Raw genomic sequence first — 72,089 nt, forward strand, 5'->3', positions numbered from 1 at the left:
ATCATTATAAATACTAATGGGTATTCTTCTTTGGCAACCGTGTATTTCTAATTATCAAGCTACTTTCCAAACCCATTTTTACAAAACTCCTTTCATTCTCATTTAATCAAGGAACTCTGTAGCAATGCCATCTTTTTCTCCTTTGCATCTCGGTCACCTAACACAACCACGTTCCCAAATTCTCCAATTTCAACCAGACACAGATTCTGATTCTCCAAATTGTATCAAATTATTCTTTTTGCACTTTTCATGTTTTCTTGGCTATATACATTCACTATCATTACCTTGTGATCTGCAAAATTTAATTTTATGTAAAAACTTCTAACGAACATTTTTACTGCTTCACCCGTCCTTAGATTCATTCAGACACGACAAGTGCAATCCTTTCTCTAGATCTACATCTTTCAGCTATCTTAGCACAATCTCTCTCTCTCTCTCTCTCTCTCTCTCTCTCTCTCTCTCTCTCTCTCTCTCTCTCTCTCTCTCTCTTCCCGCTTCTGGACACGTTACCCTTTCATTTTTGTATTACGAAAGCGGCAAAACTTCCATCTTTCTGTCGTGAATTAAATCATCTACCACACATTTCTATATTCACTACACGTACAACCCAAGAGTTAGAATCTTGTTTTATTTTGTTAATTTATTTTGTCTCATAAATTTCCATCTACAGTTCAGGATCATATTTTCCCACTAAGGGATCCAGAATCCTGCACTGGTTTGAGATACCTTGTTACTTGCACATCTTAGGGGAGCGGTATCCAGGCAGTGTCACTACCACTGCAGTAGCAGTCCTTCTTATTAAATGAGCTTGCCTGATGTATATGGTTGCTTTACTCTTAGAGAAAATCGGTTCATCTACCATATAAGGGCATCCTTTATTCTCAAAGTGTTTCATAATCATAAACTACGCTTACTCTGTACTAGGATTTTGTGCATTAGAATTGCAAACATTCCAGCTTAATAGCTTCAACTTACATTCAGCACCTATATTCCGACGTTGGCCTCCATTAAAAATTCGAATATTTTAGTACTTTGCACATACCCTGCTACCTATTCTGTGACTTTTCTCTTATCCCAACATTAATGACACTGATGCAGGATTAACTATCAGGATAGCCAAATTTGCAGATGACACCAAACTATGAGTAAATGCAGCAGGCCCAGATACAGTGGAAAGTTTCAGAAATGATCTAAGGAAAATAGGAGAGTGGTCAAAAATATGGTAAATACCTTTTAACCTGGATAAATGTAGTGTTACGAATAGGAGAAAACAGCCCTCATGCCAACTACATGCTGTTTGGGAATGACATAAATAGTGTAGAACAAGAAGAGGACCTTAGAGTTATTACCAAGGACTTAAAATCCACAAATCGGTGCAAAAAAAGCTGAAAAGAAGGAGCAGAAACTAGTGGGATACATAAAGAGGCAGTTCAGATACAGAAATAAGGAAACGGTGCTGCAGCTCTACACATCAGTACTTTGACCACATCTTTAATATACAGTACAGTTTTGGTCACTAACACTAAGAAAGGGCATAAATAGACTAGAAGGGGTACAAGCAAGAGCCACAAATTTAATTCCATCCATCAGGCAAATAGGTTACCAAAGACGACTAGAGAGCCTGAACATGTATGACTTAGAAACACGATAGTTGCGAGGGCAACTAATAGAGACATTCAAAATACTGAAAGGCTATGCAAAAGTAGACAGTAACCTATTTACGTCAAACGAAAACGAGACAAGAAATAATAGGTGGAAACTAGAACTGAAGAGATACACCACATCGCATGATGGGAACTTCACATACAAGATATGTGACACATGGAATAAACTGCCACCAGAAGTTGTAAACAGCAGCAGTGTAGAATAGTCTAAAAGAAAGCTAGACAAAATCATTAGAACACTGTGAATGAAGAGGTAAAACCTGCTCCTAGAGAAAAGTGAGCACATGATGTCTCCTTGGATGGACTAAGTCTTTGAGACATCCTAATCCTTATGACTTGTAATTCAGTACATACATACATATATATGTGTTTATACATATATGAATATTAATATATATATATAATGTATGTATATATGTAAAAATCCTAAGTACCCCCTATCCCACCCCCCCGGAATTATTTCTAGATCCGCCACTGCTTTAGTCTGTTGTCTTCTCTTGCAGACACACTCAAGCGCTTTTACTGATTCAGCAATTTCTCCTGAATGTCGCTAATCAGTGAATCAGTGCTGTATCCACGAAGGAAAGAGAAATGACGGAGTTCTACTGTACAAGGCCTTTCGACATCTTGCCTTTTACTGAGCAAGTAAAGGACAAGTCGAAAGGCTTTGCAGAACTCTGCCCTTCCTCATTCTTTCGTGGAATTTGTCTTTATTCATATATTCATCACGTTCGATTTTTGTTCGTGATTCAGTTATATATATATATATATATATATTATATATATATCTATATATATATAATATATATATATATATATAGTAATATATATATAATATATTATATATATATATATCTATAATAATATATATATTATACTGAATATATATATATATATATATATATATTATATATATATGTGTGTGTGTGTGTGTGTGTGTGTGCGTGTGTGTGTGATGTGTGTGCACCTGTCGTGTGTGTTTTGTGTGTATGTGTGCATGTGTGTGTGTGTGTTTGTGTGTATGTGTGTGTGTGTGCTGTTAAAAGATTGAAAGATTGGCACAAATGAGAAAGAGTTGCACATATAAATGAAACAAAGGAAGAACAGAAAGTGTTCCGTTTCGGTAGTATCTCCACCTCTTTACAAAATCAGGGCTGAGCCTGAACTGAACATACTACCGGGTGTCTCGAAATTAGAGCTCCCCTCCACAGAACAAATGGGAAGTTATGAAGTTTTCTGCTATATCCTACCTCCAAGTACATTATCTTAAGTTTCTACTAAGCTATTTTTCATTTTACATTCTTTGTATCCTCAGACTGAGTGATGGAGTTAGATACAGCCATGGTTAACGACTCAGAGGAACTCAGATGGATTAACTGAATCCGGGTTACAATCTTCAGAGAGGCCAGGGATGCTGATGCATCCTTCATTTCACGTTCATGGATAGCTAAATACATTAAAAGAGATGAATCCTTTGTTAGAAGAAACTGGAACAAAAATTCATGACTGTCATCGTGAAAAGAGTGAGAATCGTGGAAGGCCTGAAGTCCTTTCTCAGGAGTCAAAAGTCATCATAGCTGAAGCAGTGGGTAGACCAAGAAAGTCTTTACGTAAATTGGTGCTTGAACTAGAAACAAAAAGGGGAAAGAAGAGAAGTGATAGTGCTGTATATTGTAAGTGAAAAAATCTGGTATCAAGCCATTTCATGTTATCAGTAAGCCCAACATCACTCAGCAACAGAGAGAAGACTGTGCATGGTTTTGTGGTTCATTTCTTAAAGATTGGGATGAAGCTGACCTTTTCCATGTTGCCACATCATTTACACAGTCAGGAAGCCAAGCGGGTAATGCAGATCATCAAAGAAAAAGGACAGTCATGGAATGGCGAATACTTCAGAGAAACTGTGCTTACTGGTGGAGTATTTCCTTACCTCAAAGATCCTGAAAATGTGTCATCTGTTGAAGAAGTCACATTTTTGCATGATAAGGCACCATGTTTCAAGACTCTTCAGACACAGGAGCTGCTTCAAAACAGTGGTATTGATTTCGTCTCATCAAGTGAACTTTCAGGTACCTCCCCTGACCTTAATGCATGTGAAAACATTGGTAGCATCTTAAAGGATCGTGTTGAAGCGTGCGCAGTAAACTATGATGGTATACCAAGCCTCAACGACCTGCGAAGAGAGGTGACTGAAGCACTCGGGGAAATGGAGTTTGAGTCTCAACTTCTTTGCAATTTGTTGAAATCGTACCCCTCAAGAGTGCAGGCTGTGGTACAGGCAGATGGAGGCCACACAAAATATTAAATACTCAGAGAGAAACTTAAATAAATACCTGTTCTGAATTACTTTTGTTTTTGTCCATATCAATTTTAGTTTATGCTGTAGAGAGGGGGGGGGGGGGGGGCGCCCTCTAATTTCGAAACACCCTGTATATCCTTTAACTTTCTGTCATTTAGAAACTTTGTATACACAGTTCGTCTGTGTATTAACAACCTTGATCAGCATTTTCCGTCAGGGAGCAATGATGTCCTGTGCAGGTTCTCCTGAGTTGGAATTTACAGCAAAACTTATAATAAGTAAATCAAACGTTAGGCAAGCCAAATAAGATTTGGAAATCGAATAGACTGAAATTGCATTTGCTAGTAATATTGTACATAAAATCTACAATGTTTTATATCCATGAATCATGCCAGGACAATGAAAGCATGTTTTTTTTTAAATATACACTGAAGAAAGCTTTCGATAACGTGCACGGTTCTCCTTGTCAATCTGACTAGAATTACAAAAAGTTGACTACATAAAAACTTTGTTTTTGATTTATCTTTACAAATAGGATATGGCTGTTGTTTGAAGATGGGTAGTTGGTTCTTCACGTTATACCCAACCTCAAACAACAACCATATCCTACCTGCAAACATAAGTAAAACACATTTCATGTAGTCAACACATTTCATGTAGCCAGATCGACAAGAACAACCGTGCAGGTCATCGAAAGCGTTCTGCTGTGCATATTAAAAAAAATCAAAGAGGCATACTGCTGTGGATTTACTTTCCCAATGAAATTGAAATTATACCTAGATTTTGTCCATTTGAAAATAAAGCTTAGGAGTTAGTGGCCTGATAGAGTTAGAAATGATACTATAAGCGAAGTAACGAAAGTCTCACACATGGATGAGATAATGTGAAATGAACTAGATGGAGATGAGTTGGATAAGTCTAACGGTGGGAAAATAGTATGTGGTTATGTTAATGAGGTTCCTGTGGGCACTAGGAAAGTTAGAAAAAAAAGTATATCTTAGTTTAACCAGACCACTGAGCTGATTAACAGCTCTCCTAGGGCTGGCCCGAAGGATTAGATATTCTTACGTGGCTAGGAACCAATTGGTTACCTAGCAACGTGACCTACAGTTTATTGTGGGATCCGAACCATATTTTATCTAGAAATTAATTTCTATCTCCAGAAACAAATTCCTCTGATTCCACGTTGGTAGAGCCGACGAGAATCGAATTTCGGACCACCGGAATGGTAGGCGAGCGCGAAAACCACTCGCCTAACGAGGAACTAGGAAAGTTAGAAAACCTAGACAGGCTTAAATGGGAACTATGAGAATGAAGGCTGAAGGTTTGTGGAGAATAAAACACCGGAAAGATATGAGTGACGCAATTTCGCAGAAGCATTCAGCATCGCGTGGCGTTGGAGGCGGTGATGATTAGGTATAAGGGTGGAGATGCTACCCAAGATATAACGCCCTTCTGTTCTCCTCATTTTAATTTATAAGGGCATTTTATTTTATAAATGTCACATCCATCATTCTCTCTATCGCTTGAAATCGAGCGCTTGTATCTACGCATCTATTACATGCCTGTCGAAAATACTTTTTAAAAAGTAATGTGTTGCGCAACATTTATCCCAAAGAGAGAGAGAGAGAGAGAGAGAGAGAGAGAGAGAGAGAGAGAGAGAGAGAGATTCTAAGAATGGCCGCACATGACTACACACACACACTAGGAAAGAATGTACATAGTAGGAAACCTGACTTGAGAGTCCGAGGGGCAACTGAGTACAATACTGATGAACAGTGCACGGAGCAATTTATCTATGGAAATAGGACTTTATCTGTGGAAATATGACTTTATCTGTGGAAATAGGACTTTATCTGTGGAAATAGGATTTTATCTGTGGAAATAAGACTTTATCTATAGAAACAGTAGGCCGTCTCAGTTTAAATCTGCGAGGTTTAACTGTCGTTTACCAAAAGTGACGAAATCTATTGACGCAACATTCTCGTTTCTGGATCGCAGTCAGATATGTGATCTTTTCTGTCTCTGTCGGTCTCCAAAAGAAGAATTTTTTTTTTACTATAATGATTAGAATATATAGTCCTAATTGTTTTGATTTTCTTTTAGTTTTCATACTCATGCGTGCAAGGCCAATCTCTCTCTCTCTCTCTCTCTCTCTCTCTCTCTCTCTCTCTCTCTCTCTCTCGTATTGCAATTGGCAGCATCACCGTTCGGGAACGAGTTGGATCATATTCGATCCCGGGACAAGGGACCTAAGATGTAGGCACGTTTCGTGGGCCATGGCCTAGAGTTTCATACAGTATTATACGCCGTACAGAAAACTCAATTGTGCCGAAGAAACTTTGGCGCTATTTTTAATTGTTCTCTATTTTTCTCAGTTGCCAAACTGTGTTCTCTCTCTCTCTCTCTCTATCTGTCCTCTATCATTTTCGCTACATTTGCTCATTTAATTTCTTTCTATTTTTCCCTTCTTTGTTGAGGACACTCTTATTTTATTTTGAAATTCTATCTTGAATTCACCTTCACTTGCTTTGCTTCCCGCTTGTTAAAACAGTTCGTTAATTGGTTCCTTGCCTTAGTAGTGAGACAGTTCCGCCAGTACACCTCACGTGATGCAATGTAGTCATTAGCAAAGGTTTGCCGAGTCCCTTCGGCCCTTAGTTACACCCACTTTTTAGCCTTTTACTCCACCTCCTCCTCCCTCACTTCCTTTCTTTCGTCTTGGTGTCCAGCCACTCTCTGTAGGGGGTTAGGGCCGTCAGTGGACCTCATGCAGTGCACCGTAGGCATTACTAATGGCTCTCTGCAGCGTCTCGTCGGTCTCTTCATTCCTTTCACTGTAATTCCGTTCGTATTCTCTTTCTTCCCTCTTGCTATCCACCCTCCCGTAACAATTATTTCATAGTGCAACCACGAGGTTTTCCTCCTGTTACACCTTTCAACCTCATCTACTCTCAACTACACTCTGTTTCCTTTCCTTCGCTGAATGAACTCATAGGTCCCAGTGCTTAGCCGCTGGCCTAAACTCTACATTCCATTCCATTCAAAAGCTGTGAATGGCTGAAAGTGCCCCAGTGCTTTGCTTTACAGCCAAGTTTTCATAAAAGGGATTTTGACGTAAGGAAAAATCTATTTCTGGGCGATTGGTTCGTGTCGCCCAGCGAAATATCCCTTTAATCCATTATTTCTAAGGTCAAGTTTTCATAAATGAAGTCAGTAGGTTCCTGACGATTACACCATCGTTTACATAACCGGAAATGTCTAAGGATGGGTGGCAAGGTCGTTCACTTGTGTACTCAGTGGGGCCTCTCTGGCTAAGCGAGGGAGGAGCATCTATCTACCTGGTCCTCTTGTTGTCCCAAGACAGGATCGTCATGCTACTTTTAAGGTGCCCCGTGCGATTTTATTCTTTATTGTTCTTAGAGTTTACATTTCTTTACTTGTTATTCAGTTTTTTTATAATCTATTTATTCATTTACTTATTCATTTACTTATCTATTTATCATTTTCATTCTTCGGTTTTATCAGAAATTGATATTTGATCTTCAGGAAGCTTCTTGAAGATCAAATATCAATTTGTGAAAAAACCGAAGAATGAAATCGATAAATAGGTAAATAAACGAGTAAATAGGTAATAAAAAACTGAATAACAAACAAACAAATGTCAACTCAAAGAACAATAAGGAATAAAAAAAAAAATCGCACCGGGCACTTTAAAAGTAGCATGACGATCCTGTCTTGGGACAAGAGGACCAGGTAGATGGAGATGGATGCTCCCTTGCTTAGCCAGAGAGGCTTTGTTCGTTAAAAGCATTCTAAACTTACTCCACGTGAATATTTGTTTTTTATAATAATAATAATAATAATAATAATAATAATAATAATAATAATAATAATAATAATAATAATAATAATAATAATAATAATAATGATCGACTGATAAAAGTAAGCAACTGAGCCATAGTGTTGAAGGTCTTTATGTAACCTTTTCTTTTTTATTTTAAAGTATGCATATACTCTTCTTGAATATTTGAGCGATTCTCTCTCTCTCTCTCTCTCTCTCTCTCTCTCTCTCTCTCTCTCTCTCTCTCTCTCTCTCTATCTCTCTCTTCTCTCTCTCTCTCTCTCTCTCTCTCTCTCGCTCTCTCTCTCCTACTGCTGTCTCGTTATTGATGCATGTCGTTAATCGCAGTATATATATATTTTTTCTCTCTCTGAATGACATAAGTAATGTAGAACAAGAAGAGGACCTTGGAGTTATTATTACCAAGGACTTAAAATCCACAAAACAGTATATAAAAGCTGAAAAGAAGGCACAGAAGCTAGTGGGGTACATAAAGAGGCAGTTTAAAAACAGAAACAAGGATACGGTGCCGCAGCTCAACACATCAATAGTTAGACCTCATCTTGAATCTGCAGTACAGTTTTGGTCACCAACACTGAGAAATGACATAAATAGATTAGGAAGGGTACAAGCAAGAGCCACAAAGTTAATTCTGTCCATCAGGCAAATAGGATACCAAAGACGACTGGAGAGCTTGAAAATGTATGGTTTAGAAACACAACGATTGCGAGGACAACTAATAGAAAAATTCAAAATACTGAAAAGCATAACAAAAGTAGGCAGTAACCTAATTACGTTGAACGAAAACCAGACTGGAAATAATAGATGGGAACTAGAGCTGAAGGAGACACAACACATCTCATTGCGGGAACTTCTTTACATACAAGATTATGTGACACATGGAATGAACTGCCACCAGAGATTGTAAACAGCAACAGAGTGGAAGAGTTTAAAAGAAAGCTGGACAAAATCATTAGGACACTGTGAATAAACAGTAAAACCTGTTCCTAGAGATAAGTGAACACACGATGTCTCCTCGGATGGACTAACAAGTCTTTGAGACATCCTAATCTTTGCAACCCCTTGTAACACTCTAAGTTCCCTTTTGCTAGAACTAACTCATTATGCAATTGGTTACATCCTCCTTGTGCATACTTTTCTTTGCAAGGAATACCTTTGCGAAGTGACATTTAGTATATTAATTTATGTTTGTTTAGTTAATATTCACTTGATCCACACAAGGTGTGAGGTTACAAGCCTCTTGCCTCGGCCACTGTCTTAACTGAGTGATTGAGACGTAACCGTTTCAACTTTTGTATTGTTATCTTTTTTTTTTTATCAAATCTGATGAAACTCATGTAGTGGATTTTGCTCTTTAATTGAAATTGTTAATATAACTGTATTTGTAAGCTCTTCTTTATTTTCAGCTTTACCTATATCTAAATGTATCCTGATTCCTTATAGCCTTCTCCCGCTTGTCATTTGCTATTTTATCCTTTCGTCTGAAGTTTGGCTTCATCAAGCCTGCTGAAATTCATGCACTGGGTTTTGGTCTATCTTTTTAGACTTACAATTTCTTGATCTGCAAATTCATAAAGCTAAAGGAATCAGTCGTCCTTCAAAGAAACCATTTGTATTTTTCACATAGTTCTAGTCGGGCTGTTATGTTCTCAAGCATTAAACATATACCTTTGCGATGTCGTCAATCTTTCGGGATGTTGGGGAAGTTGAGCAGGGGTGGGGTAGGGTTTGGTTTGGAGGGGGTTAGTGGGTGGACTGGGTGGATGTTTATGCATCGGTGCGTACTCCCATTAACGTCATCCCATAGCGAGATGCTATAATGCCTGTACGTATAGGAATCTCTTGGATGGAACTCGTTCCAGTGGCGCCCGTGTCTAGGGATTTGTTTATTTCCTTTTCATTATTGACATTCTAGAATTCATGTTGGATCTGTTCGTTGTCTAAACAGTGTGGTTGGTAAGTAAATTCTAAATGATTTACATTCCTCTCTCGCTTAGCACGGGAAACCTATGATCTGGTTAAAAACCTCCGTTACCAAGTAGAGGCTAATGGCAACTCCAGCTGCTTGTACGAGAGCATATATTTTGGTTCACGATTCGCAATTCGGCAGTTGTGGCCCTGACCAGCTGAGGTTTTGTGACAATACCGTCTTCGGTCGTTTTTCTTTGTTTGTCGGTAAGTGCTAATATCGATTTTCCAGATAAAATCCCTGCTAATTCCTGGGGTTCGATAAACATTTCTCTCACTTGTCATTGGAAATTTGTTGATAAATCATGGTTATTTACAGGTTGCTATGTATTTGTTATTTATTCATTTTTGTCGTATCTTTTCTTACGAATCAGTTAAAAGACTCAGACACCATTACTTCGTAATATATTTTCGGTTTCCTTTCATAGATGTCACGGAACAGTGATTTTCGAGGTTGGAGCAAATTGCGAAAGAGTCTGAACCACAACGATGGGAATTCAGTGTCATTTCCACCGGTCCCCCACGTTGCCTAATCTTGACATTGGGTGTCGAGTCGCCTCTCCATTTCATCTGGAATGCATGAAATTTTGCTTGCTATACGTGTCGCCATGGTCTGTGTCTGATTTCACTTATAATCATTAAATATAAAGCCGATTCCACTAGCAGAAATTGCTTGTAAAGAAAGTAAAGCGACGTTCATTATTATTGTCATTGATTTTTATTTTATTTTTATAATACACCTATTGATAAGGTGGTACCTTTAATTGCAGTTGCTTCGAACGATTAGTTAGGGCAGGGGTTTTCAACCTAGGGTACACCAAGGGTCTGTCGGGGGTACGCGCTCCCCATGGCACTCGAATGAATGTTAGATGCCGACCTTCAATGTGCTTTAGCAAAATCTGCTCCTCGGCCAACTAGAATAGTTAATGAAAATCAATTTCAATCATTTCATTGGCTCCCTTTGCAGCTGATGTAATAATAACGTATTTGGTTTTTGTAGATCAGTAGCATAACCCTGAAAATTTACTGCATAGCCATAAGTAAATAATTAAAAAATTGTCTTAATTTTTTAACGAAATTCTTTGTTAACAATATTATTTGTTACGTCAGGAGAGTCATATACTTACTTCCCTTCCGTACAGTACTTGTAAGTATACAGAATGGAATGTTTTTCTGAGTTGGTTTTGTTATCAACGCTATACAAAGTGAAGGGGATACATTACTGACAATACAAATCCCCGAAAGGGTATGGTGGTGGCGGGGTGGGGGGGGGTGGGGGGGGGGGGGGGGGGGGGGGGGGGTGGGGGGGGGGGGGGGGAGAATGTTCAAAACCCCTAATGCAGAAGGACCTGAGCCCACTAAAGGAGGAATTTGCCACGATAATGATGTTTCTGTATTTTCTCTCGGATTTTTAGTTTTCTTTATAACTACTGTTTTTTTAAAGATAAACAACGACGTTCCGCAGTTTTGATAATTTCTTTAGATTTATTTACAGGTCTTCAAATTGGTAACGTTTAACATTTTCTTGACTCCACATAGTTGGTCCAGGATTCTTAGTATGGTGCAACGCTATCTCTCTCTCTCCATTATTGTTCATTAACAATTTATCAGAGTTGCCGAAGATGAGAATCGGTAATTATTAATCCGATGTTAAATGATTGCACGAACAATTGTTGTAGGACGAGATAAGATGGTCAAGTCTTAATTAACATTTACACCGCCCGATGTCTGTACAGCTAAGACAGTAGCAGTGAAATGCCACCTCCTATACAGACATAACCTGTGAATCACATTAAGTAACAATGGCTTATGGAAGTCTCCATAAAATGGAAGGAAACAAACAAAACTACAAGTAATTAAACATCAAAGTCATCGTGAATAATTCAACGACAATAAATGCGGACAAAAGAAAACAATAAGAGGACAATACTCACGTTTCATTGGTAATAATTTATTCACGGTGACCTTGAATTTAGTGACCACGAACGAAGATGAAAGACAACAATACTTAATATTCTGCAAAAAAAAAAAAAAAAAAAAAAACCCTTGTAGGATTCGTTGCTAAGGAAATTATTCTTCGTCGACGGAGAATTACTTTGTGCCTCCCTTATTTACAGACTACCATCGTTAACCATCAGAAAGTTTTATGTTATCCTCGGAAGACGGTCTCGAAACTATTTTTTTTACTGAGGAAAGGTCGTATATTATTCGGAAAGTTTTCTGTCCGTTTGTTTTCTGCGACTGCTTTTTTCTACTTGGTATTCACACACATATACATTACGTACACACACACTTATACGTATCTATCTATCTATCTATCTATCTATACATATATATATGTATAAATATATATATATATATATATATATATATATATATATATATATATATATATATATGTGTGTGTGTGTGTGTGTGTGTGTGTGTGTGTGTGTGTGTGTGATTTTAAAGGTAAATAAGAAATGTTGAGAGAGAGGGAGGGAGAGAGAGAATATGTATAAAGTGTCCCCGGCACCTTTACTCTATAACAATATTTTGGATAAAGTAAGCCAAAGTGAGTGACGACGATGAATATATATTTTTCTTGCAGAAGTTTGTCCCTTATTTTTCTCCTTATTATTGTCAGGATACAGACCAGAACTGTCAGTCTGTTGTTGTTGTAAGTTGTTGAAATCAACAGAAACATATTTTCATTTTTCACCCAAAATGCATAAAACCTATTATGTAAATCTCTCAGTATAGATGATTCATCAGATGATACATATGAGATCATTTATTATTATTATTATTATTATTATTATTATTATTATTATTATTATTATTATTATTATTATTATTATAAAAAAATCAAAGACCCTTAACGTTTCACACGCATTAACAGTAATTGTATATTTCACAGGTACATCTTGCGACCTTGCTCCGAAGCAATGAGGTATCTTCTACTACTGGGATTTCTTTCCTTGACGAAGGTAAGCGAACTCGTCTCCACTGAGATGTGCTCGTTTTTAATATTCAAGAATATAAATATCTGAAAATGATGAAATTGTTTATGCATAAAATACTGTTGTCTTTAATTAAAGAATGTATGATACGTTTGACCTAGCTAATACGATGGTCTAATTAACACAGGAATCCATTCTTTTATTTTATGTTATTATTATTATTACTATTATTATTATTATTATTATTATTATTATTAGCAGTACTACTACTAGTAGTAGTAGTAGTAGTAGTGGTAGTAGTAGTAATTCCTTGTTTGTGTCATTACGATATCATACTTCTTAATATCAAATCAGATAAAATTTTCGGTATTATTATTATTATTATTATTATTATTATTATTATTATTATTATTATTATTATTATTATTATTATTGTTATTATTATTATTATTTATGAAAATATTTTATTCGAATCATTATGACTGTTAGAGATATTCCACAAACGAGGTTATCGGAATCTCAGAAACGGTCTAGTGATCTATCTAAATCCTTAATTCAAAACTTCTAAAATCACTTGAAAAAACTTTTGGCGAAGATAAAACTTTTGGCGAATAAACATAAGTAATCATCTAAGAAACAGCAGGCCAGTACATTACCTCTCCACCACCAGTTACAGTAAAGGAAATTAAATGGACGCTGGTCATTTTAAAGTGCATGGATCAGACTGAAGGTGTATTAGATTGAACCGACGGAGCTTATAATTAATCTGTTGCATTTGCGTTAATGATATTGCCCTTCAGTATGTTGCGGGTTCGCGTCTTCCCAAGGGGATGTAAAATAACTGGCTCTGTATCATGATCAATTACTGATGAAGCGTGGCGTCAGCGGTGGGAGGTGGAAAGCTCACTTCTCTCGCTACACACCCCTCTTTTCAGGAGGGGGGCCTAGAATAAACCTTTGCCACCCACCCATCCCCCGGGAAAAATGAAATGACGTATAATATATTATGTATTATATATATATATATATATTATATCTATATATATAGATCTATATATATAGATATTATATTAATATATATATATATCTATATATATATACTATATAAGTATATATATATATATACTATTATCAATATGATATATATATATATAGCTACATCCATATACATATAGCATATATATATATATATATATATATATTAATATATAATATATATATACATATAGCTCTATCTTCTATCATATATATATATAATATTATTATTATTATATATATATATATCTCTCTTATATATAGATCTATATATAGATTATATATATTCTATATTAATGATATATAATATATATATATATCTATATATATATATATATATATATATATATATATCTATATATATTTATATATCCATACATATACATATACCTATACATATACCATATACATATATATCTATATATATATATATATAGATATATCTATCTATATATATTAATATATATATATATATATCTATAATATATAGATCTATTATACTAGAGATAGACTATATATATATAACTATATAATAGTATATTATAATATATATAATATACATATATCTCTAATATATATAGATCTATATATATAGATATATATATATATATATATATATATATATATATAATATACGCATTAAGCTACTAATTTCCTTTAATATCTAATTCACTCTACCTCGGAATTAATGTATTTTCACATATGAGATAGCCGTTTGGTTTAGCCCATGAGCCTGACGAACTTCTTATCGACTAAAGAATTCCCCTTCGGTTAACATACTTATATGAAAATATATTAATTCCGAGGTAGAGTGATGAGCCAACATTTTGACGAATCTTGAATTTCAAGTCAATGGCCCCTGTGCGCTTGTTCTTTGTGAATAGGTTCATCATCTACCGAAATAATAATAATAGTAATAATAATAACAATAATAATAAAAATAATGATATAAATAATAATAATAATAATAATAAAAAAGATTTGGTTCCTCGGTCGTCACCCGTCCAAATATTTATCAGACCCGGTGTTTTAGATCATGAGCTGTAGGAAACTCGTTACTAATTTGGCATTAATGAGTGGCCACCCGTCCAAGCAATAGCTTTGCACAACGTCGCTTAATTTGAAGAAACAACTAGGTAGTTTATTGCGTTTTATATTACCGCAGACTAGGAAGTATTGAAGAGGTGGGGGAGTATTTTTCTAAAAGTTTTCATGTTGAAATGATCTTTACGAGTGATGCTCTTGAACATAATAAACTTTAGAAATTTATGAAAACAACGTGGCGGAGACTGATGCATAATTTACACGGGGATGAACGAAATTACAACGCAGCACATTAGAGTTAGGTTTTACGGTAAAATCTTAAAGATTGTAGAATTGTGATTCTTCAAAAAAGTGGTTACGTGGCCATAGACCTATAAATGCACAGGCAGAGAGACGAAAATTCATTAGATTCTGGGTATTCTTGAGAATACAATAAGAATATCTGTTACAACAGGAACAGCCTTTATGGACTACTTCTATTAAACGGAGAGTGAGAACACTCAAACAGTGTACGTAATGGTAAGAAACAACGAACTAATCATCAATTATAATCAACAGTCTTTATGAACTGATTGAACGGAACGGATTTGACTTGTCACCTTTTCTGTCTCTGACTCCGATCTTGGAAATATTCGTCACGTTGCGCACTCTGTGGAGCACCAACGCTGAAAAAAAAGAAAAGAAAAAATCCTTTGGTCGAGCGGGAGATATCAGGCACGCTTCCTTAATAAAAGAACTTCTACGATGTGAGACCTTGACAAAATACTGAGTTTACCAGTCACAGTCATTAGGTATTCTGATTTGATTGACAAGGCTGGAGTTACAGCTGATGATGGCAAGTTTCCATTTTCAGGTTTATGTGACTTTTAATTCCATAAATATAGATTAAAAATATACTTCTGTTTGTTCATGCATCTCCTGTAATTCATTTGTCAGTTTTCTTTTCTTCATTTTCCCTTTAGTTTAACCAAAAGCTACTCTTATTGAATGCAAGCGTACCTAACAACCTACTGGATTCTTAGTCTTGCTCTATATGAATGTAGTACACTCATTTGTAATGATAATGATTAAACAGAGGAATTAATTACAGTATGATTCTCACGTTTCCTCAACATCACACTGACATCCTCAGTCCTGCATTTTCAGATAGGATGCTTGTCATAACGAGGTTCTCTTACTTACAGGCACAAACCGACATAAAGGAAATACGCCTGGTGGATGGCGGAAATAACCACATGGGAACTGTGCAGGTAAGGGCAGTTTGCTGTACACCTCCAATCAGTCATTCTACCTGTCTAGCTATCTGTCAATCTGTACAGCAGAATGATATTTCTATTGTTACGCGATGCATTCTCACAGGTTGAAAATTTGATTTCATGCTCGAAATCAAATTGTGCGCCCTTTACGACTATTCATCTCTCTGTCTATCAGAATTAATGTTCATATTGTAACTTCGTGCATTCTTTCAATATGTCTGCGAAATAAAATATATATTCTACAGCACGCTCTCTCTCTCTCTCTCTCTCTCTCTCTCTCTCTCTCTCCGTCGTTATGTGATGCAAAGTTCGCTTCCTGAGAACAAACTGTATACAAATTTACCCCTTATGATTTTTGAGGGAATTAGTCAAAGTTACATGAATGAGGACTGGGAACCTATGGAATATGCCCCAAGAAGCAGATGATGATAACCGCGACAAAATCTGTCCCGAGAAGCATTCCTCCGATTAAAATGAAGCGAAGTGAAAGCACGCTGACCAAGGTCGTTACGGCAGTAGTTCTCTCCGCTTGCTAATTTTCCCATACTAAGGCAAAGGTTGCCACAGTCTCTATTCTTGCTTTTGCTACTCTTGAACGTCTCGTAATAGAAAGAATCCAAGAAAGCAATAGAATTTGTGTTGTGAAACAAATTAAAAGATTCATGTGAAGACGTCTGTGGTTTGTGCTGTGGTGACTTTGGGAAGCGTTTGGTAATTTGAATGCACTCGGTGAAAGCATAAACAGATTAGGCCACCTTGGAGCGAAACCTCTGTGACGGTAATAAATGTCATAATGACATGTACGTGTATATCAGTATGTAAAAGAACTGATGCTAAATCCTATGCACATTTTCCATGATGGATGGATATATAGGGTGTCCATAAAGTCATTCCCTGATTAATAAAATTAAAAAGTGTAAAATTGTTGTGGATATGACCCTGCAACTTTCACATTATGTTGAGCAATTACTAAAGCTTCTTTTATTTTCCTACAAATGCCTCTGTGATCACTATCCACCAGCTGAGTCAAGAATAGCAGAAAATGTTGTCATTGCAGGAGAAAGCCCAGTGTGTGTTATGATACCACGAAACAAAAGCACCTGTTGCAGTTCAATGCTGGAGCATTATGCTGCACCTTAATTAGAAGAGTTTCGGCCAAGGGTGCTGTTTCAGCACTGGGGTTTGGTTGTTCGTAACTCTCTGGATGCAACCTTCCCCAACCGCTGGGTTGGGAGAGATGGCCCAACAGAATGGCCACCACGTTCACCAGACATTTTTTCTTATGGGGTTATATCAAGGATAAAGTGTACAGTACACCAGTACCTAATTTTGAGACCGTTAAAAGCGAGGTTAACAGCGGCTCTAGCAACGGTAACTATGAAGATGTTGGAGAACACCTGGCGTGAGATAGAATTTAACTTAGACGTACTCCAGGCAACAAAGGGGGCACATGTTGAAATTGATTAGTAATGTAAAAAAAAATTTTAGTCGTTGTTGAAATTGAAGAAAACCTTATACCTGTACCTAACATGGTTTGTGTGTAATAAAGGTCTGAAATCCGAGAAAGACTTTATGGACACCCTGTATAAATACATATATACACACACACACACATACATAGATATATATATAGATATATATATATATATATATATATATATATATATATATATATATATATATGTGTGTGTGTGTATGTGTGTGTGTGTGTGTATTACTTTCGGCTTAACTTTCTTGACTGCATACCTTCTTCTACTCTCTTGCCTCGTAGCTCTGTATGAAAGTCACAACCTCGAGATTAATTCAATTTTGATCAATAACGCATCAACAAATGAGAATGATTGAATATTATTTTTTGACTATGGTATTTATTTCAGACATATGTATTTTGCATTTCAACATTAGAAACTGATTATGCCTTTTCAATGATAATACATCATAGAGCGCTGTTAAATTCTGTGGTTTCTAGGAACTATTCCAAATGAATCCTTGATTCTTACATTCTTGAGAATTCTGCCATGCTATTCTGGAATGAGAAACTGACAACAACCATTTCACCTGAATGGCTCATAAATTCTGCTATTTCTTATCGCAAGGCGCTGAGACCCTTTTCCAAAAGAGCTGTAATCCTTATCATTACGGAAAATAAAGGAAATACGGCTACATTAATAAACAAATTAAAATGATTACGGATCAATAATTCACCAGTCTGTCTGTATACATTGCAAGTAATGTATACAGATTTTAGAAAAATAACATGGCCTTTTCTTTCAAGAAATCTGACTTGATTTGTTCGTGAATGTTATAACAACGTAGGTATCGTAGGGGTTAGGGCCGTCACTGCAATTCACGCGGTGCACTGTAGGCATTACCTAAGGTTCTTTACAGCGTCCCTTCGGCCCTAGCCGCAACTCCTTTTATTCCTCTTACTGTTCATCCACTCATATCCGCTTTCTTCCATCTTGCTATCCAACTTCTTTGAGGTTTTCCTCCTGTTACCACTTTCAAATCTTTCTATCCTCAGTTTCCGCTTCAGCGCTGAATGACCTCATAGGTCCCAGTGCTGAGCCTTTGGCCTAAATTCCATATTCCATTCCATAACAACGTAGGCCACTAAACCCTGTGACTTCTTACTTCAAGGTGATGACGTCATTGTCAGAATGGACATATATTTGCGACGATGGATTCGGCTTTGCCGAAGCCGACGCCGTCTGCCGAGAGGTTGGTTTCGAAGGAGCTGAACGATACACAAGGAATGATCATTTCAAATCGATTAACCCAAGTAAGTTTTAACCAGTCACTTTTAGAGTAAATAAAAATTTAATGAACGAAGGGATCGTGTGAGTAATTATTTCAGTCATTGGATATATTGGTAGAGCCATCAGCAAATCCCTGTAAATTAGATTTTTTCAATATGGGATGATACATTAGCCCATAGTAAATTCTGAGTGAGGGCAAGGGAGTTCCAACTTCATCCCAAGCTACTTGTTAAAAACTGGAGAGGTAAAACATATACTCATAGTTATTACACACACACACACACACACACACACACACAAAGAAACGCACAAACACTGAACAGCTGCAGCATTGCTTAAATTCTATTAATCTGGGACTTGTAGAAGTGGCTTTAGGATAGACGGTAAGCGGTAAAACGCTGAATTAATTAACTTGCTACGTAAAAGGGGGTGTTCTGAAAAAAGAAAAAAAGGAATATATATGATATTCAAGCCAAGAAAGAAAGAAAATATTTACTATTATTATTATTATTATTATTATTATTATTATTATTATTATTATTATTATTATTATTTAGAACACGAACATTCATATGAAACAAGCCTATCGGACCATTAACTTGTGACGCAAAAATCCTCGGAAAGAAACGGCGCCCGTACGAGAAACATCAACGAACAAAAAGAAAGATAAACAATTGTACAAATTAATCAATGAAAATGAATCAACAAACAGCAAAATGAATGAATAAATAAACAGCTACATACTCTAAGTCACAAACACTGTTGTGATGGTGCAAGGCGCTTTCAAATAGAAATAGTATCACAGCTTTTCCTGAAAGTATTGCTGAATCTCTGGACAAACGACGTCTGTCCTACATCTTTCATTTGATTCCCTCGACTGAAGATTTCTCGATTCCCTACGAATCGCAGTTAAACCTCATCCTTCTTCCACGTCCCTGACCACATTGGCGGTAAACTCTTGGTAATGATGGCTCTCCCGAGGAGTTTGACCGCTAATCATCGGAAAAATATTAATAAGGATGTGAGCAATTTACGCTGCCGCCGGCCTTATGAATAATTACGGCGCAAATGATTTCCCGGAGTGTCCCTGATCGCTGAGACTGTAGGGGAAGTCTCTGTTGTTAAGTAATACAATGTCCGTATGATCGATTTGTCCTCGGGTGATGTAATTATAAGCTTTAGGTGGTCTTAGTACTAGTTCCTTTCCTGGTTCACACTTCGTCTTGTGGGACAGGATGTAGTTTGGAGCAGAATATGAGCATTTGATGGATAATCACCGTAGGGGACTAGTACCATCAGCGTCCCTCAAGTGGTGGATTGTACACGTTACTTATGGTTCTTTGCAGTGTTCCTTCGGTCGCTAGCTGCAACCCCTTTCATTACTTTTACTGTACCTCTTTATTTCGTGACCTAACTTTCCACCTCAGCATGGCAATTGTTTCATAGTGCAACCCGGAAGGTTTTCCTCTCGTTCCATCTCATATATATATATATATATATATATATATATATATATATATATATATACATATATATATATATGTATATAATATATTATATATTGTTTACATTATATATACCTATATATATATACATATATATACTATATAAATATATATATATTATATATATAATATATATATATATATGCATCAAGTTACAAATTTAATATTCTTTAATATCCAATTCGCTCTACCACAACAACAATGTATATATTAATAATAATATATATATATATATATAATAAATATATATAATATAGATATATATATATATGTATATACATATATATATAATTATAATTATATATATATATATATATATATATATATATATATATATATATATAATCTAATTAAAGGAGCCCATAAAAACACCAAAAAGTTACTATATTTTCAGAGACTGCTGTCTCTCTCTTCAGGTAATATGAATGAGAAAAAGTTTACAAGAAAAGGCGGTATTTATACCAAGAGATCCATCGTTTCATGCGCCGGAGCTTTCAATTACAAAATTTCTAAATGGTTAGCTGGCCTCCGTTCTCCTTTTTTAGGCACTTTTTTCTCTCCCAGTCACATCAAACATTCGGAAGACTTTTGTCACAAATTCAGAGAAGCACATATACCACTTCACAACATAAAACTTTTAAGCCTTGACGTAGACTCCCTATTCACAAAAGTACCAGTACAGGACGTTCTTCAGTTTTTAAGGGAAAAATTATCCCCCTATTTCAGATCAGTTAGTTGAATTATGTGCATCTAATGACGTATTTTCAGTCGGGGAATCATTCTACAAGCAAAAATTCGGGTGTAGTATGGGTAGTCCTTTAAGTGCTATTTTAGCCAATCTGTACATGGAATACTTTGAAACTACAGTAATAAATGCAATAAAACCCAAAAACATGCTGTGGATGAGATACGTGGATGACATCCTAACATTTTGGATAATAAGTGGGGTAATTTTAATGAATTCCTCTCAAAATTAAACGCATTAGTGCCCAGCATCAAATTTAAAGTTGAATGGGAAACAGATAACAAAATTCCTTTTCTTGATGTTTTAATAATCAGAGACACGACAGAATACAAAATTTACCATATACAGAAAACCAACGTTCTCACTTTCATATATTCACTACTTTAGCTATCACGACATTACTATCAAGATAGGTGTAGCTAGCAACCTATTCCTAAGAGCCTTACGAATTTGTTCCCCAAGATTTCCTGGAAAAAGAATTTGAACTAATTCGCAAGCAACTTTCATCTTTAAAGTATCCTGACCATATAATTGAGAAAGCAAATTTCAAAAAGCAAACGTAATTTTCTACCGACCCCCTAAAGACAAGACCAGAGACACACCAACAATAAAATAAAAATTCCCACCTGAGACGATTAAGAGAGTAACTCACACCCTTGGGAAATCCAACCCTTTTGCATTTACCTACCCAAATACCTTAGCCAAATCCCTGATTAACGTCCAACAAAAGACATCTCCCAAAGACTCTGGGGTATATGAGATCCCATGCCAGGACTGTGACCAATCTTACATCGGATTTACAGGTAAATCACTTCCCCAGAGATTAATACAACACAAACGGTCAGTTAGGTATGGACAACAGAACTCGGTAATTTTCAACCATATAAATGAACATAACCATAGAATAAACTGGAATATGTCACGTGTAATTTATAGCAGCAACTGCCGGTACAAGAGTCAAATGATGGAATCGGCCTTCAAAAAAGAAAAGGAAGCCAGGTAGATTGAACATCTCAAAAGGGCCTGGATCTCAGATGTCGTCGACGCAGTGTTCATTCACCAACGCTTAAGAAGATTAAAGGAAGATTATCAGCGGGGTGACCTAAATTGGCTTACTTGTGGACGGATCTCTGGTATAAATACCACCTTTCTGTAAACTTTCTCATTCATATACCTGAAGAGAGAGACAGCAGTCTCTGAAATATAGTACTTTTCTCTCTACATTTTGGTGTTTTTATGGGCTCCTTTTATTAGATGGAATTCTGTTGTTACAGAACATTTTTACCAGATATATATATATATATATATATATATAATATATATATATATATATATCATATATATATATATATATAACATTGTTGTTGTGGTAGAGCGAATTGGATATTAAAGAACATTAAATTTGTAACTTGATGCATATATATTATATATAATATATATATATATATATATATAATATATATATATATATATATATATATAATATATATATATATATATATATATATGAGATGTTGAGATGTAACGAGAGGAAAACCTTGCGGGTTACACTATATAATAAAATATATAATATATATAGTATATATATATATATATATATATATATATATATATATATATATATATATATATATATATATATATATATATATTATAATATATATATATATATGTTTTCCCTTATTTGCGTAGTGTTAGTAACCAAAAGGTCCCAACTGGACTTCCTTCTAACTGGCAATAAGGCAATTAATATGGATGGAACGCTGCAATTGTAATTCGCTTCAAGAATTGTTATGGGTCTTGATCGATAGAATTATAAAATTTAGGCTGTCGAGCCAAGCACAGGGGCACGTTCCATTTTTCGACATTCGGCTCAGTCGGCTTTCCTTACCCGGGATTTGAATCAGTCTTTTTGATGGTGAGAGTGGATACTATCGTTCACGCCCCATATACTACTATATTATGCAAGGTGTCAGTTACAGATGTTAAGAAGCACATGTTTCTGTTACCGACATAATTCATGAGATTTCTCATGGTTTTTGTTTGTTGGTTTGGTTGGCGCAAGGTAGTAAGTTACAGGTATTGTAATTTGATGGACGTTTAAACAGTGTAAAAGGAAGATATGTGTTAGTTACAGATTTGGGAAAAGTGAATATGAGCGCCGTGTTTAGTATCAGCCCTTAGAAATGAATGCAAAAACATGACCACAAGAGAGGAGATGTCATAAAAAAAAACATCTAAACATAAACCAAGAACATAAAGAAAAGACAGTAAATTATATATTCCAGTCGGTAACTGACGGGAATCAGGCTGTGGTAGTAGGCTATACTCTTCAGATTCACCCTGCATTTAACCATTAGTCTTCGGTAATTCTAGGCAATAACTCCTCACGGACTGCAAGGAACGGTCAGGGAATACGAAAACCACAAGGGACTGTGGCGTCCACTGTATTTCGCCGAGTTTGGTACTAACCCCTGAGGGTTAATTACAGTCGACCCCTCAAAAATAACGATAAATTCTTAATAAGCAACCCAAATTCTATAGGAAACTGTAATTTCCAAAGACATACCCGATGCGGAGTTATTACCTAGATCTACCTACTTTTCTGCGTACAAGATCTAAAATACTGTTTTTGTAGTTGTTGTTGTTGTTTTTTTTTGTCATTAACGTACTAAATTAGTTTTTTTTATAAGAGTATATCTTTACTCATAAAAGAGAGAACGAATAGCTAAAGCAACCAAAGAAAACAAAAATTGACAATATTAAGGGGTAACTATGTAGTTGCTGTTATTTTGACGTGCGTTATCGAAGTCATCCATCTACTATTTTGTGACACTTTCCCTCATTATCCAATCCATCTTAACTGAGTCATGAGCAAAATGTAATCTTTAACGTTAATTATAATGTATATGCATATTCATATCTTAATTATTTTTCCCCTCCCAGGGGCAAGAAGATTACCGCCGAATTTTTTCCCGAACCTTCTCAACTGTTCGGAAGCAGATAAAACCTACAGGACTTGCCCACCTGCCACCATTGCTCAACAGGACTGTGCTACTGCAGAGGTAATGATCAAACTTTAGTGTAAAGGTGATGAATGTTATTGGTAGGCCTATCTGTAATTGTGAGTTTCTCTCTGAATTTAGCCATAATTATTTAGCGTTTTTTTATTATCCATTTTATTTAGCTTGTTTTTTTTTTTTTTTTTTTTTTTTTTTTTATTTTGTCCGTTTGTTTGTGTGTTAGTCCTGGTCATATCTTGTAACTATTTTCGACCTGTTCCCCTCGTCTGATGGACTTTAAATTTTGCACGGTTACTCAATCCCGGTGACAATACAACCTTACATGATCAGTAGGTCAGCAGTGACCTCTCCTCGTATCTCAGGATTTGTATGAACCTCTTTGGATTTTTCCCAACTTCTTTGACTCGGTAGACTAATCTAATAACCATCGGATTTTTCACACCTTTGGCTCGACGGGATATCGATTTCATTAAATACAATCATGAATCGGTTACAATTTCTGTCAATGCTAAAAAGTATGAAATAGAAAAAAAACATGAAATTTTTGTAAAACACTTTGAATAAAATGACTAAAAAGTGAAAAATAAATTTTTTGAGGCACACCAGGATGTTCTTACACTTAATCTTGTCTACAAAAATAAAAGCGTGGGCGCCAAACGTTGAAGGAAACTATATAAAATGTTAGGAAAATATATTTCTCTTCTTGTAGCATTTTCTTCCGTTTGGCGGCCAGGCTTTTATGTTAGTAGACATGATAAACTATATAAAATCCTGGTATATCTCGAAAAATTAATTTTTCATTTTTTAGTGCATTTTAGTAAAAACGTGTATAAAATTTTAATTTTTTATTTTTTGTATCCTTATCATGGCATAAAATCCCCAGTTGTTCTACAAAGAAGAGTGAAAGCTAGGAATAATCACTATCATTATCACTAAAAACGTTTCTACTTCAGGTTCTTTCTTGACGTGAATAGACGCCTCAGTTCCTACCTGGTCCAGGTCCTAGTTGTACCCTCTTTCCGTGAATTTCTGGTCCTTCTTACTGTCCTTCCTCCCGCTCCTTTTTCACCTTCTGATCTTCATTCCTTCTCACCTGCTGGAATCCTCTGTCTTTGGGACATCTGTCTATTTTCCCAGCACAATCACACGCTGAACCTCAGTATTTTGCAGCTGCACCACTTCGAACTTCCTGCATTTTCTTCATTAGTGTCCAAATATCTGCCGAGTGGAAAAGTACAAATATTATCCATTTAGGTATAAGTACTTTATTTTTCTTTTCACATATAATACTCTAACTTCCCACTAGCCCAACGACCTTATTATGTTTTATTCATATTGTTTCCTACTCATTTTGTCTATTGTCCTACATACTGACTTTGCAAATCTAACGGAAAAGAAACGTTCTGTACTCTCCCAAGTCTGTTCTTTCAGCATAAAAAACTCATTCTTCTCGATTTCAAGAGGAATTTACAGTCGACCACTCTATATCCTTTTTTTACCATTTGCCTTTCTAATGCATCCCTGTCGCAGAGAATCCCTTACTTTTTCAAAATCTGCAATGATGGGCATCATTTGCGGCGCAATTTCAGACATTCAGTGCATATATTTTTTATGTATTTGTCTTAAGTACACCACTCCCCAAGTCCACTTCTTAGAATGGACGTGGTTCATGCCTTCCTTTCTGTCTAAGGCCTCTTCCCTGTGCATCTCTGCAGATACATTAGCAGAAGGCAATTTCAAAAAAGTATTTTAAATTAATACACAACTAAGTTATTGGCGAATGTAATACTTGAAAAGATAATAGAATCACTGAACTGAAATACTCTTGATGTCATTGTTTCCTGATTTTCTAAAAAAAAAAAAACTATATTCGTGGAATTATGAATTAGTTTTTTATTTACATGAAATCAACCAATTACCACTTACACTAGTTCACGAATAAAAAAATATTGACTGAAGCATCATTTGCAAATTTAATTATTAATGTGGGTGGGGAATATTTCTAATCTACATTCATCTGTCTGACATTAGATTCAGTCTTATTGAAGAGTATTCCATATTCTTAACAAGGGAACGATATCTTGTCTCTTTTGGTAACATGTTTCATGTTGGTTTCTAATAATAATAATAATGATAATAATAATAATAATAATAATAGTAATAATAATAATAATAATAATAATAATAATAATAACAATAATAATAATAATAATAATGATAATAATAATAATATTCTTGAATTCAGCCCAGGGCCATATACATGGAATATACAAAGTAGAGAATACAATACACAGTCTAAATACAAGTAATATAAATGATTATTCACAACCACTGTTTTCGTCTCACTTTAGAATAACAGTTGCTCCGTCAACACTTATATAAACTTAAGAATGGATATGGTATATTTCGTTTGGTTCTTTCAGGTGGCAGGCGTCGTTTGCAGAACATCCAACTCTCTCTGTCAGCCTGACCAGTTTCCGTGTCTGGACAACACAGGGAACTGCATAGCAAGAGATTCGATTTGCGATGGCTCCCGCGATTGCTTAGATGGAAGGTAAGACTTGTCTGGAACTGCTGGGTTTCTGAGAAGACCTTGATAAATGTCTCTTCTTTGGTCTGATCATTGTATGGATTACTTGAGGGATGGGGACGGGGACCCGGGTGGTTGAGTGTGGGAAGAGAAATTGATGATTGCTACAATGTACAAAAATTTAACAGAAACTAATGAATCGTTAACGTTGTCTGGTGCTCAAATTAAATCTGAAGATCTTGGGTTACATGACGTCAACTCATGTACTTCACTTGTGCGTTCTGTTGTCTTAGATATAATTTACCTTTGAATCCAGGTAAAAAAAAGTCACAGGTAAAAAAGTCACAGAAAAAGTTACAGTTAAAAGTCAGAAAAGAAGTTACCGGCCACCATAAATTAATGTGACTTTTTTTCCTGAGACTTTATTACCTGCCACCTTTAACTTTAACGTTATGCAGTTCATTTTGTTGTTCATTCATTTATAGTCTTATATTTGTCTTGTTACCTTCATATTTTCTTTGCCTCTCTTATTCCATTCGGTTAATAAATCCTCTGCAGGCGATACCAATGAGTTTTCAAGTTCTTCTTTGATAATGTCTTAACTTTGTAGATGTTGGTATCTGAATGGTTTTGGAATAAATACTTGCATTCTTTTCAGTGACGAAGCCCCGGAACTCTGCACTGACATGGGCGTAACGAGGCTAGTGAGTACTGTGAGAGTCAACATCCCTGGCGTCTCCCTTGGCTCTGTCCAGGTCAAACACCAAGAAAAGTGGGGAGTTATGTGTGATGATTCAATCTCCGAGAAGGAGGCGAAGGTCAGTTCGGTCCTTTCAACCTTTTATATCTCATCCATGGAATTAAGAATGTTCTCGGCAATCAGCAACTCATGGGACTTTGTACCCGTGCACGAAACTTCAGGCATTTGACCATGAGATCATTACAGGTTCTTCTGATGAGTGAAGTAGCTGTGGGGTGAGAATCCCACCAAGTGAGTTATTGCTTGACAAAAATAGTTGCCATTGTCAGTCATTCAGCATTTTATCAACGAGTAAATGAACTTGTAAGTGCTATTGTTCATTTGATATATTCTACGAACCTCATTATAGGCCAACAGGATTTTGCAAAAGTTGCAACAGTAGTTGAAAATTAGGCTAGAGTTTGGTATAACACTCGGTCTCTCTAGCGACTAAAACCAAGGTAGTTGAATGGTGCCAAGTCAAATGAAAAGGACTTGAGTTTAAATAGCAGGTACCAGAAGTGAAGACATATTGAAATGCGGAATATGGTCATTTCATATGTTCGCAATCAAGCCAATTGCCAAAGTAAAAGTGGATATAAGGATCAATTTGACCTTTCCAGGTTATTTGCCGGACACTGGGATACAATGACGGTTGGTCTTCAGCCTTCTCTGGGTCCTATTTGGTGAGGCAACCGGGCCAATGATCGTCGACACTCCTAAATGCTTAGGAAGCGAGCAATGGTTAGGCCAGTGTCCTAATATTAACTTTGGGTCTAGTGACTGCCCCGTACTCGGCGAAGATTTTGGTGTTTTCTGTTATGATGAGGTAAGACAATTCTGAAGCAGAGAGAAACTGATTTGGAAAAAATATAATAAAGTTGATGGTTCATTTCTTATTTAAAACAAATGGCAAGGATTACAGTACCTTTGTAAAGGAAGGGTTTATAGATATTTAATATAGAAGATAGAATAAATTAGTGGTATCGGCAGATTATATATAAAGTCATAATTTCTGCGCGAATACAACTCAAAAGAGCAGTTAAGATGTTCCCTAACAAGAAATTTAATGGTTATTCACAACTTCTGGGTACAAAGATGTGTAAAGTAGCAGGAAATCTTTTGTTTCGGACATATGAATTTACTTTTCTCTTGGCACTTGTTTACTTTGAACATTTGGGTAATAATTATGATTAATTTTCTTCTCGAGCCATCAGTTTTGCATCCTGTTTGTCTGCATCTCTCTACCTTGCTGATAATGGCATTCTTTTCCTGCAGGGGGTAGAAGTAAGGCTGGCTGACAACGCTTCTCCGGACAGTGGACGAGTAGAACTGAAATTGGGCGGAATGTGGGGCACTGTATGTGATTCAGGATTTGATGTTTATGATGCTCAGGTAAAGGCCTATATTTCCTTGACATTACATTTATCTATTTATATTTTTTTCTTAGAAATTGCTTGGTGTTTCACTACTTTGTAGTTTGAATTGAGAAGTGCATATTCCTTATCTTTCAGTGTTAGTGCATAGGTGACACACTGGAAGTAGATAAGAGTATCCTTTTGTGTTGTCAGTGTTTTTTTTTTAACAAGACTTTTCGTTGCTTAAGTTTTTACAGAAACGGACGTGGACGAAAAGTATAAATATAAAAAAATTTCTTTGCTTAGCTAAGTAAGAGCAGGATTCTTAATGCAATTTTTTCATAAAACTGCCATGGCTGGTATGATCTTCTTGAGTTTCCTTTGTGACCAAGACACTGCTGAATCCTTTTGCATTCCAAAGCAGTCTGAAGTTGTCAGAAATATGTGGATAGTCATCCACAAAAGGCTTAAGGTATTGCTTTTATCAATGTATTTCTATAAATCAAACGAGCTTTGTATATTTGCCAGTTATATTACTTTATTTCAGGCAGCCATACCAGATAAAGTGATCAGCCGTTATAAAAAGTAAGAATCTGTGACTAATGCTTGATTGAAATTTAAATGTAATAATAATTTTGGTGACATCAGTCAGATCAGTATATATTTTTCCATCGCACTCTGTACAGTAGCACGTCCCCTACCACAGATGCAACAGATTATTTAATGTCGAGGTTAATTCGGCAATAATAGTACAATATTGCATAATAAATCAAATCAGCTAACTTTACTGTGTAATTAGAGAAAATGCTGAAATTTGTTTCAAGATTTTCATTACTCCTTAAGAGTCATGTATGAAATATGTTTTTCAGGCCAATCTAGAAAGTCACCAAAATAATCACAGGAGCATTCACGAAGTTGAAACAATTCAAAGCAAGAATAATAACTGAAATCTAAGTGGATTCGCTTATGAATTGCAGGTCTTGTGTCGAATGCTTGGATACGATGGTGATGCATCTGCCCGAAGGCAGTCGGGCCTCAGCAGTGCAGAGGTCGTTTGGGATCTCAGGCTCGACTGCCTGGGGGATGAGAAAAATGTCCAGGATTGCAGGATAAGGCTCCTTAATAGAACCTGTCCCTCTTCCCACACAGCTGGTGTTACCTGCTCATTTGGGTGAGTATGGAAACGAACAAATATATTCCAGATATAGTACTGATGAAGCATAAACGATTTTTCCTTGTATAATTACGTTTGTTTAGTCCTGGATATGGTTTTCTTTTTCTGTACGTGTAAGAAATGCATTCTATGCCCTTGAATTTAGAAAAAAAAATCGACATTATTCCCTTGAAACATAGGAATAAATGTTTTCTCTTAGCCGCGGAAGAGTGGATGCTGACCTTAGAGCCGCCCTCGGCAACCTGGACTGCGGCCTCCCTGAGGATTCCTCCAACCAGTTCCTGACCAGGCTGGCCCGAGTTCGGGGAGGCTTCCCGCCTTCACGCTTCGACACACCATGGCTCGTTTCACTTCGCAGGACCAACCCTGTAATGACACAAGTGTTCTTAATGAATGGTGTTATATATGCAGTTATTTTATTTTAGACAGAGATTGCAGAGGATCAATCTTAAAAGCTTTTATTGATCATAGATTAACTAACATTAGTTTCGTTCGCTGTTTATAACCTCAAATTTATAAAAGGATTAGGTGATTCAGTAACCAATCTATTAGTCTTATTTTATGTTAAATTCCTAACTTTAAAAGTAGAAAATAGAGCTGAAGGTAATGGTGCGAATTCTACTCATCTGTATTAATCATGACTTATACTTTATCGACGGTTTCTTACTTTAATAAATATAGGAGAAAATACACGATGTTCATATTTTTCAACAAAACAACACGAGATTTTTGATGACTGGTTTTGTTATCTCCGATCCAGAGAGAAGAAAGCCTGCTCTGTGGAGGAACCATAATTTCCGAAGACTTCGTGATCACTGCTGCCCACTGTTTAACAAGAGCAGGAAGGTTGAACACGGTCATCAGGGTAGGAGACTATAATTCCGATTTCACCGAAGATTCTGAACAGGTTAGTCTCTCTTTGCTTCTCTGTCTCAACATGGACCTGACATCAGTGGCGTTCATGGATAATTGATGCTAAATATTTTATTCACCCTCATTAACTCAAAGAGATAACACGAGTTGGAAACTGGTGTTTTCTCTTAGAGTTATCGTGAGCCTCATCTCTTCTGTCAAGAAAGGCTTCTAGATTTTGTTGTTTTTCTGATAAAGCAGCATCATCAGCAAATTTGAAGATATTCAGTTTTTTTTTATCTTACGTCGGTTGTGGATTATTCTCAATAAGCTGGAGAAATAAACGGATAAAAAAGCTTATGGGTAATCAAACAGGTTTACATAAGACAGGAGTTTCAGAGAACAAGCACTTGCGTTGAGGCGTATTGTGCAGCAGTATATGGAATTATAAAAATAATCTTCTAATGATAACAATGCCTTCCATTATACTGGTGTCTGTATGGAGTCCATTGTCCTCTTGTAACCAACAGCAGCTCTTAGTAGAAGGGCATTTTTATAATCCCAGGCTGTTTAAAAGTGATTTATGTAATTCCACATATTGCCGCACAATATACAATATATCCGTTCTGTGAAACTCCTGTCTTTTATAAAGCCAGCTTGATCAGCCATAAGCTTTTTTATCTGTCTATTTACGCAGCTTATTGAAAATAAGCGAAAACCGACGTGAGGAGATTTACATGAGAGTAACGATAAAAACTTGACAGACTTAAAAATGTCCTAATGATGCTGCTTTAATCATTAAAACACCACAAGATTGACCAGATTTAATTAATAGAATGCCTCATTTATCTCAAGAGATGATGGGACATAAGATAATCTAAGAAATAACACGAGTCAGAGAGGGTCAATGAAACTGAATCTTTCAAATGTTTAGGACCAATCATAACTAGTCGAGTCTCTATTAAGCTGGAATTTAGTTAAAGACTAAAAAAGTTAAATCTAAAAAATTATCAATGTACTGAAATTCCATACGAAAGTAATATTATAGATAAAAAATAGTACGATCCGTATTGCTATATGGACATGCATTAAGACCTGACAGCGAAACTGCGCCAGAAAGAAGAATAATAGGAGTCAGAACAAGGCAAGATGGAGCGAGGAATGATACCGTAAGTGAAATTACGGCGGTTCCAAATGCGGGTGAGGTACTAATGATGAAAGGCAGACGGAGATAACTTGGACACGTCCCTCACACGAGCCCTTGATGAATAATACGTGATAATGTCGCTAGGTTCCTATGGGCATCAGAAGAGTTGAAAGACCCAGAACCACTTTGATGAAGGCTATGGGATGGGAACCTGGAGATGAGTGGAGACTGTTGGAGGTAAATCCACCGGAAAGACATCAGTGCAGAGGTAGAATTTCATAGAGGCCCTTTGCACCATGCCACATTGAAGCGATATATATATTATATATATATATATATATATATATATATATATATATATATATATATATATATTATATATATAGACAGATTGACGATCTATGGCTCTTGAAGTTGCGATGTATTAAGTTGTCACTGAGTTTGAGGGAAGATCAAAACACTAAGTTGACGCAGCGCTTCCATGTTCTGGAACCTTCCCAGGGACAAGTTAAGTTTTTTTTTTTTAAGGTAGTCTACATTAACAGCAACTTGCATTAAGTTTTTGACCTCAATGTTTTATGACGACTTAAGGCCTAGGAGGGAGGCAAATTCACTTAGGTACTGTGCCAAAGCTCTCCCTGGCTTGACTTATTTATCATCAACAATCCCAATTTTTTATAAAGAAATTCGATACAGATTTTCCTTTCATAGTAGCACTGCCGATTTTTTTTCATAAACTAATTCATTATACTGCATAGCTGCAGCCATGTCAACCTGTTTGACAAAACTAAATTAAGGGAATCATTGGAAGCCATTTGATAAACTCAATCATGATTCTAATATCGAGAATTGCATATATATGTCAGATGGATGATCTGTATCATAGCAATGAACTAATGTATTTTTTCCATGCCGTTAACCAACACTGAACAGGCTGTGTATCTAATATGTCAGTTTGTTTACTGGACAAAGGTTTACTTATCAAGTGCTTAGCTAGGTTGTATATCATTTACTATGATGAAGCATTTTATTATTGTAATAAGTGCTTTCATGCTATTGAATCTTGGATACAATTAAATTTTACATATTCTAACAGGAATTCAGAACATGAATTCATACACTGTTGACTAGTTTATCCATAGAAGACACTTTTATAACATGTTTCCCCAGAAAGTCTCAAAATGAGTTTTAACATTATGACGTTCAAAAGTGATTAGAAGGTTCAGCTTGTTTTCCTATTAGGAAAGGACTTTTTTTTTCTTTTTTATCCTGATTGCAGGACTATTTCATCGACAAAGTGTGGATACATGAGTATGAAGATGAACACGGCTTTAATGATAATGACGTCGCCCTCATCAAAATCGAGAGGAAGAATGGCCGCGGAATAAGGTTAGTTAGTTTGACTGAGCTGAAATTTTGCAGGGACATTTTTCGAAGGTTTGTATTGTGAATATGTTACTCTGTATTTAAGGGGCAGAACAACAGATTGCTTTTATCATTAATTAGTAAGAATTATGGATAAATAACTTTGGTATGTTGTAATTTCTTTGACTGGAAAGATAATATAACATTTATGTATTTAGTGAGGCGAGTTTAAATGGAATAATATGATCATTATTGAATTCTAATGATATCATTATATATGATTTCCAGGTATATTTAATATGCTCACATAACATCAGTACACTTACGCATACTTGAAGCAGACTCATGCATGTGCTGTTAAGCTTTCTCATTGCTTTTCCAACCTTTCTCTCTTCCTGTCACCTGAATGGTGATCCCATTACTCAGCCTATTTATTCCTTTTTCTCGTCTTCCAATTGCCCGATATTTTGCTCACTTATTAAAGCTTTATCTTGCTTCTATTCGTCATGGTATGGAAATTTCTGGTTTTATTAGTTACTGTATTGGCAATTTTTTTATGCATATGTTTCAGTTTGCTATAGGAACTATTATGGTTTTCTCTGGTTTACTATGAAATGATATCATTAGAATTCAATAATGATGATATTATTCCATTTAAACTCGCCTCACTAATTACATAAATGATGCGGGTAGATGTTTTGCTACTTTTCTGATCTATTATCTTTCCAGTCAAAGAAATTTCTTTACAGTTGTCTGTAAAAGAAAACTTTTGTGCCCGCTTTGTCTGACCATCCGCCTCAGATCTAAAAAAAAAAAACTGCCGAGGCTAGAGGGCTGCAAATTTGTATTTTGATCGTCCACCCTCCAATCATTAAACATACCAAATTGCACTTCTCTAGCCTCAGTAGTGTTTATGTTAAAGTTAGCCATGGATCGTGCATCTGGTAGCGCTTTCCACTCTTACTCTAACGCATCTGGTGAGCAACTGGAGAGCTGCCAGTCATAGTTGATGGTTTTATACAGCATTATACAGGGAACTCGATAGTTTCTTCAAGTTCTTTTTTTTACTTGTTTATATAAGATGTTTTCTTTCTGCGTCTTTCCCTCTTTTTTTAGGTAACCTACCTGCCCACCTTCCAATTTTCATTTAGATACTGTTTCGATTCTCTCTCTTTCCTACGACTACTAATTCACTCTTATTATTCTTTTCTATTGGAATGTTTTCAATTTTCTTCCAGTCTATAAGCACTGTATAGGCGCTTCTTTTTCTGTGTGTTTGGGTTTGGTTCTTCTCTTTTTGTTAGTCACTGTTTCTCTTATTCTCTTCTCTATAGATGTTGTTACATTTCTCTTTTCTGCAGGTTCTGTTTTGACTCTTCCTCCTTTCTGCACAATTTTTTTTCAGCACCTCCTCTTTTAAGCAGGATTGCTTTGAAAATGTATCAATTCTACTAGTAGTATTTCAGCTCTTCCTCTTTTTGACCACCAATTTTTTTCAGCTCCTCGTTTAAGAAGATTTGCTTGACAAACGTATCAATTCTACTATGTATTTCTAGCTCTTCCTCTTTTTCATAGGTTCTGTTTTGTTTCTTCCGCTTTCCTGCTTGTGTATAATCTTATATGTTTCTGTTTTCTACAGGTTGCACTTTTTCTTTTTTTAAGTAGTGTGTATGGCCTTTCTTTTATAAACGTGATGGTCCTTCTTTTCTATTTTCCATAGGTACCGTTAGGTCTCTTTTCTGCATGAACAGCTTTGGCTTTCTACTCAACTATTGTTTCATCTCGTTATATATATATATATATATATAATATATATATATATATATATATATATATATATATATATATATATATATATATATATATATATATGATAATTAATTGCTCACGAAAGGCCTAAGGCTTTCCATTTGTCCCCAAGAGAGTTTTTCTGGTTAAAATTAGAGGTGGAAATAGTCAAAAGGTTATATTCAGCAGCGCCTTATGTGCCTTATTCATTGACCTTACTTGCCTTATTCTTTGCTTTTTTTTTCTTTTTTGTTTTTCGTGAGAGTAGGTTCGGTCCACGTGTGAAGCCCGTCTGTTTGCCTCGGTGTATGACGACTATGCCGAATTGAGTAAATGCACCGTGGTCGGCTGGGGTCCGACGTTTTTCTTGGATGACGTAAGTCTCTATTTTAGCTTTGGTTGATGATTCAACTAACTTAAAACGTGTTAGAAAAGGCGAAAGATGCTGATTGATATCTGTGTTGATTTTTAATAGCATATTTAGTATTTTCTTGACTGCTGTCCACTTTGTGAGTAAATAACGCTTATTCTGCATTGTAATGTTATAATTTCATATTTCTTCATCTCATACATTTCATACTTTTTCTGAATTTCTTCTACAATTAGGAGGATAATTTTCCTGATATTTCCTCTGTATCACAAAAGAACACATTTAGGCAGAAATCACCCGTTTTTCATCTGTATGATAATATCACACCACTTCCAGCCCGAGGCAAGACCACGGGAGGCCGAGACAGACATCTTGTCAGACTATATTTGCGAGGGGAGCATCGGAGGCCCGGACAACTACACCTCGTCCATGGTGTGCGTCGGGCGCTTCAACCCGAGGGTCAACGCCTGCAAGGGGGATTCCGGAGGGCCCTTCACGTGTCCCGTCAACGGAAGGCAGACGTTGTACGGCATGGTGTCCTCCGGCAGGGCCTGCTCCTTCTCTGCTTCGGCAGATCTCTATGTCAGGGTGACGAAGTTCGTCGACTGGATATTGGAGAAAGTTCTCTCGACTCAAGTCAGACGGTTCTGATTCATCTATGTGAAGGGAGTGCCGGTGGGAAGCTGCCAAGGAAGGACGACTGGGGAGATAAGACGTCGTTGTAAGAAGAGCGCTGTGAACTGAGGCGCGGAAACAGATTTTAATCAGCAGTTGGTAGCAGCTCTAATCATATCAAGTAATGGTTAAGAATGATTATATGGATGAAGGTGATAATGATGATTTTTTAATTATGAAAAACTGCCGGTAACTATGCATAATTATACTCATTTCTGGTAAATGTGATTAAGTCTAACCCAACGGAACTTGACATTGGAAACGATGTAAAACTACCTCTAATTTTCATAGAATCTAACAAACGATTACATTTGCTAAACATTTTTGCACGAAGAAATATTCACAGAAACGATACATAATCACAAACAAGCAAACAAAAAAGTATGTTGGATTATGGAGTGCAACCGTCTTAACTGAAATCATTCCCACTTGTGTTTGAAATGTTTATCGTTTTCAATAAAGATATCAATATTTTCTCAAATGGAAGTTTCAGTTACACATTTCAGGGACAGAATGTTTTCATAATGTCTTAGATTGTACAACAGTTAATCTGAGCTCAGTCACTTGACTATAACACTAATAAATGAAAAAGAATTTACTAACCATTTTAGATCCTATGTGGCATCGTTTTTCGGGAATATCTTCCAGGCCAATAGTTGGGCAGTTATGTCATTTTAACACGATGGCTACAACCCCCCTCCGTAATTTGTTATGTTATAGGAGTCAGTCGAATTTATATGCTTTAGGAGTTTACTCTCATGATATTAACTTGTAGTCAGTGAGAGCCCACTCCTATGGAAATTTTATTTATTAGTTTAAGAATAAGAATAGAAATGTTGGGTGAAGTAATGAATCGATGGTTAATGGACATGTCTGTTTTGGCAGTTTTGAATACAGTATTTGAGCAATATGCTCTAAATGTTCAGTGGCATGCGATTCCAGTAAGTGGTTTGTCGCTGGGTATACTGAGGGTGTGCTACAATCACGCTGCCCATGGCCGATTTGCTTGGATGCGCAAATGGGTACAAACGTTTGATTGCACTCCGGCTTTTTAATATGTTCAACCAACAGAGGAAAGCTGGCGCACTGAAAATAAGTCTCAACAGGTAATTATTACTCGTTGTGGGTAATAATTACCGGTTTTTAAAAGTATAGCCTTATGGAACAAATTTCACAACAATGACAATTTTTAGTGAAATTATAGTGATATTAATATCATGATGACAATTTTTAGTGAAATTATAGTGATATTAATTAATATGATAACTATCATCAAACCCAAGTGTAATTCTATAACTAATATTAATCATTTTACAATTTTACTGACGCCATCTAATTGTAGAATAATTATGCCCATTGCCCAATCTATTTCATTACATTATACGAACACTCGAACAGCAGGTTCAGAAAAAAATCGACCTCACACTTACTTACAATCTCAGATCATAAATATAATTTCCCGTGACAGTTCTTAGGCAACACAGCAGAATGAGGTTAAACAGCATAGCGGAGCTCATTAGCAAAAAACCACTCAACTCATTGTTGGGATATACACACATTTGAGTTATAATGTGGCAAAATCATGCGATATCATAATGTACAATGTATGTATTTATATTTTCAGTGCGTTGTGTAATTTCGACGAGAGAGAGAGAGAGAGAGAGAGAGAGAGAGAGAGAGAAGGGGGTGGGAGAATCGGAGGGGAAGAGAGGGAGTGAGGGAGGGGGGGAGAGGTGATGGAAGGAAGGGTTGTCGAGGGGGATGGAGGATGGGGGTAGATTGTTGGTGGGAAGGAGGGAACTGATGAAGGGGAGGGGAGCAAGTCGACTTGTTTGAACCCTTTGCTCAGGTGTTTGTGTTCTCACGGATTACAACTTAAAATCATGAAAGTAAACTCCTAAAGTATATAAATTCGACTAACTCCTATAGCATTATAGATTACGGCGAGGTGTTGTAAACATTGTGTTAGAATGTCATCACTCTCCGACTAAAAGCCTGGAAGATATTCCCCAAAAACGACGGAACATTGAGTTCGAAATGACAAGTAGGTTACTTTAGAAACAATGAAAAGGGTAGTTAGTGGCATCTAACAACATCTTCTTTCTATTGAACTTTAAGTTGATTGAAGTTATTTCTATAAGTTATTTCTTTTTTCCGATTCAGCCAGGGGATACTGAGACTTAACTATGCTTTTCATTTCCAAAGAAAACGCCTAAGGTGCTTATCTCAAGCAGAATAATCACAATAATGAATTTTCAGCCTTTAGCAAGTGAAGTGAAATGGGAACGTTCTCGAATAATTAAATGTCTTATTTGAAACTCATTAGTAGATTTACTTTATGTAAAGCAAAACAGTCTTACCTTAGGTGAAACTATTTAATGTTAACTTTTGATTCCAAGTTGTGGATGAATTCGTGAGCAAAGTTGATTTCAGCAGGGAAAGATTAGCACACTGAGACAGGAAAGGGAAAATTGTTACCTACATGTAGGTAACAAGCCTCTCTTTCGGACGGACAGAGAAAGACCTTTGTAGCTGTCGACATCTGGCTTTAAAATATCGGATTAGGGGCGTTCGAATGACCTGTCAATGTGACTTACTCCCTAACACAAAGTTAATCAGAATGAAGACAGGTGCGGGAAAGTTCAATAACACTCTTGATGTAGATTATGTTGCTGTTCCTTTGCCAGATCACGGCAGAGATGAGTGTTGGAAATTATCCAGAGGTTTGGTATCTTATTCTGAAAACACGTAAATAAAGTTGTGAATCCAGATGATGAATGAGATAGACGAAAGGAAAGTAGAACTAAAGAACGTAAGGTAAATATAATTCATAAAAGATTAAGACACATAAGGAAAAATGGCTAATTTGCTACATTTTTCAGAGCTACAGGGATATATCATCACTAGATCCTAAACCCCGTAGTGGGGTAGTGCCGTCAGTGCACCTCATGCAATGCGCTGTAGATATTACTTAAGGTTCTTTGCAGCGTGTCTTCGGCCCCTAGTTGCATACCCTTTCGTTCCTTTTACTGTGCCTCCTTTCATATTCTCTTTCTTCCAGCTTACTTTCCACCCTCTCATAACTATTGATTCATAGTGCAACTGCGAGGTTTACCTCTTGTTACACGTCTTGCCTTTTACTGTCAATTTCCGTCTCAGCACTGAATGACCTCATAGGTTCCAGTGCTTGGCCTTTGGCCTAAATTCAGTTCAATTCAAGTAGATCCTCAAAAACGAAAAAGAACAGCATAAGAATGACATTGGAGAGATTTATCTTTAGACAATAACTGTGGATTTTCTTCTATCGAAACGGTGTAATATTTTGCATATATACTTGTCCCGCACTGTTAACCAGCTGAAAATCACAAGATTGTGGAAACTTGCAGGACCGTACCCAGTTTTTTTTTTTTTTTTTTTTTTTTTTTGTGGGGGTCGTTTATCCCAAATCTGGACCTTTTCTTCTACAAATGTCATTGCATATATAGGTAGTATATACAAGATGAAATACTTGAAAATGTTCTTTTGGTTAGATTAAGAGGAAAAATTGGTACCCATGCGGTCTATGCCCTTCTACCCGATTAGATGTTATTCAAAGTACTGGTTTTGGTTGACAAAATTTTACTTAAAATGTTGAAAGTCTGCAGTGAAATTCAAGATTAGTTCTCCAGTTTTATAGATTGCTTCATTTATTATGTTAACAATAACATGCATATTACTTTAATTATGATATATACTTTGACTTGGCAAAAGAAAAATTTATTACTTTGTAAGTACAGTTCAATGAAAAGGATAGTCACAGAAAATATGGACTTATAGAATTTTTTTTTTGGGGGGTGGGGGTTCGTTCGACTGCCCCGACCCCGCCTCGGCACAGGCCTGCAAAGGCATGGACAACCCGGATGGCTGTAAACAAATTACTTTTTAATGAATGAGGGAGACCACGACCACAAGGTCTGCGGTCGGCCAAACCTTACAGAGGGAGAGAGAAGGAACTTGGGATCAGCGATACTTTGCAAGTTTGCGAGTTGGCTTTGGAGGAGGATGGCAATCACCCCAGCATGAATTGCATTGAGTACTTGTAAATACCCTTGCCTTAGGGTACATTGACCCCCTTGGGGGAATCTAGTGCGTCTCGGAATACTTTCAGTGCTCGCTGTGATGGTCGCAGGGAGGCCGGGTTGCTTATTCCCCAACTGTAACCGAGTACAGACACCTTCCCTGAAAAAAGCGGGACGCTATATCGTAAAAACTAACCATAGAATCTTATCGAAAATAATCTCGTTATGTTTCCCACACCCAAATAATGAAGGAGATACAAATTACTCTTTAGTAATCTAACGTAAACACCATAACCCAGGGGCATGGAAATAACCGGGGATGGTGCAATACTAGTATAGATCTGGGGAATTTACGGCCGAGTTTATGTATGAAAAAGCGTTCTGAATTGTGAAGTTTGTGTTGAATTCTTGATTTTTATTTATATTTTCATATTTGAATATTTAAAAAAAATATTTTTGGGCTACACACAGTTATAATTTATGAGGTTGTTTAGTGGATCTAGCGTAGGCCTGAAGAGCATGGAATGGTGGTTGAAACAGCAGTCGACTCAGGAGTAAATGAATATAGCAGTATTGTAGTAAATTTGTTTATCAAGCCCTGAAGACTGGAAAAAGTACAGGAGACAATTGAAAATTTACAAGTCAACTAAAGAAGAACCATGTGCATTAGCACTTCAAGAAAATTAAGAAAATACTGAGCTAGAACATTATGTACATACAAAAAAAAAAAAAAAAAAAAAAAAAAAAAAAAAAAAAAATAAATGAATAAATAAAAAAAAAAAAAAAAAAAAAAAAAAAAATATATATATATATATATATATATATCATATATATATATATATATACTATATAATATATATATAAATATCTATCTAAAATAAAAGGAGGCCCATAAAAACAAAAAAACCCAAAATGTAGAGAGAAAAGTATATATTTCAGAGACTGCTGTCCTCTCTCTTCAGGATATGAATTAGAAAAGTTTTACAGAAAAAGGTGGTATTTATACCAAGAGATTCGTCCACAAGTAAGCCAATTTAGGTCACCCCGCTGATAATCTTCCTTTAATCTTCTTAAAAGCGTTGGTTGAATGAAGACTTCGTCGACGACATCTGGAGATCCACCCGCCTTTTGAGATGTTCATTACCTGCTTCTCTTTTATTAAGGCCGATTCCATCATTTGACTCTTGTACCGGCAGTTGCTGCTATAAATCACACGCGACAAATTCCAGTTTATTCTATGGTTATGTTCATTTATATGGTTGAAAATAGCCGAGTTCTGTTGTCCATACCTAACTGACCGTTTGTTTGTTGTATTAATCCTCTGGGGAAGTGATTTACCTGTAAATCCGATGTAAGATTGGTCACAAGGTGTGGGTTATTCTCCTAATCGTCTCCAGGTGAGGAATTTTTATTTTATTGTTGGGCGTGTCTCTGGTCTTGTCTTTAGGGGGTCGGTAGAAAATTACGTTTGCTTTTTGTAATTGCTTTCTCAATTATATGGTCAGGATACTTTAAAGATGAAAGTGCGCTTGCGAATTAGTTCAAATTCTTTTTCCAGGAAATCTGGGGAACAAATTCGTAAGGCCCCTTAAGAATAGGTTGCTAGCTACACCTATCTTGATAGTAATGTCGTGATAGCTAAAGTAGTGAATATATGAAAGTGAGAACGTTGGTTTTCTGTATATGGTAAATTTGTATTCTGTCGTGTCTCTGATTATTAAAACATCAAGAAAAGGAATTTTGTTGTCTGTTTCCCATTCAACTTTAAATTTGATGCTGGGCACTAATGCGTTTAATTTTGAGAGGAATTCTTTAAAATTACCCCACTTATTATCCCAAAAATGTTAGGATGTCATCCACGTATCTCATCCACAGCATGTTTTTGGGTTTTTATTGCATTTATTACTGGTAGTTTCAAAGTATTCCATGTACAGATTGGCTAAAAAAGGACTTAAAAGGACTACCCATACTACACCCGAATTTTTGCTTGTAGAATGATTCCCCGAATGAAAATACGTTATTAGAAGCACATAATTCAACTAACTTTATTATTTTGTCAAGCGCCAATGGGAAATGAATCTGAATAAGGTATAATTTTTCCTTAAAAACTGAAGAACGTCTGTACTGGTACTTTTGTGAATAGGGAGTCTACGTCAAGGCTGTAAAAAGTTTTATGTTGTGAAGTGGTATATGTTTCTTCTCTGAATTGTGACAAAAATCTTCCGAATGTTTAATGTGACTGGGAGAAAAAGTGCCTAAAAAATGAGAAAGGAGGCCAGCTAACCATTTAGAAATTTTGTAATTGAAAGCTCGGCGCATGAAACGATGGGTCTGAATGGAAGATTGTCTTTGTTTGTGAGTTTTGGGGAAGGCATAAAAGTAGGGTAATTTTAGGATTAATTACTTTAAATTTCTCTAATAGTTCAATACTCTTTTTGTCTTTGGCCAATTTAATCTTACTTTTTCGAAAAAATTCTGTGGGAACATTCTGGGGGGGGGGGAGGGGGTTTTTCGTCAGTTTTTCGTAAGTATTGTGTCGCTAAGGAGCTGTTGATTTTGTCGAGGTAGAAGTCTTTGTCCCATATTACAATTTTGCCGTCTTTGTCGGATCTACTTATATAACATCTAACTTTTTAGCGAGTGGATGGCTATCATGAATCTGCGGGGAACAGGATATTTCTTATGAAGGTCAGTTAAAGCATTTAGTAACACTCCTTCTAAACATATCTCTTCAACGGCTGATAGTTTTTTTTTCAGATATGAATTTATCAAAAAAAAAGCCACTATGAATATATCAAAAGCCACTATGAAATACCTTGGCCAAATCCCTGATTAATGTCCAACAAAAGACATCTCCCAAGACTCTGGGGTCATGAGATCCCATGCCAGGACTGTGACCAATCTAACATCGGATTACAGGTAAATCACTTCCCCAGAGGATTAATACAACACAAACGGTCATTAGGTTATGGACAACAGAACTCGGCTATTTTCAACATATAAATGACATACCATAGAATAAAACTGGAATTTGTCGCGTGTATTTTATAGCAGCAACTGCCGGTACAGAGTCAAAATGATGGAATCGCCTTAATAAAGAGAAGCAGGTAATGAACATCTCAAAAAGGCGGGTGATCTCAGATGTCGTCGACGAAGTCTTCATTCAACCAATGCTTTAAGAAGATTAAAGAAGATTATCAGCGGGGGTGACCTAAATTGGCTTACTGTGGGACGGATCTCTTGGTATAAAATACCACCGCCTTTTCTGTAAACTTTCTAATTCATATACCTGAAGAGAGAGACGCATTCTCTGAAATATAGTACTTTTTCTCTCTACATTTTGGTGTTTTTATGGGCTCCTTTTAATAGATGGAATTCTGTTGTTACAGAACATTTTTATCAGTCATATATATATATATATATATAGATATATATATATATATATATATATATATATAATTATAATATATATGTATATATATGTATATTATTATATATAATAATATATAATGTTTTTAACATTTATAATTTTTATAATATTCATAAAATAAAATATATATAAAATATATAAAATATACTAAGATATACCATATATAACATATATAACATATATTAAACATTATATAAACATATATAACATATATATATATATATATATATATATATATATATATATATATATAGATACGTATATATATATATTATATATATATATATATATATATATATATATATATATATATATATATATATATATATAATCTGTAATATATTAGTGTTAATAATAATTTGGTGCAAAAAATAGAGCAAAAAGAGGAAAGCTCCCAAATGGTCCATGTATTAGGTAAAAGAAAATGTAGAAAATAGTCACAGGCATAAAAGGGACGTTAGTGTCTGCAATAAAAAGAAACAAAACGACAACAAAGACCGAGAGATCATCAACTGAAATTGAAACTGTGCCTCGTGCGAACCTACTATGCATTAAAATTTCAGCTGTCGTGTCCAACTCTTTCTTGCCAATAAAATATTACAAAAGCGTCGGACACGGTTGGTATTTTGGCACAAGACGTCTGGAACCCCGACCTAACTAGCAAAATTATGCTTTGACACCTATTGTGGCTAATTTTGACATTGTAGGAGTAATTAAAGGACAGACTTACCTATATTTCACACACACCCCGATAGACGTTAGTTGTGACGTGTACCTATGACGAAGTAATGAACGGTGATGGACGATATATATATACGTGACCACTGTGTCAGCTATTGCCTATTTACCTCAGTGTCCTCGAGGATGCAAGACTGCTTTTCTAGAGGGCGTAGGGGAACACACAAAGTATGGGAAGTTCAGTATGGGACCGACTACGCATTAAAGGAACAGGTTATGGTAGCTGAGAGCATGTACAGGTCCACAGAAACTTAACTCTGTAAAAGGCCCCATACACTGAACGACTGTATGAACGACTGTCTGAACGATTGTTGTTACCGACACACAAACACACACACACACACACACACACACACACACACACTATTCAGGCAGTATGAACGACCTCTGCACCGATTTCAGTCTGAAGAGAGATTTTGTCTCGGGAAGACACATCATCATCAACCTGGTCGTGAAAGATTCCCGCTGAGATTGTTCAGACACGAAACTCCGCCCACTTGTGCATTCAGACAAGCCCTTACACAAGGTTTTTGCGAACGATGCAGACAATCCTTCATACAATCGTTCACTGTATGTTTGTTTGTATGGTGTTTTTACGTTGCATGGAACCAGTATGGTTATTCAGCAACGGGGCCAACGGCTTTACGTGACTTCCGAACCACGTCGAGTGTGAACTTGTATCACCAGAAATACACTTCTCTAACACCTCACTGGAATGCTCGAGAATCGAACTTGCGGCCACAGAGGTAGCAGGTCAAGACCATACCGATCACGCCACCGAGGCGCTACTCGTTCACTGTATGGGGCCCTTCAGAAATAGAACGTTTTTAATATTAATAGTTTTTCAAAGATTAAAAGCATTGCTTCACCCAATAGAAAAACCTTACCTGAAGGCTAAATGCAAAATTATGTCCATTAGCATTCATGTAAGCTTACCTATAACACTGAACAAAGTACTCTATAAATGAAGTTTAAATAGAAAATTAGATGTAAAACTGAATCCTAGAATTACAAAATTTATTTTTTTTTAATTTCAAGCTTTCTATAATAGCATCCCATTGTTGGAAATAAGATTTATGAACATTTTTTCAAATTGACCGTGTAGGGAAACCTCGATTTTTAATGGTGTAATACAAACTTGTGAGACAATATGAAGTAACAGAAGATGATCTTGGAAAATAATCAGCGGCTTTGGGAAACAATAGCACTCGAGAATACCTGAACGTTACTTACTTTACGCAATAATGAAACTGCAGGATAATTTGTTTTCAGTGGTACTAATTGCATTCGCATATTGCCTGGTAAAGGATAAGAAATAACTCCATGGAACATTATATTACGCTCATTAATATTCTCATTCGAACATCAGCCGCCCACTCTCCCATGTAGATGTCAATTATCGGAGAGAGAGAGAGAGAGAGAGAGAGAGAGAGAGAGAGAGAGAGAGAGTCCAAGAAAAAGAGCAAAATCCCCCACAACTTGCCCCCTGGGAGAGAGAGAGAGAGAGAGAGAGAGAGAGAGAGAGAGAGAGTCAAGAAAAAGAGCATAACTTGCCCCCTGGGAGAGAGAGAGAGAGAGAGAGAGAGAGAGAGAGAGAGAGAGAGAGGAAATAGTTTACTACACATTCTTTTATTCAAAAAGGCTTCAGGGGGCCAGGATTTCTAGTATATAGAGTCATAACACGAATGAGTGGGAGGAACTTTATTTTTTTTTCTAACATCTATTAATGTGTCTGCTTAATATGTTTTAGTCTACCCTCAATTTACTGCTGTAATTAACTTTATTAAATGTTATTGCACATTTTTGCCCATTCGGTTAGCTTCAAAAGTCTTCTGCCAAAACTCCAACTTCGTCCGCCGACGCTTTGGTTTGATTTTATTGGCTTTAACAAAGTTGGACATCGTAGTTAAAAATATATACATATATAATATATGTAGTACATACCTTGTGCTAATCTATTTCTTTCACACGCAAGAACTACAAGTCACATTTTTGTCGTTAATTTCGAGCAGAACCATCCTCCTTTCTAAAGCGATTAATTTCAAACTACTTTAATCCCTCGAACTCAGTGAATACTTAACTGGGCCTCCGTTTTAGTAGGAACTTCAATGGCCCATATTTATTTCTTTTAATACCACCATAAAAATGAATGTTACTGTTACCACTAGCTGAACATTAACTAAAACTAAATGTTTTTTTTTTTCAATAGTCTAACAGTCAAGCAATACTGTAGTTACTCACTTTTAATTAGTCAAAGAAGGAATTACTCTTTTGTTCTTTTAGTCAAAGATGGAATTACTCTTTTGTTCTTCTTTTTGGAGACAAATATTTTCAAGTTCCAACTATTAATTTAATATTTTATGCCTTCCTTTCAAAAAGAAATCGGATTTTCAGTCCTATACCAGTTACTTTCAAACAATTGAAACTTTAATAAAAGTGAAGTTTTCTGGTTTCTCACGAGCTATGAAATAAAGTTTCCTGTGTGAAATAGTAAATAGTTTAGTCGCGCAATTGCTTTTATTAAAGGTAAGAATGTAGATATTTATTATACCATTAAATGTTTATTGAAGCGTCAAATAACCAATTACAACTTTGTACCATCAAAGGAAGAAAACTGATGGGTTAAGCATCAACACCAGGCTCCAATCTCACCTCTTTAAAACTACGGCAGAATAAAAGCAACAACGATCACAGCAGCTCTTAATAAGTTTCGGGGACATTGCCTTAAAACTGTTCCAATCAACATCCTGTAAAGCAAATCAAATGCGGCAGAAATGTTTCTTGCAATTATAGTACAAAATCCTAAATATAAGTCTAAAACTAGTAAAATTAAGTAAAGTTATTAACTTCAATAACTGAAGTCTTCCAATTTTACCGAATTTTATCCCATACAAACCAACTATCATTCAAGATTGACCCTATGTTATCCCATACAAACCAACCACCACTAAGGTCTAAAGACCTTAGAACCAAAAAAATATAATCAAAACAGTCCTAGCAAAACACGGCACCAAAGGTATCCAAAGTGCTAACAAATGGAGTGGCCAAAGAAAATACCAAATAAAAAGGTTACGACTTTCGAGTTGCCAAGCACGAGCATGTCAAGTCAATTAACCAGGGAGGTTAACTACATTGTTTTGAAAGGTTTATTGATTGTATGGAAGTAATTTGTATGTGTATTTCATTAAAAGTGAAAATATTGGGCTGCTCATTGTATTACTGGTTTGAATATCATGTTATAGCTTTAAATAATTCACAAATAAGATACGTTCGAGTTTTGAACAAATCTTAAAATTACGTTACAGCTTCAAGTATTGCCTAAATATTAGGGCAAATTTAAAGTTAAAAATTCTATATGAAAAGAAAAACTATTATAGCTAAACTTGGGAAATTTGAAATTTAAAATTATAATTTTGTCAAGAAATATTTAGAAATTTAAGTTACTTTCTGTACATCATATTACCAAACTTTGTTAAAAGCCAATTAATTTTATGTCAGGAAATATTTAGAAATTTAAGTTACTTTCTGTACATCATATTACCAAACTTAGTTAAAAACCAATTAAAAGGCTACTTACTTAAAATGACAAAAAAGAAAAATAAAGTTGAATATAAGCAAAGACTCAACATATTAAAAAAAAAACTTCCAAATAAAAGATTCATGAAATTGTAACCCGAAAGGTTCAAAAGGTTAAATTAGTAAAACCCTCCCAGTCACCTGCCCATAGGTCAGGAGACCTATGGGTCAGGGCAGGGGGAAGGCCCTCCACCCCTACAGGGGCACCGCCCCTGTAGGCGGTGGAGGTAGAAGAAAATTAGTTTGGTTTTTAAGTTTGTAAGACACTTACTCGTACACCAAACCTAGGAAGAGACTAAGTCCATTTTAGTGCAGCTTGAGACAATAGTGATCCTGACGTCATAATTTTGACCTCTTAGTTCACAATAGCAGTTTATTGCAGAGTAGTTTACATTCCACAACAATCTGGAAGTAGTTTTAAATCTTAATTTTTAATATAGTAGCACATGGATCTGGTTTAAATACCATAGCTAGTCATATACTAAGACTACTCATCGTAAATAACTAAAACATGCAAGATCACACACTAACCTTGTACTATCAAAGATCTGTAAAGCAAAATATTCCAGAAAATATAGACTACGAAAAATATCAACACTTAATAAAGTTTAAGCCAAAATATTTGAGTAAAAGGGAATACAGTTAAAAAAAAACTAGGACTAAAAATTAATTACAACAAGCTATTACAGGAAGTTAATCAGGCTAATTAACCTATATAGACAGGTGCTCTGAAAATATTAAAATAAAAATATTGAACAAAATCGCCACGACTTCACGCAAGACCATTCTTCAAAACAAAGCTGCACTCGAAAGTTGAAAAGGTAAAGCGGTACCTCCCCCTCCTCCGGCAACAAGGAACCTTCCACACTGCTCGAAAACGTTGTCGAGCACCGGAAAAACACCTTGACGCTTCGTTGTTACCGAAGGAAAATCTAAGGTAAAGAAGAACTAGCTTACAAAGAAACCAATTGGTGTTGAAATCATCATCAAGGACCCTGGAGTCTCCATCTAGAAACTCACAAGATTTATTATGCGTCCTTGGATTTGTTTGAAAGGGAAAAATTTCTGTCATGCTGTAACACCAACTCTTTTATTCTACGTTTTATACTTAATTAGTTATTCAACTAAATTGGATTCTATGTATCATAAAAAACTATCATTAGTTATTCACTGAACAAAGGACTGAAACATTTTCGGTGTAATAAGAAAATATTCAGGGTGCAAAAAAAAAGAAAGTTACTGTTGTCTTACATTTTAAGGCGGCATCTATAACCTCGTCGTTGTGACGCCAGCAGAACTAATTAATCAATCAATCAATCAGTTACCTTCCAAGGCATACCTATTACCGAAGTAAGTTTTGTTTCATCACTTTCCGGCAGATTTAATCACTCACACACACACACACACGCACACACACTCTGACACACATACGACGCGATGGTTTACGTTCCAGTTTGTTTAATTTACGAAGCAAATGAAAGAGTCTGGGATCTAATAACAATCCATATTATTAAAGCCTAGCACGGGTAGTTTGAATACATATATGCAATGACATTGTATGGCCATTTTGTGATATATATATATATATATATATATATATATATATATATATATATATCATATATATATTTATATATATATATATATATAATATATATACATATATATATATGTGTTTATATATACATATATATATGTTTATATATATATATTATTATATATAATATATATATATATATGTTAATATAATATATATATTTTATATATATATATATATAATATTATATATTATGACTAAATACTTTCCAAGTAACCCCTCTCCCAAAGCTTCATAAAATCAAGTAATAAAATGTTTTCACCTTCTACTGACTGACAAAGCGGCATTGAACATTGGCCCTTTCCTAACTTTTTTAATTGTACCCTCTCTCTCTCTCTCTCTCTCTCTCTCTCTCTTCTCTCTCTCGCTCTCTCTCCTTCCTCCTCCTCCTCCCCTCCTCCTCCTCCTCCTCCTCCTCCTCTTTGACCACGTGATTTGCCTTAAGAATGTCTGTTCCAGGAAACACAGCCGTGGCCTTGAAAAAGTGAAAAGCGGACATTGTGACCGTTTCTGGATCCCATTTGGTGAGGTGCAAGGACTCAAAGAAAAATACTTCAAGATGCACACATGCATAGAAAATGGAAGGCCAGGATGCAGACGCCATACAAATTGGACCGAGGGGAAAAACTAACTCAGAGATGCTTGGAAGTTTTCGGAAGACACATCTCCTCCCCCTTTTGCAACATGCCTCCTCCAGGCGCCATTTTTTCCCTACCGTATGGTCCATTGTTGGACCCCAAGTCTACTTTGAAGTGTGCCCATTACTAAGCCCCATACTATACCGAAGCCATCTTTTTTTACAGGCTAATGTGTTCTGTATACAGATGTTCTTAATCAGTCCCGTAAATTCCGCATTCTCTCGCTAAACTTCCGACTTTGTTCCCAAAGTACTAATGTTAATATCGGCCTTGCCTAGCCAGTGCTGTGTTAGCAATAACTCTAATTGATAAGTGCTTTTATTGTTTGGAAGACGTATGTTTAAGTCATCTCTTGGCACCTTCCGTGCACTGCCTCCTTGCTTGATATCTCTGTGCCTTTCTGGCCTTAATTCGTAAACCTCTCCATTACAGAGGGATTATAGCTTTGGATTTTTGCCTTGATTGTGGCCACATTCACAAGGATACAGCAGTCTTCTCCATTTGTCCTTGTACCCAGATTATTATACAGGATCTGCTACTTGTTAGAATTTCGTTTTAATCTTCTGATTGTTGTTAATGTAAATATATGTAATTTGAAGTTACCCTAAAATGTTTATCTACAACAGTTCCTTGACGAGGAGAGCCCTCAGCTCATGTAACAAATCCCCTTTCTTTTTCATGGTTCCCCTTTAAATAGCAGTCAGATCTCAGGATTTCATCTGGTAGGTAAGCCGTTGTTTTTCTGCGTCCAAACATGGCCAGAAGCTAGCATTTACCCGGGTAAAACGTAATATATATATATATATATATATATATATATATATATATATATATATATATATATATATATATATATAGTATATATTTTAAATACAGAGGATATTCATGGATTGTATCCCCATATATAAGTATATATATATATAGATACATATATATATATATATCCCCATATATATATATATATATATATATATAGTATATATATATATATATATATATATATATATAATATATATATATATATATAATGCACAAACACACACAAAGAACTCACACACACACACACTCACACGCACACACACACACACACACACACACACACATATATATAGATATATATATATTATATATATATTATATATGTATATATATATGTAATATATATATATATATATATATATATATATATATATCTATATATAGTGAATGTTTGTATGTTTGTCCATATGCCTGAGCGCTATAGAAAGCCGAACTGCTTGACCAATCTGGACTAACTTTGGCACATGGCCATCATTTGACCCAACTTAGATAATAAGGTAGGTTTCAAACTCGACCCCCCTTCCCCCTTCCCTCGGTATCTTATGTGGTAACCGCTTGACCAATCTAGACAAAATTTGGCACGTGGCCATAATTTGACCCAACTTGTAATGGAGTAGGTTTGAAACCCGTACTCCTTCCCCTTCCTCCTACCCAATCCCCCTGCGTGTTTCTACACTGTTTTGCCGTGTTTAATACTCGCACGGGGAAATACATTTGATCCCCTAAGTAAACTGCCTAGTATAGTGGCACCCAAAATTTGGCAAGTGACATTCATTTGACCGAACCTAGATGATAGGGTAGGTTTCAAATCATTTCACTCTTCCCCTTCCCCTCCTCTTTCCCTCTTCCCCTTCCCCTTTCCTTTTGTAACTTATGTGGTAACCCTCTTATTCTTTGAACTTTGTATTTTTGTTTCACTTGAGTGCCTTTGAGTTGTAACCCCGTTTCATTCATTTCTTATAAAATCATTTGTTTGGTATATTTAACCATTAGCTATTAAATTAATTTTAAGGTTAAGTTTAACACGCGTTTTTAGTGTCCCTTCATTTAATATCATTTTCTCGTGATCCAATTTTAGCGAAAGGTGAAAATAATTTGATCTGATAAATTTTGTACTGTGTTCATACTTAAAAGTTACGCAAGTAAATTATGAAAACGAGGTAACATATTCGTGTCCTCTAAGGTCTGAAAATCAACCTGTGAGTATTCGCAAGATTTTAAGAGAGAGAGAGAGAGAGAGAGAGAGAGAGAGAGAGAGAGAGACGTACCTCTCGTCGTCTCTGACGGCGACTTATGATCTGAGTTCATTCATGTCCATAGGGACTGCTCACTAAGTGGAGGTACTTAATTGTGGTACTGTTCATTAATAATATTAATGTATTGTCCTTGTTAGAACGGAATTGGGTGGGAAGATGTCTCCCCGTAAATTAGAAATCGCGAAGGAAGCGTGGTGCTTTTGCTTATGATCTTCAGCCATTTTTGACCTTGTAACAATATTAAGCATACAGTTTGCTTAATCCATTCAATCACTTTTTTCACAACGGCTTTTCCCTTTTCGGTCCTTCGAACCGTATACTTCTGATATTTTAGTTACTCAGGAGACACGAAAGAAACTATATGCCAGTATTCCATACATCCAAGAAGACAAATTTAGAAGGAATCTCAAGTCTGCAATTGAAAAACACTTTAATATGTTGCAAGTTATATTAATTCCAAAAACTCCCCTTACAATAGTATCACTTTTCAAATTTAAAGACAGACTCTGGCCAATATTGCAATCTTCAGTCGTATATGAATATACTTGCCCCAAATGTGATTTGGGGACTTACGAGGGTTCGACTAAACGATTGCTAAAAGTCAGAGCTGATTCACATAATGGTGTCCGTCATCGTACTGGCTGCAGAGTGTCCAATCCTGATTTTTCTAATAGCAGAAATCATGCAAAATTTTGTAAAACCACCACCAATTATACTGACTTCTCTGTCTTGGGCCAAAGAAGCCGTCTACACGAACTGCTTATTTTAGAGTCGTTATTTATTAAGCAGTTAGTGCCCAAGTTGAACTCACACACCTCCTCTGTACAGTTGTATCTGGGTTAAACCGGCTTTCTTCCCTGCTTCTCCCTTCTTTTCGAATCACTCAGTGTTCAACTTTTTAGTCTAGCAAGTGCTTTGTAAATTGCTTTCGTTTTAAGTATGTTTTTTGTATATTTGTTGAGACTTAAGGTCGAAGTTATATTTATATATATATATATAATATATATATATATATATATATATATATATATATATATATATATATATATATATATATATATATACACACACACTAGCCAACCAAACTAGCGTTGCCCGGAAAAACTCTGAAAGGCTTAAAAAAAATTTCCTGCGTGTCTTCCTAGTTGTGACGTTGGGGCGGGGCGGGGTTGGAGAGTTTGGGGGGAAGAGAAAGGGTTACAGGTTTGAAACCTATCCTATTATCTAAGTTGAGTCAAATGATGGACATGTGCGCAATAAGTCACCACATAAGTTACAAAGGGAAATGGAAGGGGAAGGGGGTACGGATTTGAAACCTACTCTATTATCTAAAGGTGCGTTCACACGGTCGAACAGTGTCCGACGGACAAACATTGTTACCAATTAACAATTGTCTGCCGGTCTTCGCCTTGTGAGCGGAGCAAGAACACTGGATACAACCTCATCTGGTACCACTGTTTATTGCCAGACCTGCTTCCATCGTTTCAACGCTTATGACGTCATCCTGCTTCGCCCATGGTATGGTAACAATGTTTGTCCGTTGGACATTATTCGACCGTGTGGACGCACCTCAAGTTGGGTCAAACGATGACCACATGCCAAAATATGACCAGATAGGTCAAGCAGTTTGGATTTCTACAGCACACATATCTGCAAACATACAAGTTTACAAACATACATACAAACGTTTGCTTACACACACACACACACACACACACAAATATATATATATATTATATATATATATATATATATATATATATATATATATATATATGTATGTATGTATGTATATATGTGTGTGTGTGTGTGTGTGTATGCATGTGTTCATTTAATTACTTAAACTCAGCTATAAGGCTGTTTCTGGTACATTATTTCATTCACGAATTAGGTACCGATGTTTAATACTGAACGAATTTCAGCATCAATTCATTACGTCATTTTCTAAAAGAATAAAGAATATATAATGCAATTTCACATTCCTCCAAGAGTATTAAACTAGGCTCTCACGAAACAGAATTTCAATTTCAGTTTGAGAAACTGTGATGCTCTCTCGGTCTTTGCTGTTGTTTTGTTCTTTTATTGCAGACATTAACGACCCTTTTATGCCTGTGACTATTTTCTAGCATTTTTCTTTTATGTAAGACATGCACCATTTGGGAACTTGTCTCTTTTTACCCTATTTTTGTACCGGAATTCTTATACTCTAGATTTTAAATCTGAAAGGTTTTACTGATCCCTTGAATCGTTTTCTCCTTGGGAGAGAGAGAGAGAGAGAGAGAAGAAGGAGAGGAGAGGAGAGAGAGAGGAAGAAGAGAGAGGTTTGTTTCTACCATTTGATAAAGATGCTTTTAGAAATATTCCTGCCTTTTTACTTGATATATTTCTATAATCTCCTTTCCTCTCATTGTGTGTGTGTGGGTTAAGAGAAGAGAAGAGAGAGAGAGAGGAGGAGAGAGAGAAGAGGTTGTTTTACAATTTGATAAAAATGCTTTTAGGTATTCCTGCCTTTTTGAAAATGAATACATTTTTTCAATCTCTCTGTCTCCCTTGAAGGAGGAGAGAGAGAAGAAGAGAGGAGAGAGAAGGAGAGAGAGTAGAGGAGAGAGAGTTTCTTCTATTGAAAGATGCTTTAGAAATATTCCTGGCCTTTTGTTCTTGATATAGTTATAATAATTCTCTTGTCTCTCATTGGTTGTGTATGTGTGTTAGGAGAGAGGAGAGAGGGAGAGAGAGAGAGAGAGGAGAGAGAGAGAGAGAGAGAGGTGTTCAACCATATTGATAAGAGCTAGAAAATTTTTTCTGCCTTCTGTACTTGATTATATTTTTTATAAACCTCCTGTCTCCTCATTGGGGTGTGAGAGAGGAGAGAGAGAAAAGAGAGAAGAGGAGAGAGAGAGAGAGAGAGAGTTCTAATATTGAAAAGATGCCTTTAAAATATTCCTGCCTTTTGTTTTTGTATATTTTTATATCTCTCTGTCTCTCATTTGTGTGGTGTGTGGGGTGTGTGAGGAGAGGAGAGAGAGAGAAGAGAGAGAGAGAGAGAGGAGGGTGTTTCTACAAATTTGATAAAGATGCTAGAGATTATTCCTGCCTGTAACTTGATACATACAATCTCTCTGTCCTCCTTGAGAGAGAAGAAGAGAGAGAGAGAAGAGGAGAGAGGAGAGAGAGAGAGAGAGAGAGAGAGAGGTGTTCTACATATTGATAAAGATGCTTTAGAAATTTTCCTGCTTTTGTACTTGATATATTTTTATAATCTCTCTGTCTCTCATTGTGTGTGTGTGTGTGTGTGTGTGTGTGTGAGAGAGAGAGAGAGAGAGAGAGAGAGAGAGAGAGGGAGGTGTTCTACAATTTGATAAAGATGCTTTAGAGATATTCCTGCCTTTTTGCAAAGATATATTTTTACAATCTCTCTGTCTCTCCTTGAAAGAGTATAATATGTATAATACACAATGATTGACGCATTAAAGTTCTTGTATATATATTGCCAAAGAATCAGTCTAAGTCAACACGAAGTTTATGCAAGAGAAATTCTCTGGTGATGACGGTATTTGGTAAAAAAATAAAAGGAAAACAATTTTCACGATTTCACCAAAACCACCAATTTCCCCAGTTTCCTGCTAGCCATCAGCGGCATCACCCATCACGACCGTGACCTCCACTACGATTCTCTCTCTCTCTCTCTCTCTCTCTCTCTCTCTCCAGACATCTTTATGTTAGTCTATCTGTCGGTCTCTTTCCCTAACGTCAGACAATGTGATCCTTAGGAAAGCGCAGGAGCAATTCCACTTTGAGTTAACATGAAACCGTATGACGCCAAAGATTTATTCTATTTTTATTTTAAATTTTTCTTTGATGGAGACGTCAAGATGAGAGAGAGAGAGAGAGAGAGAGAGAGAGAGAGAGAGAGAGAGAGAGAGAGAGAGAGAATGCTTTCTCTTCCCAGTATTAGTATTAGCTCCGTCTCAATTAACTTCCATGAGACGAGAACAATATTATGCTTCAGAATGAGATGAAAGAAGGCAATGCGATGTGTGGTGTTTTCATTTCTGGAAACTCAGTGACAAGCCTCTTTTGACAGTGATTATCCAGGAGGACTAGCTCTTCACTTCTTTAACTTCGGAGATGAATTATTAGAACTATATGAGATCCGACTCTCAGTAAATAATTTCTAGCCACAGTTTGTGTTGTCACAGGAGAAAGATTTATGTACATTTGGTAACTTCTTGGAGTAAGCTTTTTGATACTGGGCAAAATTTCTACAAATCCGAAACCAAACGTCTCGGTGTAGGTGCGTCAAGGAAATTGTTTTAATGAGAAACAAAACCGATTTATTAAAGACGGTTCTGCGTAAATGACCAATATGAAAGTAATTTTGAATATGGAAAATAATCCTTCTTTGTGGTGGAATCCTTTCGAAAATAAACCCTTTCATTTGATAGCAGATCACGAAACATTAGGAAGTTTAGATGCTTACCGTTTTTTATTTTTTTTTATTTTTTTGGTGATTGCAATAGGCGGAAATGGTAAATCTGACCAGTAGAAGTGATCATCATCTCACAATCCCGAGGGTGGGTGGAGCTGTCGACTAAAAACTTTTTCTTACGTAAGACTTGGATGACGTCACACAGAAGCCTTTGTACCGACCATCGCTGTTATCCGATGATATCCTTTGTCCTTGATGAAGTAAAGAAGGATGTTTTCTTCTTAGCCGATGAATGTATCCTTCTTGGTCCTCTCTATAACTTGCTCGAGGCAGGTTTTAGATATACATTAAGATTTACGTTGATACCGGTTTTGAATCTTGGCACCATATTGATCTATGGCCTCATCCTTGCTCTTACTTCTCTCATCGATCTTTTTCTTTTAGCGGCTAGAATGCTTCTCTGCAATCTCTTCTATAGTTGCAATCTATGTTCCTGCTCTGCTGAGCTCAAGGAGAGTCCCTCCACCTCTCAGCTGGTTCTGTAACAACCACCAACCTACCCATCTCTTCCCACGTCGGAACTGTTGTAGCTTTCTTTTTCCTTGTCTTCCAAGAATCTTCTACCTTTAAGGGGCCAAACCCCAATCTTTCCCCATCTCCCGTCTTTGTCTAGCTTTCTCCAGGTGTCCAGAAGACTTCCCTTTACAATAGATAGGAGATGTCTAAGCGCGTGGGTATAAAGTTATTAGCTATTTGTTCAGGTCTCCATCCTAACATGCCTTTTTCTCAAACTTTTCTCATTTCGTCTGACAGAAATTCTCTAGACTGTGCACACAGGAAAATCTGAATTGTATATATAATATAATTTGTTTCCATTCACATACAGGTCGCTTAATTAGTAGGTAGTTATTTGCACATCGAACTTTGAATCTTCCATATAAGACAGTTTGGGCACATCAGTATTTGAGTTTTCTTTGTATTACAGTTTGTGTCCACAAAAATCTAAACTTTCTCTACAGTACAGTTAGTGCATACTGACGTGTGGACTATCTATTCTGAGCAGTCTATGGTCGTCAAAATTTTAACTGGTCATACCCACCCTACAATTTGTGCACACTGTCTGCATAGCATGGCTTGAAATCTGAACTATCTATACATTACAGTTTTTTCATAATCAAAATATTAACTGTCTGTACAGTGTAGTTAGTTCATCTCGAAATATGTATCTTCCCAATAGTATAGTTTGCGCACGTTGAAATCTGAACCGGTTTGCATTGAAATTCAAACTCTGTATATAACAGGTTACAGTTTTTGCAAATTGACATTGGAATTGTCTATAAAGTATAGTTAATACACATCAAGATCTGGACGCTTCAAGCTGTCAGTATGTGCACATCATTATCTGAACCTTCCACGTAGTATAGGTTGTTTGTATTAAAATCTGACCTGTCTGCGCATTACAGCTGGGAAATATGTACCAAGAAATGTCTATTCATTATAGTTTGTACACTTAGAAATTTGGGCAGTCAATAATAGTAGAGTTTATTTGCATCAAACCATCAATATAGCACAGATTATTTCCATCGTAAACTGAACCCCAAACAGACAGTTATGTTGTTGCACAGAAAAGTTCAAAATATCTGCAGTACAGCTTGTGTACGTAGAAATCTGAAATGCCCCTGCAGCGGTCTTGCGCACGTCGAAATTTGTGTCGTCTATATTGCACAGCCATTTGACTTATACTTATGAGCCTAAATACAGAAAATCAAAAATAGAAACAACAAAGAAAGATGAGGATAAATAAAAAGGCGAACTAGTAAGATAAATGTAAAAAATATATATTCAGTTTACGAACATGGAAAATAGATGAAATTAACGAATAAAAGGAAGAATTCACATTTGGAATCCGTTTTAACGTGCAAGTGGATGAAGAACTTCCAAAGCATTAAGAGGCACCAACCGACTGGAAACTAGAACAGAGTAATGGAGAGTTTGTCTTGAATCTGTGCATAGAACAGAGCTGTTGAAGTATGGCACTAAATCATAGAGCAATCATTTACTGTCTTATAAAGAGCAGCCATTCTTATATCTTTATGCTCCTAGGTTGAGTACTGGATTGGGGAAGCTGGTGGTTTTATAAGAGTGTACTTGCTAGAAGAGATTTTTCATGGTTATCATGTTCTCAAATCATATGCATTATTATCATCTAAGTTAAGTATATCTTAATTTTACCAGACCACTGAGCTGATTAACAGCTCTCCTAGGGCTGGCCCGAAGGATTAGATATTTTTACGTGACCAGGAACCAATTGGTTACCTAGCAACGGGACCTACAGCTTATTGTGGGATCCGAACCACATTGTATCGAGAAATGAATTTCTATCACCAGAAATAAATTCCTCTGGTTCCACGTTGGCCGAGCCGAGAATCGAACGTCGGACCACCGGATTGGTAGCCGAGCTCGAAATGCACTCGGCCAACGTGGAACCTACTATTATCATCTAGTGTAGAAGCATTGCTTAGGAACAATTCTGATTTAATGGAAAAATGTAAGTGAGGTTCGGTTTACAAACGCTTTCCCAAGATGAGCACGTATCAGATTTAATGAAGAATGATTTTATCATTTAGTAAGAATGCTCTAAAAATGATTGTTAAGGTTAGTTGTCACTCAGAATTAATGTAAAAGAAAAGCATTGTTGTTGCTGTATATGACTCACATTTAACATTTAGACATTATTGCCGTTGGGTATGATGCTGATCTATATATACAAAAATGGATGTTTGTATGTGTGTGTATATTCTAGCATAACTCTGAATTGCACTGAGCAATTCCAACCAAACTTGGTATACATGTGCCTTACCATCTGGAAAAGAATACTGTGAGGATAAAACGTCACCAGCAACAAAGGGGGCTGGGGGTGTGGGAAGGGGGTGAAATGTAAAAATAGCCAAAGACAACAGATATTAGTGTTTAATCTGTAGCTTTCAAGGTCGCTGAATTGAATAGTGACACTCCCGATGCCCTTTAAGTCCAAGCTCAGCCCCGGTAGGAAGGGAGGGGGGCCCGGTGTAGTTTGAGGAGAGGTAAAAGATAAAATGTAAAAAATGTCAGATATTAGCATTTAATCTACAGTTTTTGGCGTTGCTTGGATGAATAGAGACACTCTAAGTTGAGCCTTGATAAAAAGGCTGGGGGGGTGTTGTGAGAAGCGGGTAGGAAGGGGTTTACATGTAAAAATAGCCAATAACGACAGATATTAGTGTCTAATCCGTAGTTTTCAATTTTGCCGAGATGAATAGTGACACTCCCGATGCCATTTAAGTCCAAGTCCAGGCCCGATAGGATGGGGGGGGGGGGGAGTGGTGTGAGAAGTGCTGAAATATAAAATGTAAAAAATGCTTGACAATGTGACTAATGCAACTATTTTAACAGGAAAAGGGAGAGAGAGAAGAGAGAGAGAGAGAGAGAGAGAGAGAGAGAGAGAGAGAGAGAGAGAGTACTGAGGATGTTGGGAGGAGAGAATTTATCATTTGTCATTCACTTTTTTCCTGGGCAACGCCAAGCTGGTCAGCTAGTTTACTATAAAATAACTGTTTTGGTAAATGCCTTGGTTAGGTTGGCTTTAGCCCCTTAGTTTAATATTAAAAAAAATTGTTTTTGCAAGATGTATCATAGTTTAATGTGAAAACATTGCTGAAGTTGCGTATGACTAAATTGAAGTGAAAACATGTCGAGGTTAGTTTAGCTGCTGTGATGTGAAAACAGCTCTGAGGTTGGGTATGACAACTTTATGACTAATTTATGTTTAAAAACAGGGCTGTTTAGGTTGACTTTCATGTGATGTGAAAAATTGTTGTGATTATGAATTACTGTAACTTGATAAACAAAAAAAATTCTGAGTTTGGATATAATTTCGACATTTTTTGTCTTCTAGATTATTGCCTGTCAGGTTATATATAACAATTAATATTTCTTAGGGAAAACTACTTGTTTAACCTTAACAGTCTCAGTTCTTATTGTCCCAGCAACACCAACAAAACCATTATAATTTCGCTTGAAATGGCAAAGGTGAGTTGCTGTATATTTTCAATAACATGTATGTTTGCCATAATTTCCTGTTCTTTCATTTTGATCGGTCCCATGCCCATGAATAATTTTAAAAGTTAAATTATAATCATAATATGCCATAATCGCTACACCTAACATACAAGGTAATGTACCATCAAATGAAATTCACTAATTATTTTTTGCGTAAATGATAATTTTCAAGAATTTTATTCCAAAGGATACGACTATTTCCTTGAACCTTTTCTACGTCACTTATGAACAAAGATTTTCCACTCCAGTGAAAACGTCTCAATCCAGTAACCTTTGATGGAAATGATCTCCTGCTAAGACTTATGTAACGTGGATCATGATCTTTTGCCAAAATGCCAGTGTAATAGACGTCCTCCATCAGAAACGGGTGCGTTTTATTGGCTGATTCAAAAATCTTGCGAGCTAGTGGGCTGCTGATGACGTAGGCCGGTCCGTTGCAGTAAGCCGGATAGTAATCGCCAGGATAAAGGGTCTTTGGGATGATCCACTTAGCAAGACACTCGTTTTCAGACCTACACACTTTGAGATGATTGTTCATCCTACAGACGAATGCCTTTCTGAGAAACTTTCCATTCGAAATAGAGTGAAGATAGTCTTTTAGAGCGAATGCATTAACAAAAACGTCCTCGTCACTCTTCAGGATCCAGCTTGCATTAGGGCAGAAATTTTCCGTCCAGTGTAAGATAGACAGAGTCTTCAGAGTGAGATTCAGGTAGGAGTCGATGAATGCTACCTGGATAATATCATGAAAATCTTTCGACTCTTTGTCGATGATGGCTTGGAACTGACTAGAAGAGGGAAGGCCAACGAGAAACAAAGTCGTCATCAGCGAGTCATTTTGATGTTCTGGACTGGCCCATAGTTCTCTGTTGAAGAAAATTTTATGGAAAAGAATGACAGAACATCTATGGGTAGCAGGTAAGTTTTTCCACCTACTGACTCCATTAAATTTGATACAGTCTCTACCTGAAAACCAAATACTTCCAAGAGGCAAAGAAGCAGAACATTTTCTTAGGAAGAGCATAACCTCATTCTTACCCTGGCGAATCGGATCCCGACACTACCACAAAGTAAGAGATTATATTTGCTTATTCATATGCACTTACACCTATCGAGGTCAGATGCTATACTACAAACAAATTAACCTACCTTTACTATGATGATGTACTGACCAGTGGTTTTCCTTCATTTCAGCCGTGAGTAAAACACTTCCATAATAACTGCAAGCAAAGCTCTAGCTTTCTATTTCTCTGTAAAGTTATTACAAAGTTTTTATCTGAGCTATTATTTGAGAACCTTGATTTTTCAGTGTTGCCAAGTCAATTGGTCATCTGGAGCCAGTTTATCCCTACGTAGAATGAGAAATGTCCCTATGTTTCCAGGGATTTTCAGAAGAATGTCCCTACGTTTTTCTTTGGCATAATCGACCAAAAACATTAGTTTGCATGTTGTTTTACTTATGAATATTAGTAGAAATAAATGAAAAAGTAATGTGTCCAAAAATATATTCTCATATTGACAAAAAAAGGTATTATCTTATTTTCACTTGTACTACATAAACAAATTCACAGAAAAAAAAAATCTAATTTCCAGATTTGAAATGCTAAGTAAACACATGCTGCAAAAATAAACATATGTATGCTCTCTCATTTTGAAGTGCTAGAAACTTGGTATGAACTATATACATATCATACAGATATTCATACATACACACACACCACCCACACACACACACAACACAACCATTATATATTATTAAGATATATATTATAATTATAATATAATATCATATGAAATATATTATAATCTATTAATATATATATATATATATAATATATTTCTATTTATATATAAATATATATATATATAATATAATTGAAATAGATGTGAAATTTCTACTCTTTTCTAAATCCCTTTTTTCTTGTAGGAGATTTTTCACTTTTCGAAAGTTCGCCTCTTTTCTGCCTTCTTTTTATTTTTTTACGACTACTTGGCCCAGTTTCAGTCATTGTTATTCAACATAAGATCTTAAGCAAAGTTGTTTGAATTAGAACAGTGTAAGAGATCGAGTATTAAGCCAACTGCACGCACAAGAGTTTCGACATAAATTACTGTATAATCATACATTTCCATTATAACAGCAAATGAAATATGCCCACGTCATCTTTTACTATATCTCGTTCCATACAAGTAATAATGGGATATTGCTTTTTATGTATGAAATACTACTCAGCACACAGAGAACAAGCTTTCCTGGTAAAAGAACCGTTCAGGAATAGATCGTTTATTCATGAGCAGAAACTGTAAAAATTGGTATTCCTGTTTGATTCTTGTTCTGCGTAATAATATCCATCAAAGAGTGAAAGACGTCTCTGGTACTATGGCTACGTTACTGTCACAGTATGGTCCACAAGATACCTTTTAAAAAGGCTATTATTATATTACATTATAAAGTTGGGAAACTTGGCTAATGTCCCTACGTTTTTACCATAATTTATTTGGGCGTCCCTACGTCCCTACGCTTCAAATATTTGTCCCAAAGTCCCTACGCGTAGGGACATGTCCCTACACTTAACAACACTAATTCTAGACTCTTCCTTCCTTTCAGCCGACATTCCTACATAAAACAGCAAGGTACACACGCTCAAACAAGTGGTGGCAGAGTTTCTTAATTTTTCGTTCAGCTGCCTGACGCACGATTCCTGCCTTATTAAACGATTTTTCTTTTCGAAGATGGAAGAAATCTTATATTTTCCATATAGCAAAATTGATGTGAACGAAATGAAGTGATAAAAAACGTCATATCACAACCACTGACGTTACATTGCTAAGTAGATAGAAGACACCTACCACTAGTAGTATCACATAAACATAGTCCTTACATTATCATTTTATTATTATTATTAAGTTGAAGGTAGTTGAATGATTCCATCTGTTAAATTTTACAGAAAACACTGAAAACTCACAAAATGCTATTAAAGATACAAAAAAAAAGATAACAGTGCAAACCATGCGACCTCACTCTTAGGCTGTATATTCACGCACAGGTTTACCTGTCAATCTCCCTGTCTGTTCATTGAAACTGATGAACTGATGGAATTACCTAAAGTTCTTTCGACCGACTGACAGATGATCAACCAACGATTTTATGACAGTTCGCCGCCGGATTTCGTCTGGGAAGGATCTCAGCCGCTCGGACTAGAATATGAATAAACTATGTATGTAGGCCTAATTCATTTCATTGTTAGACCATGCGGTGCTATTTGTAGACCGTTGCCAGTAGAAATCTTATGATAAATATAAGAGATAAAAAAATAGTTCCATTCGATAGACAATTTGGTACAGGCCTAGACCAGTGTCCTGCCTTTTAATGGAAAATTTTACTAGAGAAAGTAGGCTTCACGGTCTATTTCATAAATAATTGAACCAGCCCCCAGGTCTAATTTAGCCTGATTTATTAATATGTATAAGATAGACATCTCTCTTTAATAGGCAATATTCAGACCATACTCTGTTATGCGTTTTTGCTTCTTTCCTATTTTGAAGTGAATTGCCATAGCAGCTAGTCTTTGTAGGTTTACATCCTCATCACCCAGCGGAGTTTCCATCTCTGCCATATAGTTGTTGCCACGACGAATGCTGAGCGAGAAATGAGGGCAATGACCTCGAGTTGACAATGACCGTCGAGCGGTCGTGAACTTGTTTATCGTCCGTTCTATTCTAGCCTTTTTAGCCTTTCTAGAGGGCCGTTGTAGTCTCAAAGTTGTTGTTGTCAGCATTATTATTATTATTATTATTATTATTATTATTATTATTATTATTATTATTATTATTATTATTATTATTATTCAGAAGATGACCCTCTCCATATGGAACTAGCCCACCACGGGGGAATTGACTGGAAATTTAAACTTCCTAGTAATATTCCTTGGAAAGAAGTAATAACAGAAGGTAATGGGAAATACAGAATTAAACGATCGCTAATCAGAGAGAGAGAGAGAGAGAGAGAGAGAGAGAGAGAGAGAGAGAGAGAGAGAGTTTCATTAGCGACTTGTGTTTGTGATGGTTCATTTTTCAAAATCATTTTCATATACATTTTACAATTGTTAACAAATGTCCCCCTACTCAAGTCATTCTTCAGTTGAATGCCTGCAGACGGGTTCGTTTGAAACACATATGCACACACAAAAACAAACACACGCACGCATACACACACAAGCGAATTATTATACCATTCCGCCATCTTTCTTCGTAACTAGAGTGAATGTCACTTTCAAATTATCACAGGAAATGGCAACGCTGTCAGCTCATACCAAAACAACGAAATCAAGTTGAAAACCAAGTGTTCTTTGGCAGAAATCTTACGTTGACTTCCAGATCTCTGTTAAAGGTAGATTCGATGGTGAGTAGATTCTACTTGGAGGAAAACTAGATGGTTAAGCGTACAATGGCAATGACCCGGAATATTACCCTCTAAGGCTGAAGCATGAAAAGGGGTACAGACGTAGCCTGTTCTCCCTTATCAAGAAATTAGAGGTATTGCTGAGCAGTAGGGAAGATAGAGACAGAATAGTAATACAAGAAAGAAGAGGCTCGATTGTAAAACAGAACAGAAAAGTTTAAATACTTAGGATCTACTTTAAGCCAAGAGGGAGGATGTGAGGCTGAAGTTGACAGTAGGATAAAAGCTACATGGGGGAAGTGGAGAAAGGTAGCTGGAGTAGTATGTGATAAGAAAATGCCAATGAAGCTAAATTTCAAGATATATAACAGTGATAAGACCAATGTTAATGTATGGAGCAGAAACATTGGAATGCTGAGTGGATTATGGGAATATTGCTGCTTGAGAGATTAGAAAATGATGAAATAAGAAGGGGAGGCTTAGCAGAGATTACAAAAGTGATAAGAGAGTCACGATTGAGATGATATGGCAGTGACAGATCTAAAAATCTTTTATATAGTATATCTATCTATCTATCTATCTATCTATCTATCTATATATATATATATATATATAAGATATATATATATATATAGATATAGATATAGAAATACAAACACACACACACACACACACACACTCACACACACACACACACACACACACACACACACATATATATATATATATGATATATATATATATAATATATATATATATATATATAGTATATATACATACATATGTATATGTAATATATATATATAGGTATATATATACATATGTATATGTAATATATATATATATATATATATATCGTATATATACATATGGTATATATATATATATATAATATATATATATAATATATATATATATATATGGATATATATATATATATATATATATATAAAATATATATATAATATATCCATCCATATCCATATATATATATTTCTAATATATATATATATATATTATATATATATATATGGATATTTATATACGTATATATATATATATATATATAATATATATATATATATATATATACTATACATATATATATATATAAATTTTCAGTGCCTCCCTGCTGGGGACACTCCGTGACAGCCCAACCTGGTCACCTCCCCACCAGGGTCCCCATCCCAGGCAGCCCGATCCAGTCACCTCCCTGGCAGGGGCCCCACCCATGGCAGCCTGACCTGGTCGCTTCCATGCCAGGGGCCCCAGCCCTAGCGGCCCTATCGTCGCCCACCCGACCTGGGACTGTGGTCACTTTCCCACTAGGGTCCCCACCCATGGCAGCCTGACCTGGTTGCCTCCCTGCTATGGGCCCCAGACCTAGTGGGCTTATCAGGTTGCCTGGTCGGCCCCCCACCCCATCAGGTGCTGCCCCTCCCATCACATTAGTGACAGGCCTCGCTCGACCGTCCCGGGACCCTTGGCAGGCCTCAAATGCCCGTCCTGGGACCCTTGGTGGACCTCGACTGCCCGTCCTGGGATCTGTGGCGGGCCTCCCCTGCCCGTCCCGGGACTCTTGGCGGACCTCACCCGCCCATCCAGGTCCCGGGATATGTGGGGGACTTTGCCCGCCCGTCCTGGGACCTGTGACAGGCCTGGCCCGCCCATCCTGGGACCCGTGGTGGGCCTTGCCCGCCCATCCTTGGACATGTTGTGTACTCCCCTGCCCGGGGACCCGTGGCAGGCCTCATCCGCCCGTACTGGGACACATGGCAGGACTCACCTGCCCATCCTGGGACCCGTGGTGGGTATGGCCTGCCCGTCCTGGGACATGTGGTGGGCCTCGCCCGCCCATCCCGGGACCCGTGGTGGGCATCGCCCGCCCGTCCCAAGACCTGTGGCGGGCCTCGCCCACCCATCCCGGGACATATGGCAGGCCTTGCCCACCTGTCACGAGACCCGTGGCAGGCCGTGCTCACCCGTCCTGGGGCATGTGGTGGGCCTTGTCCACCCGTCCTGGGATCCATGGCGGGCCTCGCCTGCCTGTCCTGGGACATGTGGCAGGTCTTGCCCGCTCATCCCGGGACCAGTGGCAGGCCTCACCTGCATGTACCGGGACACGTGGCAGAGCTCGCCCACCAGTCCAGAGAGAGAGCAACACCTGTGCTTAGCCTTAAAACCAGAATATGCCACTGAATTCTTTCAATTCTCCAGGGGCTTCTCTGAATCATCTGCTTCTTCTCCTGGCACTTCTGTGAATCCTACTGAATCCTCTCAATTCTCCTGGGACTTCTCTGAATCCTCTGCTTCTTCTCCTGGCATTTCTGTGAATCCTACTGAATCCTCTCAATTCTCCTGGGGCTTCTCTGAATCCTCTGTTTCTTCTCCTGGCACTTCTGTGAATCCTACTGAATCCTCTCAATTCTCCTGGGACTTCTCTGAATCCTCTGCTTCTTCTTCTGGCACCTCAACGAATCCTACTGAATTCTCTTAGTTCTCCTGGGGCTTCTCTGAATCCTCTGTTTCTTCTCCTGGCACCTTCACGAATCCCTATTGAATCCTCTCAATTCTCCTGGGGCTTCTCTGAATCCTTTGCCTCTTCTCCTGGCACTTCAACGAATCCTACTGAATTCTCTTAGTTCTCTTGGGACTTCTCTGAATCCTCTGTTTCTTCTCCTGGCACCTCCGCGAATCCTAGTGAATCTTCTCAATTCTCCTGGGGCTTCTCTGAATCCTCTGTTTCTTCTCCTGGTACCTCCATGAATCCTACTGAATCCTCTCAATTCTCCTGGGGCTCCTCTGAATCCTCTGTTTCTTTCCTGGCACCTCCACGAATCCTCTCATTTTCCTTACGGTTTGTACAGTGGTGCTCAAATCTCATGCGACATGATTCTTTTTGTATCGTCCAGATTCTCAGACTCAACGTGATGTTGCCAAGTATGTTTATAATTTTTTTTCTAACTGTCATACATGTCGAAAAGTTTGTGAATTCACAGCTAGCCCTATTTTCCTTTTGGTTATATAAATATGACCCCTTTTATGCATTGGTAAAATTCGTAATCTGTGTGATTTGAACTGATTTTCTTTTTTTACGATGCTCAGTTCAAAGTGCGGTGTGATAAGGTTAGCTGTGCCAAAATGAAAGCACACTTCACATACGTCTGCTGCTGTATGACAGTACCTAATAAGCTAAACAGTTATAACAACATTTTCAACGTAGGAATATGAATTAAAACAAGTTTTCTTTGAATGTTGAAACTTTCGACTGTGTTTAAGCTGCCTGTATGTTGCAAAATGTTTTATAGGCCTAAAAAAATAATCTACGCCATCTGAGATATAATCTGTTATTAATGAATTTATTTGTAGAGATTATGTTTTTTGACGAATACAATAGGAATATGAATTACAACCAGTTTTCTTTGAATGTTGAAGTTTTAGGCTACGTTTAAGCTGCCTATATGTTGCAAAATGATTTATAGGCCTAAAAGAATAATCTAAGCCTTATGAGATGTAATGTTACCAATGTTTATATTTGTAGAGATTACCTCTTCTTTGAGGAATAAAAGATGAAATTTTTTGATTATATGGAGAAGATGACTATTAATCGAAATATCATAAGTATTAATATCAAGGCGTATGGAACACTTGTTTTTCAAGTGGTTTAAAATATTATTTTCTAAAAGTCCTCCTCGCTTTTGGTGGTATAATTTATTCTTTCATAAGGTAACTTGAAGAACAAGAATGTGTTGATACCTCATTTGCTTTTTTGGCCAGAAATTGTTAATAGAGATGTGACTGTTAATTGTAAACTAAAGAAATCTATACCTAGGCCTAGGAACAATAATTTTTAAATGTTTAAGAATTATAACAATTAATTATGTATGAAAATCCAAATATTCCTCTAACACATATAAGTAAGTGTTTTCAGATAATTTCATTTGTCGCTACTCAGTGTAGACCTACTTATGTGTTATACCGGGTGGTTGCTCCAAGGGTGGTTGTGCACGGACACTAATGACAGATACGTTACACACCGATCCCCTCACACGTTGATATCGGTGGGCGCATTCTACTTTTGCATATACATATTTACATTTTTTTCAGCATTGCGTGTAAAAGCAATCAAATAGGACTATTTCAAATTTTATGTTGGCTTTGGAAGCATTATTAATGTTATGACAATTTTTTCTTCTTTTATTTATTTGAACTGATGCTGATGACGACTTAATTTGGTCAAATGCTTCAGCGATGTGTGAACGAAAGTTTTGAAAATGTTTCTTTTTCAGAAGATTTTTTTCTGAAATTTGCTACACGTGACATTTTTTTCTTACAGTTTTGAAATATATGACAGATTTCACTTTATGCAATATATTAATCCATATTGTATGCAATAATCGCGTTTCCGCATTGAAATAATAGATATAAATATGGAGCATGCTAGTTGCCAGTTAGTGAATTTGAACGAAATCCTATGGAGTCATGTCGCATGAGATTTGAGCATCACTGTTACAATCCTCGCATTTTCATTTTTCTTTCCCTTCCAGGAATCAATAAAATTCTTAGAAAACATTTTAACATATTTATTTCCGTTCAAGTTTAATTTCCTTTAAAGTTAACAAAGCTGAAAAAACATCAAGCTTTCCATACAACAAACATTCTCCTCAAATTTTTCACATCTGATCCGTCTGAGCGAGGCCAGCGCAGACTTGATCGCGCCATTCCTTGAAGATCGACAGCAGCTTCTGCAGTTTCCAGTTGTCCTTCTCCAGGCGTCTGTATTTCTCCTGAAGGTTCTTCAGGTCGCAGACCAATTTCTCCTTTGCTCCTCGCAGCTGTCGAACCTCATCTTCCAGCTGGTCGCTCCGTTCGCGCTGGACACCGGCCTTCCTCTCCAGCGACTCCAGGCGACGATTTCGTTCCTCTTGAGTTTCATCGCCTGAACTTAACATGGAGTTCATACTTTTCCTTCGAGAGGTCGTCCACTTCCTTATGCAGGCGCTGGAACCACAGCTCGAGGTCTTTCCTGTCGGATTCCCGCTTTTCAGTCGCGTCTTTTTGTTCCTGGATGAGCCTCGCCATCCGCGCTGCTTCTTCGGTCTATAGCTGCAGGTCTTTCTCCTTCGGTCGTAGGAGTTTTTCGAGCCTCTCAAGCAGGCAGTTCCCTTATCCTCTCACATAGGGCATCGTTTCTCTGCCCAATTTCCTTCGCGTTGTCCTTCAGCTGCTGATTTTCTTCTGCCATCTTGAGGATCTTGTCTTCCAGCTGCCGTTTCTCCCAATTCTCTTGATCGTTCTCCCTTTTCAGAAACAACGTTTCAGCTTCGATCGAGTGGGCCCTGTCTTACTAGGCCTGCTGTTGCAACACCTCCTCAGTCATCTGGATTACACGAGTGCGGTCTTCCTTTCCGCCCGCCTTCTCAATCTCTTCATGCACCTGAAGAATTGTCCTGTCCAAGTTTACGCGCTGCTCTCTCTGGCACTGGATGGTGTCTCGTAAAGTAGCAATAAATTCGTTCAGTTCCTTTTCCTTGGGTTGTTCAGCTCCATCATCAGTCAGGAGAAACCTCACCAGCGAATAGGCAGCCACAGCAAACAAGATGACTTTTCCTCCGTTTATCGAACAAGATCTGGACAACGGCGTACCAACAACAGTTGCTGCCAAGGCCAGGAAAGGCCACATTGTCTTCAACTGGAAGCCATATCTGAAGTATGGTAACTACAGAGGCCATACCCTATTCATTTACTCTCCTCTCTCTCTCTCTTTCTCTCGATTTTCCGTTGATTTTCTATGTTCCACGAGGGATATTTTGATTTATCAAAATATAGCATGAAAGATTCTGAAAGATTTTTAATTATGTCTTGTCTCTTGGTGTTATAAATTGCTGAAATCTCTCTCTCTCTCTCTCTCTCTCTCTCTCTCTCTCTCTCTCTCTTTTTTTTCTTTCTTTCTTTCTTACTTTCTTTTGTACGGGATCTTTTTTCTCAAGTTTGTAAGAACATAAGGGTTTTTTTGCAGTACGTATCTTTTTTTGTCTGCTCTCTCTCTCTCTCTCTCTCTCGTGCGTTTTTTTATTTACCCTTTTGTCTAATGAATTCTCTCTCTCTCTCTCTTTTTCTCTCTCTCTTTCTCTCTCTCTCTCTCATCTTGCCCCGAAGGTCTGGAATTCTTCGTTTGTTCCTTCATTTAGATTTAAGGCTTTGCATTCGTAAGTTTATAGAGAGAGAGAGAGAGAGAGAGAGAGAGAGAGAGAGAGAGAGAGAGAGAGAGAGAGAGACTGTATTGTTGCGTAGAAAAACAGTGTATTGGTATATATTCATATGACAGTGCATGTGAAATCACTTCTTTTGAAATATAATATGAAATCTAATGTGTGTAGTACAGGGCTTCGTGTATAATGCTTCAACTGAGTTTTTTTTGATGATATTATTTTGTCCATATATATATATATATATATATATATATATATAGATATATATATATATATATATATATATATATATATATATATATATAACGAATACCACAGGAAAATGATAGGCAGAAATCCAAGCGCTTTCGTCTTTACCAAGACATTGTCAAGGAACGACTGAAATGCAGTTGGAAAGAAAGTTGTCAGGTAAACAACAAGATCAAGAATACCAGATTGTTAATTGTCAAAAGGGTAAATATTAAAGAGATAATCCAGGATTATCGGATATCACACGGTCACAAACCTGAACCTGGATTTAACCCTAACAGAAACTACAACGTATCGTATAGTCCAAAACATAAAAACTGAATATATCAATTTTGTTGCTTATATTTATCTACAACTTTTTTCATTATGAAGGCATCAAGTTTAAATAAACCAAGACTTAAATTTAGAACATTTCCATTATTTAACTTGATGAAACAAGATTCAATGATATTCCTTTTAACTGTGTCATTACATGGGATTAAGG

General features: G+C 36.5%; 2 protein-coding genes and 1 long non-coding RNA gene across 4 annotated transcripts in view; 1 reads left to right on the forward strand and 2 right to left on the reverse strand.

Moving 5' to 3' along the window:
- The first annotated feature begins 9,943 nt into the window (after positions 1-9,943).
- Positions 9,944-36,584, forward strand: LOC135219654 (neurotrypsin-like). 2 transcript variants are annotated; one of them, XR_010315480.1, is made up of 9 exons: positions 9,944-10,003; positions 12,696-12,765; positions 16,002-16,067; positions 18,714-18,855; positions 24,029-24,147; positions 26,529-26,659; positions 27,294-27,453; positions 27,998-28,203; positions 28,653-28,769. XR_010315480.1 is itself a non-coding variant. In XM_064256598.1 (9 exons), the coding sequence occupies exons 2-8, from the start codon at positions 28,078-28,080 to the stop codon at positions 35,385-35,387; spliced, it is 924 nt and encodes a 307-aa protein (XP_064112668.1). In that variant the 5' UTR covers positions 27,317-27,453; positions 27,998-28,077; the 3' UTR covers positions 35,388-35,434; positions 35,765-36,584. The 2 variants fall into 2 exon arrangements, 1 of the variants encoding a protein (XP_064112668.1); XM_064256598.1 differs by lacking the exons at positions 9,944-10,003; positions 12,696-12,765; positions 16,002-16,067; ... (1 more) ...; positions 24,029-24,147; positions 26,529-26,659 and adding exons at positions 29,710-29,903; positions 30,106-30,274; positions 30,667-30,813; ... (1 more) ...; positions 35,327-35,434; positions 35,765-36,584 and having other exon boundaries at positions 27,317-27,453.
- Positions 36,585-46,908: 10,324 nt separating this feature from the next.
- On the reverse strand, positions 46,909-48,826 carry LOC135220282 (uncharacterized). The gene is made up of 3 exons (XR_010315635.1): positions 48,739-48,826; positions 48,177-48,310; positions 46,909-47,076 (listed from the first exon to the last, which is right to left on the reverse strand). It is a non-coding gene; the product is annotated as an uncharacterized LOC135220282 (long non-coding RNA).
- Positions 48,827-60,655: 11,829 nt separating this feature from the next.
- Positions 60,656-72,089, reverse strand: part of LOC135220283 (beta-1,3-galactosyltransferase 2-like) — a 28,769-nt gene continuing 17,335 nt past the window's right edge. Inside the window, exon 3 of the mRNA XM_064257540.1 lies at positions 60,656-61,608. Within this exon, the coding sequence (XP_064113610.1) occupies positions 60,885-61,608 (724 nt within the window). The 3' untranslated portion in view covers positions 60,656-60,884. The remainder of the gene's footprint in view (positions 61,609-72,089) is intronic.

Source organism: Macrobrachium nipponense, chromosome 1 (genome assembly GCF_015104395.2).
Source record: "Macrobrachium nipponense isolate FS-2020 chromosome 1, ASM1510439v2, whole genome shotgun sequence".
Classification (NCBI taxonomy): domain Eukaryota; kingdom Metazoa; phylum Arthropoda; class Malacostraca; order Decapoda; family Palaemonidae; genus Macrobrachium; species Macrobrachium nipponense.

Excerpts from the sequence above, each read along its gene's own strand:
- LOC135219654 (XM_064256598.1), top strand. The coding sequence starts at position 28,078 with ATGATCGTCGACACTCCTAAATGCTTAGGAAGCGAGCAATGGTTAGGC. Across the intron at positions 30,275-30,666 it reads CACTTCGCAGGACCAACCCT|AGAGAAGAAAGCCTGCTCTG; the intron begins GTAATGACACAA and ends TCTCCGATCCAG. Across the intron at positions 30,814-33,184 it reads TCACCGAAGATTCTGAACAG|GACTATTTCATCGACAAAGT; the intron begins GTTAGTCTCTCT and ends TCCTGATTGCAG.